This window comes from Macaca nemestrina, chromosome 1 (assembly GCF_043159975.1).
Source record: "Macaca nemestrina isolate mMacNem1 chromosome 1, mMacNem.hap1, whole genome shotgun sequence".
Taxonomy (NCBI): Eukaryota; Metazoa; Chordata; class Mammalia; order Primates; family Cercopithecidae; genus Macaca; species Macaca nemestrina.
Window position 1 is genome coordinate 226,099,772 of NC_092125.1, and position 71,265 is coordinate 226,171,036.

At 44.8% G+C, this 71,265-nt stretch overlaps 2 protein-coding genes across 7 annotated transcripts in view; one reads left to right on the top strand and one right to left on the bottom strand.

The window, feature by feature from the left end:
* LOC105479267 (ERBB receptor feedback inhibitor 1) overlaps positions 1-9,499 on the top strand; it is a 14,555-nt gene extending 5,056 nt beyond the window's left edge. Inside the window, exons 2-4 of the mRNA XM_011737205.3 lie at positions 5,542-5,739; positions 5,850-5,926; positions 6,827-9,499. Coding sequence (XP_011735507.1) covers positions 5,615-5,739; positions 5,850-5,926; positions 6,827-8,013 — 1,389 coding nt within the window. The 5' untranslated portion in view covers positions 5,542-5,614 and the 3' untranslated portion in view covers positions 8,014-9,499. The remainder of the gene's footprint in view (positions 1-5,541; positions 5,740-5,849; positions 5,927-6,826) is intronic.
* A 22,954-nt stretch (positions 9,500-32,453) lies between these two features.
* LOC105479272 (Parkinsonism associated deglycase) lies at positions 32,454-57,311 on the bottom strand. 6 transcript variants are annotated; one of them, XM_011737228.3, is made up of 7 exons: positions 57,210-57,310; positions 55,999-56,111; positions 53,470-53,571; positions 49,286-49,345; positions 47,699-47,768; positions 40,584-40,670; positions 32,454-32,847 (listed from the first exon to the last, which is right to left on the bottom strand). In XM_011737228.3, exons 2-7 carry the CDS (start codon positions 56,086-56,088, stop codon positions 32,687-32,689), a joined length of 570 nt encoding a protein of 189 aa, XP_011735530.1. In that variant the 5' UTR covers positions 56,089-56,111; positions 57,210-57,310; the 3' UTR covers positions 32,454-32,686. The 6 variants fall into 6 exon arrangements, with proteins under 6 accessions (XP_011735530.1, XP_011735540.1, XP_011735547.1 ...); XM_011737238.3 differs by having other exon boundaries at positions 57,152-57,235; XM_011737245.3 differs by lacking the exon at positions 57,210-57,310 and adding an exon at positions 56,882-57,042.
* Between the last annotated feature and the right edge of the window lie 13,954 nt (positions 57,312-71,265).

Consider the following 71,265-nt stretch of genomic DNA (forward strand, 5'->3'; position numbering starts at 1 on the left):
TTCTGAATTATTGAATAAATTATGTCATTTATTTTTTATTTGACAGTTTGAAGATAAATTATTTTCTCTGTTGCCTCTTATTTCACCACCTACAAATGGTCCATTATGTTCTGGACACGTTTAAGAGCCTCTGAGGAATGGAGCTGCAAACACAGACACAAATGTTCATCTTTGCCACACTGAACTACATTTTCATATTTACTGAAGCCATCAAGCTTTTCTTGAATTCATGCAGGAGTATTTTAATTACATTAAAATATGACCTTATTTTGAAAGTCATCTATGTTTTTAATTTAAAGGCTATTACTCTTTACCATTTACCATGGTAGAGAGTACAACTAAGGAAGTTTTCTTAACTTGCCTCCCTCTTTCTTTTCCTACCCCTAAATCATAGGCTATTAAAATGAAATCTGGGGCGGGCGCGGTATCTCACGCCTGTAATCCCAGCACTTTGGGAGGCCAAGGCAAGCAGATCACCTGAGATCAGGAGTTTGAGACCAGCCTGACCAACATGGAGAAACCCTGTCTCTACTAAAAATACAAAAATTAGCCTGGTGTGTTGACGCATGCCTGTAATCCCACCTACTTGAGAGGCTGAAGCAGGAGAATCACTTGAACCTGGGAGGCAGAGATTGTGGTGTGCACCACTGCACTCCAGCCTAGGTGACAAGAGCGAGACTCTGTCTAAAAAAAAAAAAAAAAAAAAAAATTAGTGGGTTTTTTTTTGTTAATTTCCTCACAGGTGATTATTTTAGACATTTTTAAAAATAAACATGCAGAGATTGGTCTATTTGGGGAGGATCTAAAATCATGGAGTTTGTCATATTCCTAAATCAGTTTCTTTTTATAAATTTTGCCTCTAAATGTAGTTACCTTATTATCTTCCCTGGTTATGGAAGTACTTAATGTAGGTGATTCTTAAATGGAACTGAAAAGACCATTTATCACCCTGAATAAACAGAAATCAGGTTCTAGAACCAGATTGAAAGGAGGAAATTACATCACACCCTTAAATAAGGAAGCACTGGGCAGAACTGGATGAGTTGTATGACAAAAATGTGCCCCTCCTCCTCCCATGGATGGCTTCTGAGATTTATTAATGAGATCTGGTGGCCAGGTAAGCAGATCTAGGTTACTGCCTTAAGGTAGCCTGCATTTCTTTCTTTTTCTTTCTTTTTTTTTTTTTTTTTAAGCAATTTCAAAGAGACTATCCTCAAGCTAAAGGCATGTGATTTCACCTTAATGAAGAAAGTGCAGTGTGCTTTTGGTGTAACTTTTTTAGCAAAATGAAAGTGACCTTAAATTTAGCAGTAAAAACACAGTCTAGAAGGAATAGTGTTTTAAGAGAAGGCAAAACACTGTTTTCAGAAAGTACCCCCCTCGTTGCTTCAAGTAAATATACTGTAACAGAAACCAGTTTAGAAAGCTACATTGTTAACCACTGAAGCTTATAATTTTTTACTCAGTCTACAAACTATCTACTTTGAATTCTGGAAATGAATTTCATAAAAATTCCTTCCTGTTACATATCCTAAGCTTGTTACATTATTACTGGGCAGTGGCCTCACTCCAGCACGCATTAAGTTTATCCTTACTGAGCTCTTCACTGACACACAGTGTATGTGAATCTTTCATGTCATTACTTTCTAAAAATGAGATGGATATTTTCTCAGTATCCATTTAATAAATAATAGACATGAATGATGCCAAGATTTACCGGGGGAAATCATAAATCGGACATCAGTTCTGTCCTGGATGATTTGAAGAGTGGAATGGGAATTGGGGCCCAGCACAGAATAACCCAAGAACAGAGCGCCCCTGCTCTGGTGTTTCATGAAGGGAGAGGCTTCATGGAGAAGGGAGGGTAGAGTTGACCTTAAAGGATAAATTGAATTCTGACAGATTTGGGGAAAATAGAAATGAGCTTGAAAATATAAATTAGGTTTATATTGTAGAGGCCTTAAATGCCAGGCTGAGGAGGTTTTATTTAGGAGCCTTTGAAGGTTTTTTGAGCAGCAGCAAATCTTAGTTTGAGCTGTTGTTAAGGAATATTGACCTGGTACTGGTGTATAGAATAGGTTGCATATTTCCAGACCCCAGGAAGAATGATGCCTGTGAATGGAAAGGTAAGATTTGAGAAATCATGTAAAAGTAGTCTGTGGAACTTGGCAATTGAATGTACATGGCCTCAGGTTAAAAATGGTGCCTTGAGAAGTGTGATCCTCTTAGACCCTGAACTGGTTTGAGTGGGGAATGGAATATGAAGTGAAAGGAGGAGTTTGGTTTGTAGAGTCTGAGATGCCAGAGGGCCATTCAAGTGGAAAGATAATCACCAGACAAGAGGAAATGCAAAGCTGAAGCTTGAGCCAGGCTGGAGTCATTGATTCAGGAGCTGTCTATGAGTTGAAGCTATACAAGTGGATTAATAAAAGGATAACCTCAAGAAGCAAATGATTTTAGGGCTTCTTTTTTTGTTGAATTTTAAAAAGAATCAAGTTATGTTAACAGGAAAAGGTGGTTCATGTCTGAAATTTGGTATTTAACTGCATTTTAGACCCACTAAAAAAGCTAAAAATAGTTGATGAAGTTTGGAGAAGTCATGCCTAAGGTTATTCGGGTCCTCGTCTAAACCATGCTGCCTGCATTCACGTTCGCTTTCCTATTTTTGGATTCCATGACATAATTCCATCTTGTACTTTTTAGATATTGATTTTCCCACATAGGTACATTTTTGCAATTGTTTTCCTCTAATGAGTTGTAAGACAGATAAGATGTGAAAAATTGCAGCATTAAACGTCACTTGGGAAGAGTTTGTTTCTTTTTAGCTTGAGGTTGGTAAAATGGATTTATTTACTCCCCCTCCTTCCATTTGCACTGAATACTAGAAGGTTTTTAGAGAGAGAGAGTTTCAGGTGGTTTCATACTCTCGGTTTACAATCTGAGGAACATTTTTTTTAAAAGCTTGCTTCCAAACCTGTAGCACATTGCCCTTTTTGAGTCTACGGTTTGAAGTTATTTTCCAAAAGAAGAGAACATGGCAGTTATATTGCCCCCCTCGTCTCCCATGCTAGCAAGTAGGAAGTTCGGACAGTTTCATAACATGGCCCATTCACAATTCCCCATTGAAATTTAGAGGCAGGTCACCTTCTATGAATACACAAAGACACTATTGTGGTCAGAAGTGAGCTGGCTTAGTGAACACAATTCTTTTTATACTAAAAAAATTTTTTTCTTAAGAAAGCTAACAAGTAGGTGATGGAAACAATGAATAAAAAATAACTTTTTCTAGAACGTATAAATAATTTTAAGCGACCATTGAAATGTAAGTTTAGAATTCCAAGGCAATTTCTGCAGAGGCGATAGTTACACAATCATTCTGTTGAAAGCTAAGATGTAGATGGCATTAGGAGGCTGACACACAGTAATTACTAGTAGTACTTGTTGGCTTGCAGACAGGTGGGGGTTGGGCCTCCAGAATCCCCTGCAGCATTTTCCTGTAATCGGGATGAGCGATCTTCAAACGTGTGCTTTCAAACTACTTAAATACCATATTCTTCTTCCTATCTTGCCTTTCATTTTTATATTACCACAGATACTTTTCTCATAGTCTTGCCAGTGCTTGTAGAATGCTTAGAAAAAGCTTGATAAACCACTGGGCTAAGTACACAGAGGGAGAGGTTGGAATATTTTAAAATTGGTTTTTAAATTTTTTATAGCTTGATGGTAGATACACATTTGCTTCATTTAAGTAATCTGAAAAACCGATCCTCAAAAGACTTCTCAATAATTTAGAATTCTTAAATGACAGAATGTTTTCTTTATCATATATTTGAGAGACTGATTTAAAGAAAAATAATGCTTGACTATCTGAAATAATATTTTAACCCTATCATAAAATCTCTGCCAGATAGAACAGCTGACTGGAAGGGTAAAATACAGAGAGCCAGTCATTGGATCCCCTTCTCTACTTTGTTACTGAGACCTTGAACCTGTAGAGCATTACTCTCACTGTGTTCCTTTCTAATGGGAAAATAATAATGGACACTTGCAGAGTATTTTTTAAAGGTTTTTAGCTTTAAAAAACCCCTGTGCCTCACACAATGTGTATATTGAGTTGATACTGATTATGATAATTAGATGGTATTATACAATCATTCATTCAACAAACATTCACTTACTGAGCACCTACTACTGTTCCAGGTACTGATCGTTAAAAGGTGATTGAGACACAGCCTCTGTCCTGAGCTTACAGTCTAGTAGGAGGTGACAGATTTGTAAATAATAGATTTGAAGTTACTGAGCAAAAAAAAAAACAAAAACCTGTGTACCTCTCCCCCACAGCAAATGTGTCACAGTCATCTTCAGTCCTTCGCACAGTGCCCAGCACACAGCTGTGCAGATACTGTTTGCACTAATCCCTTACTAATATTTAGTAAGAGAATGAGATCGTGTTAAAGAGTGTACATGTACATGCCCCAAAAGGGGTCAGTGTTACACAGATAATTGACAGATAATATCCTGGTGCCTAAGGAAAAAAACCTAAACTTACCATAAGTAAACTTGGCTATCTGAAGACAGCAGAGATTGATGCCGACTAACACTTACATAACGAATAATAAAAAAGGAAAATGAAAAGGGGGCTGTAGGGACTCCAGACCTGTAACATCTGACAAGGGGGATTGGGAGTCCTAAAGCTGAGAAACTAATTTAAGAAAAATGTACTTAGCCTTTGTTATCCATGCCTTGCAGCTAAGCAAGATGTGAGTTACTGAGTATTTCACAAAGGAGAATGTAAAGAATGTACCTTTAAGTTTGTCTTTAAAAGGGAGGGAGGAAGCTGTCCCAGGCTTTTACTGAAGCTCGTAATCTTGCAGAACTTGATTTTTACAGGATAATGGAAATTAGTATCTTCATATATTACTGTTTGTTCCTTGAATAAGTAGTAACTGGAGAATTTGTCTTCCCATGGCCAACCCTGAAATACAAAATCCAAATAAATGCTAGACCCTGGGGTGGTCAGGTGCCAATACTGTAGAAACTCTTACTTAGTTTCAGCATTGGGTTTTAGTGAATATTCGTTCTGTGGCATAAAATACAATTACTTTTTTAGCTTGGGAAAAATAAGCGGGATTCACTGGTGCTTCATGCCCAGTGCAGCCGTAACTTAGAAGGCTGGTTTAATAGGTCAAGGGAGGGTCTGTGTGCATTGCCAAGTGAGTGTGATTTGTTGTGCAACTATCAGGCTCTGCAGTAGGAGGTCTGCTTTTGCTGGCAATAGATTATTTCTCATTTCACTAAAATATTTCATGTCTTTTGGATTAGCACTTACACAAAAAATCATTTTTAGCGTTTACATGTAAGTATCCTCATGAGACATAAGAATTAGTTCAGTAAGAATTAAGTGAAAGTCCACAACTAATTTTTTCTATTCAGCATCCCCCCCCCCCCAAAATTCTGTCATAATATGCTTTGCTGTAATTTATCCTAATGGAGGTATTTCTGAATTGTTTTCTTTATTATCTCATCTCTTCTGCCCCCTAGGGAATGAAAGCTACTGGTTGATTTTAAAATGCCTGGGCCTCACAGGTTTGGAGATGTCCCAGAATAAGGCACAATGTCAATAGCAGGAGTTGCTGCTCAGGAGATCAGAGTCCCATTAAAAACTGGATTTCTACATAATGGCCGAGCCATGGGGAATATGAGGAAGACCTGCTGGAGCAGTCGCAGTGAGTTTAAAAAGTAAGTAGAGGATATAATGCTGCTGTAATCTGGATAAATAAGCGACACTAAAATGAGAGAGGCTTTGATTGCTCTTTGTTTATGACCAAGGTATCTTCCTCTCCTTTCAGCAACTTTTTAAATATTGACCCGATAACCATGGCCTACAGTCTGAACTCTTCTGCTCAGGAGCGCCTAATACCACTTGGTATGTATTCTGAAAATCTGATCACAGTAAGCATTTGAGAAGATCAGTCTGGATTCAGGTTAGCTTGTCCTCCAGCATTATTTTTTAAATGAGGAAACCCGAACTATTTCCAACAATAGCCTGACCCCTAGTGGCAACAGATTCAGAAGATAACTGTGTTTTTCTCAAGCTATTGTACTCCACTGCCTTCATTCTGAGTGACTGAGTCCTAAGTAGGACTGGTCGTGGACATGTGATCTTCCAAAATCAAGAATTAGTTCTCATTCCAGCTCTGATGCATACTTTACTTCATGAAACCTTAGGCAAGATCTCCTACCTTTCTTACTAATATTGAATGCATGTTTGACAGTAATAGATGAAAATAGTATAAATGTTCCTCAAAACTTAGAAAATAGTATTTTTAATGTGAATATTTTGTTCCTTGTATCTTTGTCAAGAGCTGTGTGTGAACTGAACACATTGCAAGCAAGTCCATTCACTCACGATATTATGATGTGCTAGCAATAAGGACTTTGTCTTATCTCATTGGTACCCTGCGTGCCTAGTATGGCCGCATGTCTTAAATGGCAAGGCTGGTGCAGTATGGTATTCATGTAAATTATATGCTGTTCATCTTCCGCGAATTTTGCACACGTCACAGAACTTGCCTGTGATGTGTGGGTGTGCACTGTGCACATGTCCAAGAGAGATAGAGGAGATAGTTTGTTCTTTGAACCACACCATATGCGTTAACAATCTTCTGCTCTCTAATTACACCTGTGGTTGTTGCATGGGTGTTCAGGGTGACAACAGCCACTCAGGAAGAAAGCTGGGGAAGCATAGGTCGCGGGGGTGCTCTCTCCCTCACACAGGTGGAGAGAGGATTGTTGATCTTTTACTAATATCTCTTGTTCATTCCAGGGCACACTTCCAAATCTGCTCCGATGAATGGCCACTGCTTTGCAGAAAATGGTCCATCTCAAAAGTCCAGCTTGCCTCCTCTTCTTATTCCCCCAAGTGAAAACTTGGGACCACCTGAAGAGGATCAAGTTGTATGTGGTTTTAAGAAACTCACAGTGAACGGGGTTTGTGCTTCCACTCCTCCACTGACACCCATAAAAAACTCCCCTTCCCTTTTCCCCTGTGCCCCTCTTTGTGAAAGGGGTTCTAGGCCTCTTCCACCGTTGCCAATCTCTGAAGCCCTCTCTCTGGATGACACAGACTGTGAGGTGGAATTCCTAACTAGCTCAGATACAGACTTCCTTTTAGAAGACTCTACACTTTCTGATTTCAAATATGATGTTCCTGGCAGGCGAAGCTTCCGTGGGTGTGGACAAATCAACTATGCATATTTTGATACCCCAGCTGTTTCTGCAGCAGATCTCAGCTATGTGTCTGACCAAAATGGAGGTGTCCCAGATCCAAATCCTCCTCCACCTCAGACCCACCGAAGATTAAGAAGGTCTCATTCGGGACCAGCTGGCTCCTTTCACAAGCCAGCCATAAGGATATCCAACTGTTGTATACACAGAGCTTCTCCTAACTCCGATGAAGACAAACCTGAGATTCCCCCCAGAGTTCCCATACCTCCTAGGCCGGTAAAGCCAGATTATAGAAGATGGTCAGCAGAAGTTACTTCGAGCACCTATAGTGATGAAGACAGGCCTCCCAAAGTACCGCCAAGAGAACCTTTGTCACCGAGTAACTCGCGCACACCGAGTCCCAAAAGCCTTCCGTCTTACCTCAATGGGGTCATGCCCCCAACACAGAGCTTTGCCCCTGATCCCAAGTATGTCAGCAGCAAAGCACTGCAAAGACAGAACAGCGAAGGATCTGCCAATAAGGTTCCTTGCATTCTGCCCATTATTGAAAATGGGAAGAAGGTTAGTTCAACCCATTATTACCTACTACCTGAACGACCACCATACTTGGACAAATATGAAAAATTTTTTAGGGAAGCGGAAGAAACAACTGCAAGCGCCCAAATCCAGCCATTACCTGCTGACTGCGGCATATCTTCAGCCACAGAAAAGCCAGACTCAAAAACAAAAGTGGATCTGGGTGGCCACGTGAAGCGTAAACATTTATCCTATGTGGTTTCTCCTTAGACCTTGGGGTCGTGGTTCAGCAGAGGTTATGTAGGAGCAAATGGTTCTCAATTTTCCAGTTTGATTGAAGTGCACAGAAAAATCCCTTAGATTGCAAAATAAAATAGTTGAACTCTCTGTCTTCATGCGGAAGGTTTAGAGCAGTTGTGAGATGCTGTTATGCTGAGAACCCCTGATTTTGTTAGTGTTGGAAAAAAGTCTTTCAAGTCTATAATTTAAAGATGTGATGGTGGGGAGGGGAGGATGGGGAAGCTTTTTATATATGCATACATTACATACCTATATATAAACTTGTGGTATAACCATAGACCATAGCTGCAGGTTAACCAATTAGTTACTATCTTAGAGTAATATATATTCAGAATAATAAACTCAAGCTGGAGAAATGAGTCCTGATAGACTGAAAATTGAGCAAATAAATGGAAGAAGATACAGTATTGTTTAGATCAGAATCATTTAAAAATATTTTTGTTTAGTAAGTGAAGATTTCTGGCTTTTAGGCCTTTTCTATTTTGTTTCATTTATTTTTGCAGGCAGTCTTTTCCATGGAGGGCAGAGTATCCATTCTTTACCATGGGTGTACCTACTTAGGTTAAAAATCATCCCAAGGCCTCATACTTCCAGGTTTCATGTTGTGTCTTGTTGAGGGAGGGAGAGCAGTTTACTTGGCAACCATATTGTCACCTGTACATGTAACACATCTTGAAAAATAAAACGATAATAGAACTAGTGACTAATTCTCCCTTACAGCTCCTGCTTGGTCCCACCCACTGAAGTAGCTCGTCGCAGTGCGGGCCGTATTAGAGGCAGTGGGGTACGTTAGACTCAAATGGGATAGTATACTAGGTGCCAGTGTTAGGATGTCAGTTTTACAAAATAATGAAGCGATTAGCTATGTGATTGAGAGTTATTGTTTGGGGATGTGTGTTGTGGTTTTGCTTTTGTTTTTTTAGACTGTATTAATAAACAAATACAACACAAGCTGGTCTTGTGTTGCTGGTTCCTATTCAGTATTTCCTGGGGATTGTTTGCTTTTTAAGTAAAACACTTCTGACCCATAGCGCAGTATGTCTGAATTCCAGAGGTCACATCAGCATCTTTCTGCTTTGAAAACTCTCACAGCTGGCTGCTTCACTTAGATGCAGTGAGACACATAGTTTGTGTTCCGATTTTCACATCCTTCCATGTATTTATCTTGAAGAGATAAGCACAGAGGAGAAGGTGCTCACTAACAGAGGTACATTACTGCAATGTTCTCTTAACAGTTAAACAAGCTGTTTACAGTTTAAACTGCTGAATATTATTTGAGCTATTTAAAGCTTATTATATTTTAGTATGAACTAAATGAAGGTTAAAACGTGCTTAAGAAAAATGCACTGATTTCTGCATTATGTGTACAGTATTGGACAAAGGATTTTATTCATTTTGTTGCATTATTTTGAATATTGTCTTTTCATTTTAATAAAGTTATAATACTTATTTATGATACCATTAGTAATGTTTCTTGCCTAAACTCTATTTATAAAGTGTATGAAGCAATTTGACAGCATTATTATTTTTAAGCACAAGCTAAGATTCTTTGAAGTTTAATGTATTCTTGAAACTCTTATTCTTTAGAATGAAATATAATTTGTGCAATCTTTTTCACATATTATGAAAGTATACAGTGGAATTGAGCTGTTTGTTTTTACCTTTAACAACTGAAGGAGAACTGGATTCTGGGGTTACTATCAAAAACAATTACATTGGGGGGTGGGAGTCCACATCAAGGACAATGTGACAGAAGAAACCAGTTCTGATGTGTAGACTTGGTTTGACTCACTCTGATTTTTAGGACGAGGTCCCAGTCACTGTGGGCCCTTTGGCAGGCTTTGCTTCTTGCTTGCTTCAGGCCACCCAGAGAATCTGCGCCTGCCTTGGCCTGTCACAGAGATGGCAAGTCCACAGTGGACAAAGGGGCTCCTGGCAGCCTTTGGATGGAGGCAGGGGCTTGTGAGGGGGCTTAGTCCATGTCACCTAGCCCTGTGCCTGGTTCTCTTCACTGTCCTCTGCAGGCTCCTTTATCCCCTGGGAGAGGGTGGGAGCCCTCCACGACCTTCATCGGGCACCTGCACAGTCTTGCCACTCTCCAGAGTGAAGAGTGAGGGCTCAGATTATCTGGGTTGAAGTTCCAACTTCATCTCTTTCTAATTCTGTGTGAGGCAGATTATTTTAAATCCTTGTACCTCAGTTTTCTCATTGGTAAAATGGGCAGAGAGGTGGGAATTATTTTGTGACAACTGCATATAAACCATAGTATCTGGTACATAGTGAGGCCCCATATGTGAGAACTGTTTTTGCCATCTAAAAGGCTGGGTGTCATTTACGGCATTTTGCAGATGAAGAAGCAGGCTTGGGACATTCAGTCAACAGACATTTGTTAAATCCCAGCCCCATGCTGGATCCTGCGAAAACAAATCCCCTTACCTTATGGAATTTAAAGCAGATCATGTTAATTATGATTACATCTTACACTAAGTGCTAAATAAAAAGGTAATGAACAATGGGAGCAATGAGGACAGATAACAGGACCTGTGGGGTGTTAAGATCTGAAGGGTTAGAATGGAAGCCGAGGGAGGGGAGTGAACAGGGAGGTGTGTGACCAGCGGAGGAAGCTGACAATGTGAAACACCCTGAAGCAGGAACGGCTGAGCTGCTTCCAGAAAGCGGCTGTCAGGAGGAGGAGGGGCCTGGAAAAGCGTAGTGGGTGCCACTGAAAAATCCTAAGCACCAGAGAAAGGTGATGTGATTTAAGAGGACAGTGGTGATTATGTGGAGGACAGATTGGAGAGAAGCAAAAGGAAACGGGAAGACTTAATGGACAGAGGCTACTGTAGTCCTGAACTGAGGCAAGACTGCCTTGGGCAGTGGAAATGGAGAAAAACGATTAAAGATACCTGGGAGTAGTAGAAACAGTTAAGTTCCAGATCATGCAGGCCCATGTGCACTGCGCCCTTGCCAAAGAGGCACAGTTCCCCAAGCGCAGAGACTCATCTTCCTGTGCCCTGTCCTGACGCGCTGCCTGACCCAGAGGTGCAGTAAGTCCCTGCTGATTGGATGTCTGAATGCAGCACTTGCAGAACTTTATCTGCCTCTCAGACTTTTTGCCTCTCCCCTCCCCTCCACTACCTTTTCTTGGTCATATGGTCAAGAATATGTTTCATTAGTTCTGTTTGCTTTCCGTCTTACCTTTGTATTTTTACTTGTGTTTGCAAGCATGTACCTTTTCCCTGATTCTTCACAGCCCTGGCCAAGCAAATGTGCCTAGCCGCCATGCCAATGGCACCCTACCACCAGAACACAGCCCCTAGCACCTTCTGCCTGCCAACTTACTCCTCAACCAGCACACAAAGCAAGTTAATTCTAAAGAGTTCTCGTGGCATAGGTCAAGCCCGGCACTTCTGACACCCTTCTCTGTTGCTAAGTAAGGTACCAATCGGAAATCAGCTGCATGTTAGCTGCCACTTTATGCACTGTTGAGTTCTCAAAGATGGTTATGTCACAGAACAAAGTACTGGCCTAAAATCCAGGTTTCTGTCTTGACTTCTCACTTTTGTTTTGTTTTTTTTGAGAGAGTCTGGCTCTTGTCACCCCAGGCTCCAGGCTAGAGTGCAGTGGCACCAATCTTGGCTCACCGCAGCCTCTGCCTCCTGGGTTCAAGCGATTCTCCTGTCTCAGCCTCCTGGGTAGCTGGGATTATAGACAGGCGCCACTACACCCAGCTAATTTTGTACTTTTTTTAGTAGAGATGGGGTTTCTCCATGTTGGTCAGGCTCGTCTCAAGCTCCCGACCTCAGGTGATCCTCCTGCCTCGGCCTCCCAAAGTGCTGGGATTACAGGCGTGAGCCACCACGCCTGGTTGACCTCCCACTTTCTATAGCAAGGATTCACTTCGCTTCCCTGAGCTTCAAGTTCCTTGTCAGTATATGTGAGGGCATGCCAGAGTGCACTGCAGTGCTATGCCCACCTAAGAGACTGATTAGTAGGTACCATTTCGTGGCAGCAAACAGAAGTCAAGGATAAGGGGGCTCCTTACAAGTCAAATCAAAATTTGGGTAATAGTAAATGTTGTGAGTATTTTGCTTTTTTGTTTTGAGGCGGAGTCTTCCTTGTCACCCAGGCTGGAGTGCAGTGGCACGCTTTCAGCTCACTGCAACTTCCGCTTCCAGGGTTCAAGCGATTCTCCTGCCTCAACCTCCCGAGCAGCTGGGATTATAGGCACCTGCCACCATGCCCGGCTAATTTTTGTATTTTTAGTAGAGAAGGGGTTTCACCATATTGGCCAGGCTGGTCTCAAACTCCTGACCTCAGGTGATCCACCCACCTCGGCCTCCCAAAGTTCTGGGATTATAGGCATGGGGCACCGCGCCCAGCCAATTTTGTCAGTTCTTATGCTTCAACAGTCAAGTATGTGATGCCTATCCTCTTGTTTTTAATAAAGTCCAAAAACACACTAATGGAAGTTTAATACTGTTTGTTGCTTATCCATCTCTAGGTCTCAAGAGATGTCCTAACTATGCTGTGAAAAGTAAGAACTCTCTTTAAGAGGATGTTTCTTGGCTGGGCGTGGTGGCTCATGCCTGTAATCCCAGCCACTTGGGAGGCTGAGGCAGGAGAATCACTTAAACCTGGGAGGCAGAGGTTTGCAGTGAGCTGAGATTAAGTCATTGCACTCCAGCCTGGACAACAAGAGTGAAACTCCGTCTCAAAAAAAAAAAAAAAAAAAAGAGGATGCTTCACTATTAGGGGTCCTAAAGACAAAAAAAAAAAAAAAAGGCCATAGAGTCTTGTCTTCCAGAACAATTCACAGCTGACTAGAGAAAAGAGAGCAATATTCCTATGTCTACTGGTTCAAGGATCAACATGTATTTTAAGCTAGTCTCTATTTTGGTTCTTAATTTCATCACATAATTAATAGTTTTAGGGTATACTGGAGCTTTTCTCTTAAAAATAAGTAAAGCTCCTACCACAGTTATGTATTTCATATACAGTTTTTTTTTTAACTTTTCACCTTGATGTAATTATACACTCAAAAGAAGTTACAAAATAGATCCCCTATGTCCATTACCCAGATTCCCCCAGTGATGACATAGAATTTATCAAAACCAGGAAACTGACATTGGCACAATATTCAGATAGGATTTTATTTGGAAGTAGTTACTATCAAAATGAACTTAGGTGCTACTTTTTAAAATTAACTTAGAAATTAATTTTGGGCCGGGCGCGGTGGCTCAAGCCTGTAATCCCAGCACTTTGGGAGGCCGAGACGGGCGGATCACGAGGTCAGGAGATCGAGACCATCCTGGGTAACACAGTGAAACCCTGTCTCTACTAAAAATACAAAAACTTAGCCGGGCGAGGTGGCAGGCGCCTGTAGTCCCAGCTACTCGGGAGGCTGAGGCAGGAGAATGGCGTGAACCCGGGAGGCGGAGCTTGCAGTGAGCTGAGATCCGGCCACTGCACTCCAGCCTGGGTGACAGAGCGAGACTCCGTCTCAAAAAAAAAAAAAAAAAAAAAAAGAAATTAATTTTGGACTTCTGGCATTTTGTAAAAAGCTAATAAAACTCTAAAAATATGTCAGGCCAGGCATGGTGGCTCACGCCTGTAATCCCAGCACTTTGGGAGGCCGAGGTGGATAGATCACCTGAGGTTGGGAGTTCGAGACCAGCCTGACCAACATGGAGAAATCCCGTCTCTACTAAAAATACAAAATTAGCTGGGTGTGGTGGTATGAGCCTGTTAATCCCAGCTACTCGGGAGGCTGAGGTAGGAGAATCGCCTGAACCTGGGAGGCGGAGGTTGCAGTGAGCTGAGATCGCGCTATTGCACTCCAGCTTGGGCAACAAGAGCAAAACTCTGTCTCAAAAAATAAAAATACATATATATATATATATGTGTGTGTGTATATATATATTAGGTAAACAATCCATTATGGCCATTGTCATTGAAAAGATAAAATTAAGACATGTTAACTTTGATCTGCTACTGTTTCCTGCAAGGTTAATTTGCATTTGCTTTAATAAAAACATTCCTTTGGCCGGGCGCAGTGGCTCACGCCTGTAATCCCAGCACTTTGGGAGGCTGAGACAGGCGGATCACGAGGTCAGGAGATCGAGACCATCCTGGCTAACACGGTGAAACCCCGTCTCTACTAAAAAATACAAAAAATTAGCCGGGCAAGGTGGCGGGTACCTGTAGTCCCAGCTACTCGGGAGGCTGAGGCAGGAGAATGGCGTAAACCCGGGAGGCGGGACTTGCAGTGAGCTGAGATCCGGCCACTGCACTCCAGCCTGGGCAACAGAGTGAGACTCCGTCTCAAAAAAAAAAAAAAAAAAAAAAAAAGAACACTCCTTTACACTTTTAAGAATTCATGGCCAGGCGCGGTGGCTCATGCCTGTAATCCCAGCACTTTGGGAGGCTGAGGTGGGTGGATCATGAGATCAGGAGTTTGAGACCAGCCTGCCCAAGATGGTGAAACCTCGTCTCTACTAAAAATACAAAAATTAGCCGGGCACAGTGGTGGGCACCTGTAATCCCACCTACTCGGAGGCCGAGGCAGAAGAATCATTTGAATCCGTAAGGCGGAGCTTGCAGTGAGCCAGGATCGTGCCACTGCACTCTAGCCTGGGTGACAGAGCAAGACTCCGTCTCAAAAAAGAAAGAAAGAGAGAAAGAGAGAAAAGCTGTAATCTCAGGCTATCAGTTTAGTGTGCCTCTCTTCGGCCCATCACCTCTCACCCTGGGAATCCTGAAACCCACCAGGAACCACAAGCAAGTAAACCTGTAGCAAGCTCCCTAAAACAGCATCCAGGAAAACACATATATTTGTTCTTTTTTTCCCTGCTAAAAATGTTGTCTCACTCAGGGACCAGTCCTGAGGAATGTACGTGTTATCAGTTAACTTGACATTTTGCTCTGTTGTAGAAAGGCAGCGCCTTCATTCCTTGGACATAACTCTGGGTCCTCGTCAAATAAACACCCTAGTCATGCTTCATGCCTATTTCTTCATTTTACATTCATGTAAAATGAAGTGCCTTCCCCTGAGACTGCATGACTTTTGTACACTCCCCTCTTGTGTAAGTCAGAGTGAATCGCGTCTTTCTGGCCCGAGCCCCAAACCTTCCTTGGGCTGAGCCTCAGGGCTGCCTGGGGTGCAACATGCAGGAAGCTGTGTTTTGTATGTTTTGAATTCCTGGCTGTCCTGATGTTCTTGGATGAACCAGTGTCCTTGTACACAGTGTCTCTACTTAGTGATTGATAAAAGTTCTTGGCTGGGCAGAAGCCAGTTGACAGTTCCTGCAGTTGGGTGAGTCACGGGAGCCTCCGCTCACCCACTCCGGGCTGCAGAGGCAACTCCAGGCACCCACAGCAGCTCAGACGCGTGATAAGACTTGTCTGCACACCACATCATCCCAGCCCAGGAGCCTCTAATTACACGTCTGGTGTTTGCAGGAGCCCAGGTGGCCTGTGCTTCCATGGGCCGAGAACTGTGAAGATCGCAGGGGCTGGGTTCTCACTGCCAGCGCAGAGGCCAGGGTCGGGGAGGCATCTCAAAGCCCCAGTGCGTCACTTCAATACCAATTATCATACCCGCGTTCTAAAGAAAACAAGTCCATTTAATCATGCGCTTCTTGTTTTCTAAAGCACTGCCACAATTTTATCTCCCCATAGACATTTCGAGCCCTTTTTTGTTTGTTTGTTTGTTTCTACATCTCACCTTTCCATTCACCCTTCACAGTACAGGCAGAAACCTACCGGGCACTGCGGGAGATTGAGTGTAGGAGAAAGCAGGATGACGACGGGCCTGAATGGTGGTGTGTTTTCCTCCACACAATGTGGCTTTGTCCTCCGACGTGTCTCACGTGATGGAATCTGGCTGATCTGATTTGCTTGCAGATGTCTGTAACAGCATTAGCAGCTTCCAATTGTCAGGAGTTCGCTGCTTGCCAGGCACGCTGTCGGGCACACTGAAATGTTGTGGGATGGCCCTGGGATCGGCCCTAGAACCATGAGACCTACTTTCACAGAATGGACACTCGTTCAGAGCAGAGCAAGGAAGTCACTGTCACCGAAACCAAAACTGCGCCTGGCCCAGGCCAGTCAGTGGCTGACGGCCGGAGCTGCTCTGTGGGACACTGAAATGCAACATTTGTTGATCCTGTCAGGAACATCATCCGTGTGGGAGGTTTTTGAGGACAGCAGCCAAAAATCTGTTTTTGTTTTTGTTTTCACAGCTATATATATATATATATATATATATATTTTTTTTTCATCCACGCTTAGTTGATGCTGAATCAATTCGACGGTTCCTTTTGCAAGAATCCACAAACTTTAACAATAATAGTCATTTGTCATCTGGCAAGATGAGATTGAGAAGATTCTCACTGAGAAACTGATTTACCCAACTGAAATGTTCATTTAAATTTTTTTTCCTCTAAAACCTGGAGTACTCATCTGTGGATGACTTCTACTCGTGTAATTTTTTTTCTCAAATTGGATAGTTAAATGATTCTATGCATTTAGTAATCACAAAAAGTCAGTTTTATGGATACGGTTTTCTCTGAACAGTTTTGGTATAGACAAAAAGAGGTGTTACCATCCACCCGGCATGCATTATAATTCCGTCCTTGCCTAATCCCCACCCAAATGCCCATTTACGTCTACACAAACTCATTCTTTCTGAATCATAAATGCCACACCCTCAGTTGCACATAAAACTTTGCCATATTATGTATACATCAGTGTGTACGAAGACAAGTTGTGGCTTAGAAGAGGTCCATGTACAGTTTCTGGAACTGTTTATCATCTCACTTCTCCATAACTGATTCTAGGTCTGAAAGGTTTTCGTCTAAAATTTGATAGCTTGATTTTGAGGATATGTTTTCAACGCCTTTTCTGGTTACAAATCCTGATGTTGGCAGGTCTTTTTCCTGTAAGCATGAAGACCAACCAAGACAAGGTACACTGTGCTATTAATCAAAGTGGCACAGAACAACTATGTGACAGGTCATAGCCAGGAGTGTAATGTAACATGGATATGGAGGGCCATGAAGATTCCCATAGCCCTCCTTCTACACATCTGAAAATCTCCTGAAATTCAGAATAAACTCATTACTGAAAAACAAAAGTATTTATTGGCATACCAGACTGTTTCAGGAATTCATGAAAGATAGAAGGCAGATGGGTCTTGTTTGATGGAGAAATAAGACCAAAGGAAAGACCAAAGGCTAAAAGATCTACAGGAGGGGCCGGGTGCAGTGGCTCACGCCTGTAATCCCAGCACTTTGGGAGGCCAAGGCAAGTGGATCACTTGGGGCCAGGAGTTTGAGACCAACATAGTCAACGTGGTAAAACCCCATCTCTATTAAAAATACAAAAATTAGCCAGGAATGGTGGCTCGCACCTGTAGTCCCAGCTACTCGGGAGGCTGAGGCAGGAAAATTGCTGAACCTAGGAAGTGGAGGTTTCAGTGAGCCAAAATCATGCCACTGCACTCCAGCCTGGAGGCAGAGTGAGACTCCATCTCAAAAAACAAACAAAAAAGTCTACAGGAGGTGACTTCTGAGAAGGTGGCTGTGAGTTTTGAGAAAGCTCTGCCCTTTATGGAAATAGGGAACAGGAAGGAGCCCTGAGGCAGGGGTCAGGGTGATTATCTGGGGGATTTTGAAGGATCAGCCAGCTACCTTCGCCCCCTTCCCCACCTCTCTCATGCTAAACTGTGTCACAGGGAGTGTGTGCCCACAGGCCACAGCATTGGTGACAAGAGGCACAGCAAGACCCTGGGTAGCAAGAAATCTGCACTATTTCTAGGTGGGCTGGAAAGGCCCTCCTGACCGAGAGGACTCAGCCTTCCTCACACTGCCCTGTGTTTCCTCTGCTGTGGTTATCAGAGGCAAACTCATGTCATCAGAACCTGGTTCAACAGACAGAAGAATAGGAATTTTGAAATATGAGCCCAAAATTTAAATTGCCAAGCATTTGAGGAAAATTAATATCAAGAAAAGTACAAAACTCAATAAACAAAGACTAATCCCCATGCAAACATTTCACAAAGCAAACAGATGTTAAAACAATCCTCGGAGATTAGACAGAATATTATATTCGTGAAATAAGAACAGGCTGTTAGGCCGGGCTCAGTGGCCCCAACCTGTAATTGCAACATTTTGGGAAGCCAAGGCAGGCGAATCATGAGGTCAGGAGTTCGAGACCAGCCGGGCCAACATAGTGAAACCCCATCTCTATTAAAAATACAGAAATCAGCCGGGCATGGTGGTGTGTGCCCATAGTCCCAGCTACTCGGGAGGCTGAGGCAGAATTGCTTGAACCCAGGAGGCAGAGGTTGCAGTAAGCCGAGATGGTGCCACTACACTCCAATCTGGCAACAGAGCGAGACTCTGTCTCAAACAAAATAAAATAAAAAAGAACAGGCTGTTTTGTTTTTTGTTTTTTTTTTGAGACGGAGTCTCACTCTGTTGCCCAGGCTGGAGTATAGTGGCCCGATCTCTGTTCACTGCAACCTCCACCTCCTGGGTTCAAGCAATTCTCCTCCTGCCTCAGCCTCCCAAATAGCCGGGACTACAGGCGCGTGCCACCAAGCCTGACAATTTTTTGTATTTTTAGTAGAGATGAGGTTTCACCATGTTAGCCAAGATGGTCTCGATCTCCTGACCTCGTGATCCGTCCACCTCGGCCTCCCAGAGTGCTGGGATTACAGGCATGAGCCACCACACCCGGCCAAGAACAGGTTGTTTTGTAAAAATGCCAAGGGATAGAAAGTGTGAAGAAAGGTTAAGAGACATTTAGAATCTGAGAAGAGTAGAGGGTGGCATAGATGAAATAATTAAAACATAACATGAAAAATTTTTAGATCTGAAGAAAAATACAAGTCTTCATGTGGAAAGGGCCCTCTGAATGCCAAATGATTTGCTTGAAGACTACACCTAGACACGTTTCCCAAAATTTCAGAAAACCAAGGATAACAAGAATAAACCTTCCAAAGAGAAAAACAAAAAGCAAAAAGTCACCTACAGAGGAGTAAGAATTATGCAAGTCCCAGCAACACAGAATGCTAGAATAAAATGCAATAATATTAATATCATCAAAGTTCTAAGAAAAAAGTTAGGTCAGACGCAGTGGCTCACGCCTATAATCCCAGCACTTTGGGAGGCCGAGGTGGGTGGATCACCTGAGGTCAGGAGTTAGAGACCAGCCTGGCCAACATGGTAAAATCCCATCTCTACTAATAACACACACACAAATTAGCTGGGCATGGTTGCACACACCTGTAATCCCACCTATTCGGGAGGCTGAGGCAGGAGAATTGCTTGAATCCGGGAGGCAAAGGTTGCAGTGAGCCAAGATCGCACCATTGTACTCCAGCCTGGGCAACAAGAGTGAAACTCTGTCTCAAAAAAAAAAAAAAAAAAAAGTTATTTTGAACCCAAAGTCCTGTACTCTGTACTCAGCTAAATTACTATTCAAATGAAGGGTCAAAATAAAATACACGGGGGTATACAAAACCTCAGGAAGTTTGTCACATTCAGATTTGCTCTCTGAAAGAAATTCTCAAAGATTGCAAGCTAGTAAGACTAAAAGAATCTGGCTCTGTTGCCCAGGTTGGAGTGCTGTAATGTGATCTTGGCTCACTGCAACTTCAACCTTCCAGGCTCAAGCAATCCTCCCTCCTCAGCCTCCCAAGTAGCTGGAACTAGAGGTATGAGCCACCATGTCTAGCTAATTTTTGTATTTTTTTCAGAGACAAAGTTTTACCATGTTGCCCAGGCTGGTCTCAAACTCCTGGGCTCAAGCCATCCTTCTTGCCTTGACCTTGGGATTATAGGCGCGACTCACCACACCCAGCCTCTAAAGTTTTCAATACCCAGAATTAAGCAATTCTATCCTTTCCTCCAAAAGGATAAAAACCTTAGTCTGTTCTCACTTCAGTCCTCATTCTTCTTCTCCTTGAATTAAGGATCCTTAAACTTCCCCTTGAACTAAGATCTGGGATCTTAGTTCTCTATTATTATTTTTAGTTATACATAAAAATTACTTAAACTTCTCTGACTCAAAAAAAAAACTTCTCCATGATGTGATTATTATGCACTGCATGCCTATATCAAAATATTCCATGTATCCTATAAATACATACACCTACTATGTACCCACAAAAATTAAAAATTAAAACAATTTTAAAAATTACTTAAACTTAACTATAACTTATAATGGCTGCTTTGCTTATAATTGCCCACTGGATACCACATCTTCCTATTTTTGGGATTTTTTTTTTTTTTTTTGAGACAGAGTCTTACTCTGTCGCCCAGGCTGGAGTGCAGTGGCACTATCTCAGCTCACTGAAATCTCCGCCTCCCCAGTTCAAGTGATTCTCCTTCCTCAGCCTCCCAAGTAACTGGGATTACAGGTATGTGCCACCACACCGCTAATTTTTGTATTTTTAGTAGAGACAGAGTTTCATCACATTGACCAGGCTGGTCTTGAACACCTGACCTCAGGTGATCCCCCTGCCTTGGCTTCCCAAGGTGCTGGGATTCCAGACGTGAGCCACCGCACGCAGCCACATTCCCTGCATGGCTTGGTGCAGTTTTCTTGGTAGTGAGTTCTCCCGAGATGTGGTTGTTGTCAAGTGTGTGTGGCATCTACTCCCCCACCCCCATCTCTTGCTCCTGCTCCCACCATGTGAGATTCCTGCTCCCACTTCACCTTCCACCACGAGCGAAAGCTCCCTGAGGTCTCCCCAGAAGCCAAGCACAAGCCAGCGCCATGCTTCCTATACAGCCTGCAGAACCATGAGCCAAATCAACCTCTTTCTTTATCAATCACCCAATCTCAGGTATTTCTTTATAGCAATGCAAGAATGGCCTAGCATGTTCCCCAACTCAAGATATGACTTTAGTGTAACCCTGATTCCAAAAGTGTACAAAGACTACAAGAAAGGAAAATTTCAGTTCAACTGTACCCATGAGATGTAAAAACCCTAAATTACATACTCATCAAATAGAACCCGGTAATGTATAAACACATAATGACCACATTGGGTTTATTTCAGGCATGCAAGACTAGTTCATTAGAAAATCTACTGATATAATTCGCCATGGTAATAGATTAAAGGAGAAAAGCCAGATGATGTCACTGATGATGCAAAATCATTCAATAAATTTCAACATCTACTCATGACAAAAACTCTTACCAAACCAAGAATGGAAAGTGTACTGTATTTATTTATTTATTTATTGTTGTTATTATTATTATTATTTGAGACAGAGTCTAGCTCTGTCACCCAGGCTGGAGGTTAGAAGAAAGGTCAGAGAGACTTGAAGGGGATCTGGACAGGCCACCATAGAATATGCCACTTTGACATAAAGATTATTTTGAGCTGAAGGCAATTGAGAATCAACAGATCCAGAACGAGTTCTCTGCCCTCCCCCTTTTTGCCTAAAAGCAGGTCATAAATTTGATTACACCAGTGTACTCCAGCCTGGGTGACAGAGCGGGAACCTGCCTCTTAAAAAGTAAATAAGTAAATAAAAGGATCTGCATTTCTACATACCAGCAACAATCAGAAAACAATTTTAGAAAGGAATTAACAATGAGAAGGAAGGAAGGAAAGAAGGAAGGAAGGAAAGAAGGAAGGAAGGAAGGAAGGAAGGGAGGGAGGGAGGGAGGGAGGGAGGGACAGAGAGAGAGAGGAAGGAAGAAAGAAAGAAGAAAGAAGGAGGGAGGGAGGGAAGGAAGGAAAGAAGGAAGGAAGGAAGGAAGGGAGGGAGGGAGGGAGGGAGGAAGAAAGAAAGAAGGAGGGAGGGAGGGAAGGAAGGAAAGAAGGAAGGAAGGAAGGAAGGGACAGACAGAGAGAGAGAGGAAGGAAGAAAGAAAAAGAAAGAAAGAAGAAAGAAGGAGGGAGGGAAGGAAGGAAGGAGAGAAAGAAAAAGAGAAAGAAAGCAAGAAAGCAAGCAAGAAAGAAAGAAAGAGAGAAAGAAAGAGAAAAAGAAACGAGAAAAAAAGAGAGAAATAAAGGAAAAAAGAAAGAGAAAGAGAGAAAAAAAGACAGACCTAATAATACCTAACAATAAATTCAATAAAGATGTGTAAACCCTTAATGGGGAAATTACAAAACTTTATTGAAAAACATTAAAGTTGGCTTATGTGTGGGTCAACCATAGTGGCTCACATCTGTAATCCCAGCACTTTGGGTAGCTGAGGCAAGCAATCATTTGAGGCCAGGAATTTGAGACCAGCCTGGCCAACATGATGAAACCCCATCTCTACTAAAAATACAAAAGAATTAGCCAGGTATGGTGGCACATGCCTGTAATCCCAGTTACATGGGAGACTGAGGCGGGATAATCGCTTGAACTCGGGAGGTGGAAGTTACAGTGAGCTGAGATTGTACCACTGCACTCCAGTGTGGGAGACAGAGTAAGATGTTTCCAAAAAAAAAAAAAATCATGTCAGCAACAACAAAAACCTGATTCAAAACTGGGCAAAGCGCATGCTTCAGCAGCACATATACTACAAATGGAACAATACAGATTATTAGCATAGCCCCTGAAAAAAAAATTTTAATGGGCAAAGCACTTGAATAGACATTTCTAAGATGTACAAATGGCCAATAAGTAGATGAAAAGATGCTCCACATCATTAGTCATTAGGAAAATGTAAATCAAAACCACAATGAGAATGACCATATGATTCGGCAATTTCACTTCTGCATGTATACCCCAAAGAATAGAAAGCAGGGTCTGGAAGAGTTGTGGACACCACGTTAACAGCAGCATTATTCACAATAGCTAAGAGGTGGAAGTAACCCAAGAATCTATAAAGGGATGAAAGATAAGCAAAATATGGAACATACATACACTTAAATTTGATTCAGCCTTAAAAAGGAAGGAAATTATGGGCCGGGGCAGTGGCTCACGCCTGTAATCCCAACACTTTCAGAAGCCAAGGTGGGCAGATCATTTGAGGTCAGGAGTTTGAGGCCAGCCTGACCAACATGGCAAAACCCTGTCTGTACAAAAAAATACAAAAATCAGCCAGGTGTGGTGGCGTGTGCCTGTAATCTCAGCTACCCGGGAGGCTGAGGCAGGAGAATCACTTGAACCTGGGAGGTGGAGGTTGCAGTGAGCCAAGATCACACCACTGTACTCTAGCCTGGGCAACAGAGCAAGACTTGGTCTCAAAAAAAAAAAAAGGAAATTCTAACACATGCCACAACGTGGACATTGAGGATAATTTGCTAAGTAAAATAAGCCAGTCACAGAAAGACAAATACTGGTGATTCAACGGATAGGGGGTACTGAGGGTAGTCTCATTCATAGAGAGAAAGTGGAATGGTGGTTGCCAGGGGCTGGGGGTAGGGGGAAAGGAAAGTTAGTGTTTACTGGATACAGAGTCTCAGTTTTACAAGATGAAAAAGAGTTTGGGAGACGGATGGTGCTGATGGTTGCACAACAGGATGAATGTATCTAATACCACCAAACCGTACAATGGTTAGGATGGTCCATTTCGTGTTACATGTATTTTACTGCAATAAAAAAAATTTAATGGGGGAAATCCATTAATAGAGGAATGCCCAGGAGTTCTAGTTCAGCCTGGACAACATAGTGAGACCCCATCTCTACAAAAAAATACAAAAAATTAGTCGGGTATACTGGCATGCGCCTGCAGTGCCAAGTACCTGTAGTTCCGGCTACTGTGAGTGGAGAGGCAGGCGGCTGAGGTAAAAGGATGGCTTGAGCCCAGGAAATGGAGGCTGCAGTGAGCCTTGATCACACCACTATACTCCAGCCTGGGTGACAGAGCAAGACTCCGTCTCAAAAAAAAAAAAGGTTAAATAAGTTACAGTATGGTTATACTACAACATTCTGTTCAACGCTTATATAAACAAAGTGGACTTAAACATGAGCAGATTTTTAAGGCATACTTTTTCAAAAAATTCAATTTGCAAAACAATGTACCCAATAGGATCCTATGTATTTTATTTATTTATTTATTTAGAGATGGAGTTTTGCTCTTTTGCCCAGGCTGGAGTACAATGGTGTGATCTCGGCTCACTGCAAACTCAGGTGCCGGACACCAGGCCCAGCTAATTTTTGGAATTTTTTTTTTTTTGGTAGAGATGGGGTTTCACCATGTTGGCCAGGTTGGTCTTGAATTCCCGACCTCAGGTGATCCGCCCACGGCTTCCCAAAGTGCTGGGATTACAGGCATGAGCCACTGCGCCCGGCCTTATTTTATTTTTTAAAAACTGACAATAGTGTACAGCTCTGTGTATGTACAAAACATAATGCGTGTGGATGTGGGTGTGTACAGTTACACATTTGTAAATTCCTAGAAAACAGACTGGAAGCGAGACCCCAAAGTGGGACTTTGGGGAAAGGAAGAGGAGGGAGAGGAGGGAGAGAAGGGAGGGGAGGGAGGGGAGGGAGGCAAGGGAGGGTGGAACAGAAAACTTTCAAGTCTTGCTTTATGTATTCATGTATCATCTGAGTCTTTCCCAATGAACAGGTATTGATGTATTTGTTGTATAATTACATTTTTTAAGTGCTTTAAGACCCAGGTGGCGCTGAGCTAGATGCCTCATGGACTAATGACATGGTATTATGGTATTATCCACCATCCAGAGATAATTTACTCTTTCATAAGCATGCTGAGTGGCTGGTATTCCTGAATAAGGGATGTAGAAGCATAAGCAAGTATTAGAAAAGGGGATGATCTCACTCTTGCCTGTGACCTTTGTAAGTTTTATTCTTGCACTGATTTACTGAAGCCCAAATGTGAGGCCTGACCATCCTTTTATTACCATCATCCTTTAACTCGCCCCTGGCTGTCAAGTTATCTGTAACAAAGCTTCCTCCCAGTCACCCTACCTGCCTCAGCTAGTCACTCAGCAATGCAAATAAAGAGAATTCTGCATTTTGTAAGACTGTGACCACATACCACAGTAGGGCCCCAGGCGCCAGGCAGGCAGGGCCTGAGACCGCCACACAACGGATACAGAGGGCTGGAGGGAGGAATCTTCAGGATGGGTGAATACAGGACTGTCGCCAGGCCACATTCCATCTGGGTCTAAAAAACAAGGAAACAGCCTGGAGCAGCGGCTCACGCCTGTAATCCCAGCACTTTGGGAGGCCGAGGTGGGTGGATTACCTGAGGTCAGAAGTTCGAGACCAGCCTGGCCAACATAGTGAAACCCCGTCTCTACTAAAACTACAAAAATTAGTGGTGCGTGCCTGTAATCCCAGCTACTTGAGAGACTGAGGCAGGAGAATCCTTTGAACCCAGGAGGCAGAGGTTGCAGTGAGCCGAGACTGCACCATTGCACTCCAGCCTGGGCAACAAGAGTGAAACTCCATCTCAAAAAAAGAAAAAGGAAACATAACTTTCTCTTCAGTATACTTCGTGAAATCTTTTTCTCTTCTGGAAAGAAGAGATCTGAACCAAGCACAGTTGTTACGGGTTAATTACCTTTGCTTGGCTTTCAAGAAAAACACTGAAGCAAAGACGCGGACTCTAAAGAGGCCAACATCTCATTCCCGTCTGCTGTCTTCCAACACTGGCTCCCAGATTTTACCAGCATCAACCCAAGGTTTGTGTCTGGAGATTGCGCCTCCATTAACCACAGTGTTGTCTTTTCTTCTTTATTTTTTAAGACAATGAACTTTCAAGTCTAATGTTATTTTTAAGCCAAGTAAAAACCTCCAGGAGCAGGCTGAATTTAAAAACAAAATACTTGCCGGGTGCGGTGGCTCACGCCCGTAATCCCGGAACTTTGGGAGGCTGAGGTGGGTGGATCACGAGATCAGGAATTTGAGGCCAGCCTGGCCAACATGGTGAAACCCCATCTCCAGTAAAAATATAAAAATTAGCCGAATGTGGTGGTGCATGCCTGTAATCCCAGATACTCGGGAGGCTGAGGCAGGAGAATTGCTTGAACCCAGGAGGCAGAGGTTGCAGTGAGCCGAGATCATGCCACTGCACTCCAGCCTGGGCGACAAGAGCAAGACTCCATCTCAAACAAAAGAGAAAAGAAAAGAAAAAAGAAAATCCGAGAATGTGGTCACATGCTGAATTGAAACAGCAAAGCAAAATAAAGCAGTTCTGTGAAGTAGCTGAGTTTCTGAGGCCCAGCAGGTATGCAGCCCTGTGGGGAGATCCCATCTGATCAGCTCGTCCAGGACTTGCTTGGGAACCTGCAAGCTGCAGGAAGTGAAAAAGATAATGATGATGGTGATAATGATGGTGATGGTGGTGGTGAGGGTAATGATGGTGGTGATGGTGGTGGTGGTGAGGGTGATGATGGTGATGGTGATGGTGGTAGTGGTGATGGTGGTGATGGTGGTGGTGGTGGTGGTGGTGAGGGTGATGGTGGTCCTGGCGATGGTGGTGGTGAGGGTGATGGTGGTGGTAAGGGTGATGGTGGTGAGGGTGATGATGGTGGTGGTGGTGATGGTAGTGGCAAGGGTGATGGTGATGTGATGGTGATGGTGGTGAGGGTGGTGATGGTGATAGTGATTGTGGTGATGGTGATGGTAATGATGGTGATAGTGATGGTGGTGGTGGTGACAACGGTGGGGATGTTGATGATGATGGAGACAGTGATGTTGCTGGTGATGGTGACAATGGCGATGGTGATGGTGATGAATCCATCATTCACATTCTTCCCAGTGCTAAAGACCTTCCTTAGCGCTCAGCCCCAAAAGAGCCCATGGCCCCAGCCTGGATGCCTTGGGACTCAAGCTAGGGTCTGGGGAAAGAGCCAGCTCCGGAAGGGCCTCATGCTGGAACCGTGAAGAGTGTGTCCAGCCCAGATGTGAAAAGGAACAACCCCTTCCTCTGCAGCGTGCTGACAGACCCCTTGTGTGCACAGGGAAGATGCTGTAGCGAATAAACAGGGAAGAGTCTGAGAGCAACCCAGACCCACCCAGCGCTCCTTGAATGCCCAGGTCCCTGCTGCTGCTTCCCCTTACTAAGGGCAAAGGGAGAGTGTTTTCTTTTTTTTTTTTTTTTTTTTTTTTGAGACGGAGTCTGGCTCTGTCGCCCAGGCTGGAGTGCAGTGGCCGGATCTCAGCTCACTGCAAGCTCCTCCTCTCGGGTTCACGCCATTCTCCTGCCTCAGCCTCCCGAGTAGCTGGGACTACAGGCACCCGCCACTTCGCCCAGCTAGTTTTTTGTATTTTTTAGTAGAGACGGGGTTTCACCGTATTAGCCAGGATGGTCTCGATCTCCTGACCTCATGATCCGCCCGTCTCGGCCTCCCAAAGTGCTGGGATTACAGGCTTGAGCCACCGCGCCCGGCCGGGAGAGTGTTTTCTAAAAAAAAAAACAGCCAGATGATTCTGCAGAATTGGCTGCAGGAGAATATAATGTCCTCCTCATTTCTTAGGAAACCAACACCCTAGAATATAGAGTAAGTAACCAGACTCAGACGATACAATTGGCTACACTAAAATCATACTTTACATTTAATGTTGCAGTTATACAAATGAATCCTATGGCACAGGCTCTTGACCTCTAAAAAGACTTTCTTCTCTGTAATGGATGATACCAATGACTACTTTCTAGGGTTACTGGTTGGACAGAGTTGGAGATGTAGCACATAAAGGTCCACATACTGGTACAGAGAAGCTCTCGAAGATATGGTAACTGAAAAAGCAGGGGCAGAAGAATGCGACCCCTCTTGGGATTTTGGATAGAATTCGAGCCTTTTGTATAAAGTGTGAAAGAAAATCGGCCAGGCGCAGTGGCTCACGCCTGCAATCTCAGCACTTTGGGAGGCCGAGGCGGGCAGATCACGAGGTCAGGAGATCGAGACCATCCTGGCTAACACGGTGAAACCCTGTCTCTACTAAAAATACAAAAAAAATTAGCTGGGCATGGTGGCAGGCGCCTGTAGTCCCAGCTACTAGGGAAGCTGAGGCAGAAGAATGACATGAACCCGGGAGGCGGAGCTTACAGTGAGCCGAGATCGCACCACTGCACTCCAGCCTGGGTGACAGAGCGAGACTGGCTCAAAAAACAAAAACAAAAACAAAAACAAAAAAACACTTCAAATGATGAGCCCCAACCCCCGAAGTTAACCTCCTAGCTCAGTGCAGGCCACACAGCAGGTGGTCAGTAAGCCCGGCCCCTTCCTTGCTAAACCAGTTGGCACCTGGGATGCAAACCTCCCTTCAGAAGTGCAGGGCAGGGCCATCACAGCCCTAGAACAACATTCGGTCTTTGGCTTCAGGAATTCAGTTAATGGGCACCTGGCTGCCCCTTGCTCCGTGGGGCAAGCCGTGGCCTCGAGCTAGTTGGAGGCTCCAGTGCTCCTCCTGCAACAGGAAGTTTTAGGTCTTCTTCCTAACTCTCCAGGGGTCTTGGGCAGGCCACTTGGGCTCTCAAAGCAGCTGTTACTGTCTCTAAGATGGCAGAGACCCCCTACCCTCACCCCCAACTCAGGAGAAGCACAGTCAAGCCAACTGCCACACATCTGAATTCTGACTCCAGGTCACTTTTCAACTGTAGATAGCGCCCCTCCCACTTAAGTTTCCAATTTTTGTTTGTCCCCTCCCCATTAACTTACTAGAAGTTAGGAAGCAATTTTGTTCAGCCTGGGAAAGAAGTGGGCAGATACGAGAGGGTGGAGGTTTTAAAAATGTAGTCATTCAATAAGGACCAGAAAAAGCCCAAGGTTTAGACAAAACTGGTTCCGGGAGCCCCCCATCCCAAACACTGTCAGGGAAAGGGAAGTAAATCTTCACTGCAATGCCTGGGCTCTGATAACGGTGATTTCTCTTAGAGATGCTCTTTGAGAAATGCTCATCTAGAAACACCTTTTCCTGCTGCCCTGAGGGCACAAAAACTCAAAGAGCCAATTCCTTTCAATATCTCCCTTCCTGTAGATATCTCTAAAATTCCAAGGATCTTATTCAGAGGTAAGGGATGCTGGCAAAACACCTAGCAAACTTGAGAGAGTTTACGGATGTTAACTATTAGTAATAAATGGTTTTCAGATCATCAATTTGACTTTTCCTTTTTTTTTTATTGAGACAGTGTCTCACTCTGTTGCCCAGGCTGGAGTGCAGTGGTGTGATCTTGGCTCACTGCAACCTCTGCTGCCCGGGTTCAAGCGATTCTCCCGCCTCAGCCTCCCAAGTAGGTGGAATTACAGGCGCCTGCCATCATACCCAGCTAATTTTTGTAGTTTTTAGTAGAGACAGGGTTTCACCATCTTAGTCAGGCTGGTCTTGAACTCCTGACCTCATGATCCACCCGCCTTGGCCTCCCAAAGTGTTGGGATTATAGGCGTTAGCCACAGCACCCAGCCTGTGACTTTCAAATAGCAGGTATCTGCCAAGCGCAGTGGCTCATGCCTGTAATCCCAGCACTTTGGAAGGCTGAGGCGGACAGATTACCCGAGGTCAGGAGTTCAAGACCAGCCTGGCCAATGTAGTGAAACCCAGTCTCTACTAAATATGCAAAAATTAGCTTGGCATGGTGGCGGGCACCTGTAATCCCAGCTACTTGGGAGGCTGAGGCAGGAGAATTGCTTGAACCTGAAAGGTGGAGGTTGCGGTGAGCTGAGATAGGGCCATTCATTGGACTTCAACCTGGGAGACAAAGACAGACTCCGTCTCAAACAAACAAACAAAACAAATAGCAGGTATCCAGTAAACAAACAGCAGGTGTCCAGTTTTCTTTCCTTATTAAAAGTGGGCTGGGCACAGTAGCTCGTGCTGTAATGCTAGCACTTGGGAGGCTGATAGAAGGATCACTTGAGCCCAGGAGTTTGAGACCAGCCTGGGCAACATAGTGAGACCCTATCTCTACAAAAAAATAACTAGCTGGACATGGTGGCATGTGCCTGTAGTCACAGCTACTTGGGTGGCTAAGGCATGAGGATCACTTGAGCTGGGGGAGGTCCAAGCTGCAGTGAGCCATAGTTGCACCACCACACTCCAGACTGGGCAACAGAGCAAGACCCTGTCTCAAAAACGAAACAAGGCCAGGCATGGTGGCTCATGCCTGTAATCCCAGCACTCTGGGAGACCAAGGCAGGCAGATCACTTGAGGCTATGAGTTTGAGACCAGCCTGGGCAACATAGTGAAACCCCATCTCTACAAAAAATACTAAAAGTTAGCTGGGCACAGTGGCACGTGCCTGTAGTCCCAACTACTCAGGAGGCTGAGGCAGGAGAATTGCTTGAATCCAGGAGGCAGAGGTTGCAGTGAGCCGAGACCGAGACACTGCACTCCAGCCTGAGCGACAGAGTGAGACCCTGTCTCTGAAGAAAAAAACAACAAAAGTGTACCTTACCTCATATTCACCAATCTGAACTCAAAATTCATCCCAGCCCCTACCCCAGGGACTCCTTCACAAACTCAGGACATTGAAATCTCCACATGATCTGTGTTCAAGTCAGGAAATGTGGGGGTTGTGGCCGGGCACAGTGGCTCACGCCTGTAATCCCAGCACTTTGGGAGGCTGAGGCAGGTGGATCACTTGAGGCCAGGAGTTTGAGACCAGCCTGGCCAACACGGCAAAACCCCATTGCTACCAAAAACACAAAAATTAGCTAGGCATGGTGGTGCACATCTGTAATCCCAGCTACTCGGGAGGCTGAGGCAAGAAAATCCCTTGAACTTGGGAGGTGGAGGTTGCAGTGAGCCAAGAACATCGCATCACTGCACTCCAGTCTGGGCAACAGAGCAAGCCTCTGTCTCAAAAAAAAAAAAAAAAAAAAAAAAGTGGGGGTTGTCCCGGACACCCTCTCACACCAAGTGGGTGCCCAACGCTGCCACCTGACTGGCCTCAGCATCCCGCCTGTCTGCACGCCTCCTCCAGAAGGGTCTCTTCTCAGCAGGGCCGGTCTTTGAACTAGGTGGGTCAGGTCTCTCTCTGGGGGTTGTCTCTGTCTTGACACCTCGCCGTGGCCCTGGCTACCTCTCCAACTTCACTTCCTACTGTGTACCTCCAATAACCCGCCCCTCCCTGCTCCTCCTGCCTGGTATGCTCTGAACAGATACCTACTTGTCTCTTTCACACCCAAAAGTCCTCAGATTCTCACTGAGATGTCTTTTTGGAGAGGCCTTTGCTTCCCATCATGCAATTCCCCTGTCACTGCCTCCTTACCCTCTTTCATTTTCTTCACAGAATGTGGGTATTTGAGTATTTGCTTTCATCTCTCCCCGGTGCCCACAATATAAGCTCCCCAAGGACAAAGGCTGAGTTTCTCCCTGACATATTCCCAATACCAGGAACAGCAGTTGGCACACAGTAGGTACTGAGCACACAGCTGGGGAAGGAATGAAAACCTAAGCTCTGCTCCTGCTCCACACCTGAAATGTCACTTCCTCAGAAGCCTCCCTCCCCACCATGTAACTCTTCTCTCCCTTAGCATTATCATCTGTTAAAGCGCTTACTAAAATAGACAATTACATGTGTGTTTGCATTGTAAAAGTTAACATCTGCCCAGCATTCTGGACCAGGGTCAGCCACCCACAGCCTGAGGGCCCTCCCAAGCAGCCAGTGACGAGACGGCTACCAGTGCTCTGGGTTACCAGCATATCCCCTTGGCCACTCCAGCAGAGAGAGTACAGCGGCTGTGAGACCCTCAGATGGATTCTTGTGGACTGACTGAGCTCCCCTGGGTCACATGGCCGGTGGAAAACAGGGCTCTGACTGGCTGGGTCTAGGTCATGTGCCCACCCAGGAGGAACTGAGTGGTTCACAAGGAATGCTGGGTGCTATTACCTGGGGAAGGGAAAAGAGATGTTGGGCTAACCTTGAAAAGTTTTTATCCAAGGACTCTTTCCATAATGGAAAAAGGAACTAGTGTATAAAAATTCACCAGTACAACCAATTTTTTTTTTTCTTTTCTCTTTTTGTTTTTTTGGAGACAGGGTCTTGCTGTGTCACCCAGGCTGGAGTTCAGTGGTGTGATCATAGCTCATTGCAGCCTTGATCTCCTGGGTTCAAGTGATCCTCTCACCTCAGGTTCTTAAGTAGCTGGGACTACAGGTGTATTCAACCATGCCTGGCTAATTTTTGTATTTTTTTTGTAGAGATGGAGACTTGCTATGTTGCCCAGGCTGGTCTTGAACTCCTGGCCTCAAGCAATCCTCCTGGCTCGGCTTCCCAAAGTGCTGGGATTACAGACATGAGCCACCACACCCAGCCCTCATAGGTATTTTTTAATAGCACATTAAAAACACACAGCTAATAAGCAGAGAAAATAATAAGCCTCTTAAAATTCTCCTTGTATGCCTTTCCTCCTTGCTGTGTAAAATGTGTTCACTGTTCTTCTATTTCAGTGCTATAGGGACAGTTAAGAGCTACAAATGAAGGTGATACGGAATTTAATTTCACAAAAGAAATGAGGGACAAAACAAGGAATGATCAGTAGTTTGCTAAATGCCCTGTTTATTCTGCAAACAAGGCTTAGAAATGTATAGACACAATTTGTAGGCTGAGAAATCTCTGTGTAGTTGTGAGTTCACAACTATACTTCCGCAAAAGCAGTAGTGACAGCCGCTTCTGAACACATTAACCTACCATTGTTTTGTTTAGAGCGAACATAGTGAGAATGGATTCCTAATGGCCTGTTTCTCTAAGTGATCATCACAGTTCGCTGCTCTAGTCTTTAAGAACAAGTGGAGCCTTCACTTGAGCCGCCACCTCCTTGCCGTTCAGGGCTTCAACAATTGCAAGTGCAAACTCGAAGCTGGTCCCAGGCCCCCGGCTTGTAAGAATCAGGCCGTCCTTTTCCACACGATTCTCAGAGTAGGTGTAATGACCTGCAAAGTAGAAACAGAAAAGGTGACATTCTAATGGGCTATGTGATGAGAAAGACGATTACTTACCAATTCGATTCACTATGACAGCATGTAAACCCAACCTGCAGGCTAGCCATTCAAAAACATTTACTTGGCGCTCCAAGCTCTTAGAAGCCCCCTACAAGAGTATTTTTAAAACTGCAGAGCAAAGGGTGAGAGAAACCACTGTTAGAATGAAACAAATATGTGTAAGTTAAATGCAGCTGCTAAGACTTTAAGTGTCGGGGGAGATGTCAGTGAATGACAGTTACTCACATCACTATTTTACAACAAAGCTCCAGTGTCAATTCTGAAGTGCCAGGGAAAGGATGAGGGGATGCGGCAATGCTGAAGGCAGAAGCCACCCTGATCAACATGTGGCGGCACGCACACCCTCTGATGCCTCAAAAACAACCACAGCACAACATACTGGAGGCGGGTATGCATGTGTGTGTGCGCGTGCAAGTAGAAAGCACATTCACTCTCAAGGACTACTTTCCTTCTGCATCCCAGCAACCCCTGTGCCAACCAGTTGGCTATTTCTTGGCAAATATAACATCAAAACTGGGATTCTTGAGCATGGATGCCCTGAGCTCTGCCCCTCCACAGCAGGTAGTCACCAGCCTCTCCACTGCACACAGAGCCTAACCTCTCCCGCTATACCCATCCCTATCACTCTCCCACCTGGAGCTTCCCTTACTGAATACAACAGGTTCTCTCCTGCTCCAGGATGAGCTCAAGGGCTGCTCCCTTCACCCATAGACCAGCTCTGGGTTCCCAGTTTCTTGCCCCTTTGGTTTCAGCATCAACAAAAATCCCTCAGAGAGGGTATCTGTGACCACCCCCTCCTCCCCAAATTACGTTCCTCTGTTGACTCTATCACCGCATCCTATTTACTGCCCTCCCAGCATTGACACAATCTATCACAATCTATAAACATTTCATTTCCTTGTTTATTGTTTACTCTTTAAAAGGGCTGGGCCTTCATCAGTCCCTGTCTGGCCAATGATATCCATGGCACACAAGAGGCGCCCCTGAAGTGTGAGGTCAAAGGCACCAAACACCATTCTCGACTGATCTCTTTTCTCCACCTGTCCCCTGCTTTAAAGAGGAAGGATCTCTGCATGATTATAGCTCTCCCTTCTGGCTGTGTACCCCTTCAACCCATGCCCAGCACCCAAAAGCTCTCTCTCCAGAGTGTGAAGCAGGGCACAGCCAGTTCCCCATGGAAAGCCCTTGACAACTCTCTCCAGCACCTGAAGGTCACGCTGAACTCCATGTCACGGGGCATGGAGCCCTCTGCGGTCCGGCCTTCGCACAGAGACTGGGCTGGGACCAGAAGGGAGATGGAAAGGAACCTGCTGTCTGGGTAGAAGCTGGTGGTGCCTGCACTAAGCTGGTGACAGTGATCCAGAGGAAATGGAGGTTTGAAATGAAGGCCTAGGTGAGGAGGCTTCAAGAATGACTCCCAGCTGCCTATCCCAGGTGACTGGATGATGGTGACACCACTTAGTGATGTGGGGACACAGAACAGATTTAGCGGAGGGGAAGCGACAAAGCTCCTCTGTGAACTCCTGTTCTATCCTGATGCACCTGCCACACAGGCAGGCGGGTGGCTCTGGCCACTAGAACTCAGTGCAGACCTGGGAACACCCCGAAGGCACAGCTTTCTCTTCTTCTTCTGTTCCCAGTGCCAGGTACTAAGGAGGAGCTTAGGAAACGTCTGTTCAATGAACACACATAAAAATTCATCCGAAAACCTCCCTTCAACAGAAGCAGAGTGCTTCTGCTGTATTAATGAGCTTTTGAAACCACACAATGTTCATTTCTTTTCCAAGGAGATTAACAATGGCTACAGGAACTTGTCTTACTGTCATTAGAAACCAAGCCACCGCTGATCGAAGGCAGGGAGTTATCTCAATTGATCGTTCACAGGCAGTTACTCCTTGTTCTACTCTTTCTCCTCTTCTCACTACTGTGCTTGACTAATCTAAAAAATTTAAAAAATCAGGTCACCCACCAAAATAAATGAATAGAGTACATTAAAAATTTCCAATTTAACTACTGTAGAGAAAAAGAGGATCCCTAGTTTGAGGGGAAAAGGTTTATCATAATCTGGCCTCATTTACTGATGGTTAAACCAGGCCAAGACCATTTCAAATGATAACCTAGAAACTGGGTGGGCTAGGTCTTCCAGAGCGACGGTGAGATGCACAGCTGAGAGTGGGACAACACAAGGCACAACTGTAAATGGTTCACTGTACAATATCTTTGTGGCTAAAACAGTGCAAATAGGGTTTAAACTGGTTAAATATGCTTAAAGGTTCTACGGTTCTTGTCGGACTTTTAATCGGGAAAAGCAAAAGGTTTAAGGTTGCCACCTGCATCCACCTAGTGGCGAAGACAGCACACACATCCTGTCAGCGCTAGGAAGGCACTGTGCAAACTTGAGGGTGGAACTGTGACCCTATAGTGAATTCAGATTTTACACTTCCCGTTCCAACCAGCAGAAGGCATTGATTTTTATTTCTTTATTTTTTTAAACTAGACTCCAAGTCTTAAAGTCTCTTCAGAGAAAAAGCAATGGGAAGCCGGGCACGGTGGCTCATGCCTGTAATTCCAACACTCTGAGAGGCCAAGGCAGGTGAATCACCTGAGGTCAGGATTTGGAGACCAGCCTGACCAACATGGTGAAACCCCGTCTCTACTAAAAAATACAAAAAAAAAAAAAAAATTAGCTGGGTCTGGTGGCCGGTGCCTGTAATTACAGCTACTCAGGAGGCTGAGACAGGAGAATCATTTGAACCTGGGAGGCAGAGGTTGCAGTGTGCTGAGATGCGCCACTACACTTCAGCCTGAGTGAGAGAGCAAGACTCCGTCTCAAAAAAAAAAAAAAAAAAAAAGTTGGGGGGCTGGGCGCAGTGGCTCACGCCTGTAATCCCAGCACTCTGGGAGGCCGAGGCAGGCGGATCACAAAGTCAGGATATGGAGACCATCCTGGCTAACACGCTGAAACCCCGTCTCCACTTAAAATACAAAAAATACGCCAGGCATGGTGGCGGGCGCCTGTAGTCACAGCTACTTGGGAGGCTGAGGCAGGAGAATGGCATGAACCTGGGAGGCGGAGCTTGCAGTGAGCACAGTGAGCGCCTGGATGACACAGCGAGACTCCATCTCAAAAAAAAAGACAATGGGAGAGCACAGGACACAGGTCAGCAACTACGAGTCAGGGCTGAGGCCAGATTACTGCCTGTTCTTGCAAATGCAGCTTCACTGGCACAAAGCCACCCTGCGTTTTTAGGACTGTCTGTAGCTATTGTGGAGCTGCAACAGTTGACTAGCTGCCAAAGAGCTGAAGTCCCAGAAAGCCTGCAATATTTACCACCTGGCCTTTGGAGAACAGTCAGTTGACCCCTGAGCAGAGTTCTGGGTTCAAATCCCAGGTCTGCCATTTGGTGGCTGTCTGACCTCTCAGAGCTTCACTTTTTGGTAAAATGAGAATGACATCAACCTAGCAAACAAACAGTACTCAGCAGTGGTGGCATGCAGTGGCGTACAGAGGCTAGGTGAGGGCAGTTTTTTCACCAACAATCCTGAAGCAGGTTTATCCTCAGGCAACGGACAAGGAAACAGGCTCGGAGAAACTAAGGAAACCTCCCACAGTGAGTAGGGAAGCTGAGGGCCACCCCAAGATGCCAGGCTCCAGAAACCCTGCTCTTCAGTGCTCAGGTATGGGACCAGGCATGCGGATGCCATCAAACAGTGGACAAATGAGAAATGGAATCACACATTACACTTATAACCGACTTATTCTAAAATCGGAGGAATTAAAAGATTATGGGGACTGGGGCTGGTAGCACACACCTGTAATTACAGCACTTTGGGAGAGCAAAGTAGGAGGGTCATTTGAGCCCAGGAGTTTAAGTACCGCCTGGGCAACACAGTGAAACCCTGAATCTACCAAAAACAAGAAAAAAGAAAAAAGACTATGGCCTTCAGATGGGATTGCTTATCTGAGGAGAAACTGTCACACTGATCTTTCAGGTTCACAATGAGGACAAGGGCCTCACCCAGAGCAGACTCCCTGGTGATGACTGCAGCCCTACCTCTCAAAGTGTCCTGAAGGGGTAGACATTTCAAGTATCCACTTCTTATAATAGAGGTTACTGACTAAATCCAACACCTGGTAACTTAAATGTGTGTGGGAGCCTTTTGCTACCACAGAGCAGGGGAGGGGCAGGAAGGCAAAACTGGATGCAAGGCAGAGGGCTGGGCTTGAGATCTGGCCTCAGTCTCTCCTTATTTGTGAAGCTAGGATGATGCCACCTGCCTTGCTGGGCACTGGGGACCAGGAAGCTCCACCAAGATAACATAGGGGAACCTGCTTTGTAAACTCCGAGTGTGAGCATCAACAATCTGATTTTTTTTTTTTTTTTTTTTTTTTTTTTTTTGAGACGGAGTCTCGCGCTGTGTCACCCAGGCTGGAGTGCAGTGGCGCGATCTCGGCTCACTGCAAGCTCCGCCTCCCAGGTTCACGCCATTCTCCTGCCTCAGCCTCCGAGTAGCTGGGACTACAGGCGCCCGCCACCACGCCCGGCTAGTTTTTTTTGTATTTTTAGTAGAGACAGGGTTTCACCATGTTAGCCAGGATGGTCTCGATCTCCTGACCTCGTGATCCACCCGCCTCGGCCTCCCAAAGTGCTGGGATTACAGGCTTGAGCCACCGCGCCCGGCCAACAATCTGATATTTTTCTATGCCTGACCAACCTCAATGTTTTTGAGGCACTAAAGGAAAACAGATGCAACAGGTACACCTTCAGGTAGTGCAGGAGGGCGCTCTGCTTGAGTCTTCCCTCTGAAGACATCACAAAGGGAGCCCAGTTCTGTTCTTTCTACTTCTTTCAACCCTCTAAAATCCTTCCATGAGCCGGGCGCGGTGGCTCAAGCCTGTAATCCCAGCACTTTGGGAGGCCGAGACGGGCGGATCACGAGGTCAGGAGATCGAGACCATCCTGGCTAACACGGTGAAACCCCGTCTCTACTAAAAAATACAAAAAACTAGCCGGGCGTGGTGGCGGGCGTCTGTAGTCCCAGCTACTCGGGAGGCTAAGGCAGGAGAATGGCGTGAACCCGGGAGGCGGAGCTTGCTGTGAGCCGAGATCCGGCCACTGCACTCCAGCCTGGGTGACAGAGCGAGACTCCGTCTCAAAAAAAAAAAAAAAAAAAAAAAATCCTTCCATGAGCTTAAAGTAAATTAAATTCCTACATTTAAAATGCCCAGAAACCAGAGCCTTTTTAAAAAAGTACTAATTATTATTATTATTTTTTTGAGATGGAGTCTCGCTCTGTTGGCCTGGCTGGAGTGCAGTGGAGCAATCTCGGTTCACTGCAAGCTCCACCTCCCCAGTTCACGACATTCTCCTGCCTCAGCCTCCCAAGTAGCTGGGACTACAGGTGCCCGCCACCACGCCTGGCTAATTTTTTTAGTATATTTAATAGAGATGAGGTTTCACCGTGTTAGCCAGGATGGTCTCGATCTCCTGACCTCGTGATCCACCCGCCTTGGCCTCCCCAAGTGCTGGGATTACAGGCGTGAGCCACCGTGCCCGGCAAAAAGTACCAATTTTCAGATAGTTATAATGATAACACAGTATCTTTCCAGCAACTAAAATGAAACCATGAGCAGGGCACAGTGGCTCACATCTATAATCCTAGTACTTCGAGAGGCCAAGCCAGAAGGATTGCTTGAGGCCAGGAGTTCAAGACCAGACTGTGCAATATAGTTAGACCCTGTCTCTACAAAAAATTTAAAAATTAGCCAAGTGTGGTGGTTCATGCCCATAGTTCCAGCTACTTGGGAGGCTGAGGTGAGAGGATTGCCTGATCCCAAGACGTGGAGGTTACAATGAACTGAGATCATACCACTGCACTCCAGCCTGGGTGACAGAGCAAGCCTCTGTCTCAAATAAATTAAATAAATTAACAAACCATGGATTTTCAGGAAAACACTGCTCTAGATCAAATGTAAGTGTATGTAGAATGTACAACAGCAAGACAGAACCCTCATGTAAACTATGGACTCTGGATGATGATGTGTCAACGTGGGTGTAGATTCTGGTGCGGGATGTTGATAGTAGGGGACGCTATGCATGGCCAGGGGCGGGTGGCTGGGGAGTGGGTAGCAGGTGAAGGTAGACAGAAATTTGGCTGTGAACCTAAAACTGCTCTAAAAAAATAAAGTTTAGTAATTAAAAAACATGCAGTATAATGAAAAGTGCATTACTTTTAAAAGGGAGCTCAGATATGCTCACAATGGCATTCAAGGATGTTCATTACGGCATGGTTTACAAGGGCAAAAGCAAAAAACCACCTCCATGCCCACCCCCAGGAGAAGGTTACATACAGCACGGCACATTCTAACACTGGACTAGCAGCTGCACTTAACGAGGATGAAGCAAATCTAAATCTACACATGCTGTTAAAAGATAACATAAGATATAACGTTAAGTTAAAAAAAAGCAAGCTGTAGAACAACACATTTAGTAGATCTCATTTTAGTTAAAATAAAAAGGATAGTATGTATATAGATAAAATTCTATAGTTATACAAGAAACTTTTTTTATTTTTTTGAGATAGGGTCTTGCTTTGTCCCCCAGGCTGGAGTGCAGTGGTGAGATCACAGCTCACCACAGCTTTGACTTCCCAGGCTTAAGCTATCATTCCACCTCAGCCTCCTGAGCAGCTCCAACTACCAGTGTGCATCACTACGCCTGGCTAATGTTTTTTGTATTTTTAGTAGAGATGGAGTTTCACCATGTTGCCGAGGCTAGTCTCGAACTCCTGGGCTTGAGCGATCCACCCACCTCAGTCTCCCAAAGTACTGGAATTACAGGCGGGAGCCACTGCGCCCAGTCTACAAAAAACTTGTGGTGGCACATGCCTGTAATCCCAGTTACTTGGGAGGCTGAGGCAGGAGAATCCCTTGAACCTGGGAGGCGGAGGTTGCAGGAAGCCGAGATCACGCCCCTGCACTCCAGCCTGGGCAACAGAGTGAGAGACTCCATCTCAAAAAAAACAAACGAACAAACAAAAAAAAAAACAAGCATATGGGCTGGGTGTGGTGGCTCATGCCTATAATCCCAGCACTTTGGGAGGCTGAGGCAGGCAGATCACGAGGTGAAGAGTTCAAGGACGGGTGTGGTGGCTCACACCTGTAATCCCAGCACTTTGGGAGGCTGAGGCGGGTGGATCACGAGGTCAGGAGTTCAAGACCAGCATGATCAACATGGAGAAATCCCATCTCTACTAAAAAACACAAAAATTAGCCAGGCATGGTGGGGCGCACCTGTAATCCCAGCTACTCAGGAAGCTGAGGCAGAAGAATCGCTTGAACCCAGGAGGCGGAGGTTGCAGTGAGTGGAGAATGCGCCATTGCATTCCGGCCTGGGCAACAGAGTGAGACTCTGTCTCAAAAAAAAGTTCGAGACCAGCCTGACCAACATGGTGAAACCCCATCTCTACTAAAAACACAAAATTAGCTGGGCGTGATGGCATGCACCTGTAATCCCAGCTATTCAGGAGGCTGAGACAGGAGAATCGCTTGAACCGGGGAGGCAGAGGTTGCAGTGAGCCAAGATCACGCCACTGCACTCCAGCCTGGGCGACAGAGCGAGACTCTGTCTCAAAACACAAACAAACAAAAACAAGCATATACTTACCTCCATTCATCATTTTGTCTTTAGCAAGAGGGTGTGTGGTAACTTTACTTCCAAAACCTATTTCATGAGCCAAAAGAGCAGTAGGACCTAAAAATAAAAATAAAAAGATCTAAGTGTGGATATAGAAAAACCCCACGTTTAAAAAATCACAATAGTGCCTGGCACAGTAGCTCCTGCCTGTAATCCCACCAAATGGGGAGGCCTAGGTAGAAAAACTGCTTGAGCCCAGGAATTCAGCATCAGCCTGGGCAACACAGACCCCTTCTCTAACAACAAAAACTGCAACAGCAAAGTATTCTTCAAAATCAAGAGGCTCTTACCAAACATACAGCTACGATTCTAAAATGAAACACTTCCTAGTACGAGAGATAAAGTATGTTTATAACAAACAATTTGCTGAGCACATCTGGCAAAAGCACAGAAACTCAAAATACTTCAATAACCATTTACTCAAGAAGATTTACCTTGATACCAGCAGAGCATACACAGATAAACAATGTGCTCACCTCTCTCACCTCCCCCACCCCCAGAACAGGGACCACATATACCACGAGTCCAAAGGAAAGGGAGGATTACTGTGGGGCAGGCTGAACTTCTTACCTCACTCTTAGTAAAAGGAAAGACTTAGTTGCATCCTAAAGGCAACTGGTACTCTCTGAACTTCTGGATTGTATTGCTCTTTTATAGTTTTATTTTCTACATGAAAATGGGAAATTAGGCCAGGCGCGGTGGCTCATGCCTGTAATCCCAGCACTTTGGGAGGCTGAGGCAGGCGGATCACGAGGTCAGGAGATCAAGACCGCTGGCTAATATGGTGAAACCCCATCTCTACTAAAAATACAAAAAATTAGCCGGGCGTGGTGTTGGGCGCCTGTAGTCCCAGCTGCTCGGGAGGCTGAGGCAGGAGGATGGCATGAACCCGGGAGAAGGAGCTTGCAGTGAGCCGAGATTGCGCCCCTGCACTCCAGCCTGGGCAACAGAGTGAGACTCCATCTCAAAAAAAAAGAAAAGAAAATGGGAAATTAACACTCATTCATCCACCTGTCCATCCAGGTATACCAGCTGGTAGGATTAAAATCGACAGCACACTGTCCCTGAAGGAGATAGCCTGTGAAGTGCCTGGAAGTGTGAGATATAAAGGCACTAGCATCACTTTACGAAAGCTACTTAAGCAAAGAACCACATGGAAGTGTCAGTTAATGAAGTCTTTCCAAATTGACAGGTCCTAACTTGAGATTTTTATTTAAATGTATTCACTGAAAATGGCCAACTTCAGGGAGGGTCACAAGCATATTGCGTATGTAATAGTCCTCAAATAAGGATTAAAAACAAAGATTTCATATACCTTTAATTGTTATTTCATCTTAAAGCTTTTTACAAAGTATTCATTCTACCTTTTTTCTCTAAGCCGCACATATAAACATTCTAAAGCCTCACATGACACTCAGAAGGATGTTTCAGAACAGCACCTTGACTTTGGAAACACTTAGGGTGCCCTGGATGGCTAAGATCCTACGGCACAGTCTGTACACTTTTAGTGTCAGCAAACTTGAGAGGTCTTGGTCTTACTGACCTTTCATTTTTCAACAAGACTCCAAGGAAGGAGTTATATAATATACCCACAGGCTACTCAGACTGTAACTGTTACAAACAGGAAGATCACACAAATACTACCTAATTACATAAGCTTTCTGCCTAATATCAGGTGTCAGTTTCAGACCAAGTCCTGATTTATAGCTCTTAAATCAAAAGCCTCAAATGTCTCTTTTCCACGTTACTTTTTACACACAAGACAGCTATGTATGGTAGCAAAGTTTTAAAGTCTATAAGAATTGAATAATAATTTTTATTTGAATGGATTTATAAATTGCTTTTAATTTTTATTTGGTACGAGTTTAAGAAGAAATTCCTACATCATCTTGTATTTTAAAGTAAACTTTAATAGATGATTGTACAGTGAGGAAAGTGATCAGTGAGAATTTTTAGGCTGCTCCCTTCAATGTGGTAATAAAATCACTGCTACAATGATGTGCATAAATTTACGTTACAGTTGGATGCAGGAATTTACTGACGTCTTTCTTACTCATCATGGTAAGCTCATAATTACTGTTTTCTGGGGCTTCAGACCCCTATTTGGAATATTGGAGAAGAGACGTTTCACTCTCCTAGGACCTGGGATTCTGATGGATGAAAACTCTCTGCACTCTGCACTACAGTGCCGAGGGTGCAGCTGACCACGTCCCCTTCTGCAGCCAAGAGCGCCACCCTGTGGTGACTTGCAAAATGACCACGTCTGCCAACTCCCCAGCTCCTCCAGGTGGCCAAGACCTTGTTTCCAGAGGCCTTATTCCTAGACCTGGGCATGTCAGCTGACAATTGTCCACTCCTCCAACTCCACACTTCCTCCGCCTCCCCCACTCAAAGTAAATCTCATTTAATTTTCTTCTCAACATAGACTCCCTTCCAATTTGCCTTCCTCATTCACTCAAAATTAAGGACTAGGCTAATATTCTTTGTGTTCAAAATGTTTCCAATTCCTAACTGCAACACTTCAGAATAATCCTGGCTGAGCATGGTGGCTCACGCCTGTAATCCCAGCACTTTGGGAGGCCAAGGTGGGCAGATCACGAAATTACGAGTTCGAGACCAGCCTGGCCAACATGGTGAAACCCCGTCTCTACTAAAAACACAAAAATTAGCCAGGCATGGTGGTAGGCGCCTGTAATTCTAGCTACTCGGGAGCCTGAGGCAGGAGAATCACTTAAACCTGGGAGGTGGAGGTTGCAGTGAGCCGAAATTGTACCACTGCACTCCAGCTTGGGCAACAAGAGCAAAACTCCGTCTCAAAAAAAAAAAAAAAATCTTATTTTTCTGTTTGCCAATTTAAAAGATCCAAATCTCTTTCATCACTCCTCTTTTCCATTCCCAAAACCCTCATCTCAATTCGCTCAGCTCATCATCACATTTTTTCCTATTTTTTGTGTAGTGCCCACAACAGTGGTGCAGGATATTCAATGGTATAAACACATTGCTAGTGTGTTTTCCATTTTTACTTTATATACATATATATATATGTGTTGTGGGTTTTTTTTTGAGACGGGAGTCTCGTTCTGTCGCCCAGGCTGGAGTGCAGTGGCATGATCTTGGCTCACTGCAAGCTCTGCCTCCCGGGTTCACGTGAGTCTCCTGCCTCAGCCTCCTGAGTAGCTGGGACTACAGGTGACCGCCACGACGCCCGGCTAATTTTTTGTATTTTTAGTAGAGACGAGGTTTCACCATGTTAGCCAGGAAGGTCTCGATCTCCTGACCTCGTGATCTGCACGCCTCGGCCTCCCAAAGTGCTGGGATTACAGGCGTGAGCCACCACCCCCCTGGCCTATTTTTACTTTTTTTCTTAAGAGACAGAATCTTACTCTGTCATTTAGGCTCAAGTGCAGTGGTGTGATCATCACAGCTCACTGTAACCTCAAATTCCTGGGCTCAAAGTGATCCTCCCACCTCAGTCTCCTGAGTAGCTGGGAATACAGGTGTGCACCACCACACCAGGCTGATTTTTTAAAATATTTTTTTGTAGAGATGGGGGTCTATGTTGCCCAGACTGGTCTTGAACGCCTGGGCTCAAGTGATCCTCCTGCCTCAGTCTCCCAAAGTGCTAGGATTACAGCTATGAGCCACCACAGCCAGCCTGTTTATTTTTTAATGTTGATTTTAATTATTATAAGGCCCATGCTTCTTGGCATGGCATTTGATCTAGCCTCAGCACAAAACAGTGAGCCAGATGAGGTTCATCTTTTTTTCTGTTGTTGAAACGAAGTCTCGCTCTGTCGCTCAGGCTGGAGTGCAGTGGCACGATCTTGGCTCACTGCAACCTCCGCCTCCCGGGTTCAAGTGATTCTCCTGCCTCAGTCTCCCAAGTAGCTAGGATGACAGATATGTACCACTATGCCCCACTAATTTTGTAATTATTATTATTATTTTATTTATTCATTTATTGAGATGGAGTTTCGCTCTTGTTGCTCAGGCTGGAGTGCAATGGCGCAATCTTGGCTCACTGCAACCTCCACTTCCCAGGTTCAAGCAATTCTCCTGCCTCAACCTCCCAAGTAGCTGGGATTACAGGCATGAGCCATCATGCCCAGCTAATTTTGTATTTTCAGTAGAGACAGGGTTTCGACATGTTGGTCAGGCTTGTCTCGAACTCCTGACCTCAGGTGATCCACCCGCCTCAGTCTCCCAAAGTGCTGGGATTACAGGTGTGAGTCACCGCGCCCGGCCGTGGCTGATCACTTTGCTACTTTTGTGGCACAGGACAAACTGACTTGCGGTTTTTACTTTCAGCAGAATCATAAGGAAACAAACTCAGCCCAAACTCTTTAACTTTCTTCCTTTGGTCAAAGCATCTAGGACTGAGGCTTGCTTCACAGCAGCAGAGCCAAAGAAAACCAAACTCAAGGATCTGTGACTTTCTCTCCAAAGAGGGGTACACCTGCTTGGGCTGCAGTGACTGCAGTGCCCTTTGGCAGAGATAACTACCTGAGCCTCAGGGCAGGTCAAAAGGCTAGTGATGAGTCTTGTAGCAAGCCCATGTACAAGACCTGCCAGGGTGGTCGACCGCTGTGGTTCTTCCCAGCCCCTAATGCCAGGGTTCTCAAACATTTAGGTCTCAGAATCCCTTTAGCTTTTTTTTTTTTTTTTTTTTGAGACGGAGTCTCGCTCTGTAGCCCAGGCTGGAGTGCAGTGGCCGGATCTCAGCTCACTGCAAGCTCCGCCTCCCGGGTTCACGCCATTCTCCTGCCTCAGCCTCCCGAGTAGCTGGGACTACAGGCGCTGCCACCTCGCCCGGCTATTTTTTGTATTTCTTAGTAGAGACGGGGTTTCACCGTGTTAGCCAGGATGGTCTCGATCTCCTGACCTCGTGATCCGCCCATCTCGGCCTCCCAAAGTGCTGGGATTACAGGCTTGAGCCACCGCGCCCGGCCCCCTTTAGCTTTTATGTGGGTTATATCTATGAACATCTGCCATATTAAAAATTATTACTTTTTTTTTTTTAGATAATCTTGCTGTCACCCAGGCTGGAGTGCAGTGGCGCCATCTCGGCTCACTGCAACCTCCGCCGCCTGGGTTCAATAGATTCTCCTGCCTCAGCCTCCTGAGTAGCTGGGATTACAGTCATGCACCACCATGCCCAGCTAACCGCCCAGCTAACTTTTGTATTTTTAGTAGAGATGGAGTTTCACCATGTTGGCCAGGCTGGTTTTGAACTCCTGACCTCAAGTGATCCTCCTACCTCAGCCTCCACAGTAGCTGGGATTACAGGCGTGCACCACCACACCCAACTAACTTTTGTATTTTTAATAGAAACGGGATTTCACCATGTTTGCCAGACTGGTTTTGAACTCCTGACCTCAAATGATCCGCTCACCTCAGCTTCTCAAAGTGCTGAGATTACAGGCATGCGCCACCATGCCCGGCCAATTATTACTATTAATGGCAAAAACCACAATTACTTTTACACCAACCTAATAAAACTGGGAAATTTTTAAAACACAGTAATAGATGCTCAAATGATGGTATCATCCCACTCTGATGTCACTCCTGAAAGACTGAGAAGAAAAAAGGCAAACAACATTTTGTTTGAAAGACATGGTCTCAATCTGTTGCCCAGGCTGGAGTGCAATCATAGCTCACTGCAGCCTCTAACTCTTGCCCTCAAGCAACCCTCCCATCTCAGCCTCCTGAGTAGCTGGGACTACAGGTATGCAGCACTGTGCTCGGCTAATTGTTTGTTTGTTTGCTGAGATGGGGTCTATGTTGCCAAGGTTAGTCTCAAACTCCTGGCTTTCAAGAGATCCTTCTGCCTTGGCCTCCCAAAGTGCTGGGATTACAGGCATGAGCCACCACACCTGGCCCCTCAGTAGTATCTGCTTTGACCTTGCAAGTGCACCAAAAGAACACTGAGAACCACTGACTGAATGTATCAAGTCCCTAGGACCTCCGGCCCGAAACTTCTTTTAAAAGGCCTACTGTGTTGAACAACATAGCAACATGTTTTGATGTTGATGTTTACCAAACCATCCATTCATTCATTTATTCATTCACTCTTCTGACAAATATTTATTTATTTTATTTTATTTACTTATTTATTTTGAGGCGAAGTCTCGCTCGTGTACCCCAGGCTGGAGTACAATGGCACAATCTCGGCTCACTGCAATCTCCGCCTCCTGGGTTCAAGCGATTCTCCTGCCTCAGCCTCCCATGTAGCTGGGATTACAAGTGCGCACCACTACGCCCAGCTAATTTTTGTATTTTTGGTAGAGATGGGGTTTCACCATGTTGGCCAGGCTGGTCTTGAACTCCTGACCTCAGCTGATCCGCCCACCTCGGACTCCTAAAGTGCTGGGATTACAGGTGTGAGCCACCGCACCCGGCCCTGACAAATATTTAATGAAGACCTACACAACAAAGAAGGTGCTGGCAAAAATTACAGCATGGGAAAAAACCAAGATGGCAGAACATCATCTGATATGAAAGCAACGAGAATGGATTTTAAAATGGCTATGAGAAAATAAAATATTACTAGGATACAAAGATGAGGGACATCTGTGAAGCACCAAATGTCCTTATTCTAAATTGTGTGGCAGATAATGCGGTGCCCAAGATAACTCGGCAGTGAGAGAATCAGAAACGCCCGGAAGCCAGCAGAAAGCACCACGGCGCTTCTGAATCTGCAGGGCAAGCACAGGGCAGAGCTGCTGTGCTGATGTTTGACGGATTCTTGCTGACTGTGTGCTGGCACAAAGACTTTCTGGCACAGAGACCTGCTGTAACAAGCTGTTTACTGAATTCCAGAGGGCCTTATTTTCCTCCGAGGTCAACCAAACACAGAAAACACTAAGTTTCACAGCACGTAGACCAAAGGCATGGAGAGGCAGAAAACGGAACAATTGTCCTCATTTCTGAAATGACACCACCTTCATGCCACCCAAACTAAATACACCAACATAGACGCCCTGCATGCTTTATGAAGGGGAAGAGCTATTTGAAATCAAACCACCGAATGAAAGGCTACCCCACCCACCAATGACGCTGCAACACAGGCTGCCCCTGCACGTCACCTGCACAGATGGCGGCTATCAGGCCCTTCCGGTTTTCCTGCTCCTTCAGTATCTCCTTCACGGCAGCAGACTAGTGAAAAGAAAACCAAAAATGTATCAAGTTATCATTAAGCCACTAACCAATCACTCACTAGGAAACTTTGGAAGAATTTGATTTTAGCTTAAACCACAAGCTCTCTGACCTATTTTCCAACAATATTTCTAAATCATTGGTATAAAAATGATCAAAATGTGTCTATATTATATTATTAAACCCAAGCAAGGCATTTCTCATAAGAGAAACGCATTCCTCCACATTTAAAGATCAGAAGAAAGAAGCAATTTGACCCTTGCCATTTTGTACTCCACGGAGAAACCAACAGGAGGAGGGAATGTGGTGTTTTGGGTGTTTTCAGATGGCAGATAGAGGAAGAGAATCTAGCAGGAAGTGATCCCTCATGTCTGACTCAACCCACTTCTTGAGTGCTTCTGGCAGCCCCAGCTCTGCCTGCTGGTGTGCCCCTCACCCTGGCCTCTGACTCCTCGCATACAACTTAAAATAAGGAACAGTGGTCTCTGCTGATGGCATTTGTCATTCCTGCTGGCGGCCCTAGCCCCACAGCCTCCCCCAGTTCAGACTTTGAGTAGACAATTTGCCCTTCCCAAAACACAAAATCTGATCATTCTTCTGCTGGTGGAAAAAAACTAAATCATCTTACTTTGGACTGTATTCACCGAAATCTGTTCATAACGGTTCCACCAATTCAGCTTACTTCCATGGCAATTTTTTTTTTTTTTTTGGATAAGACAGGTTCTTGCTTTGCTGCCCAGGCTAGAATGCAGTGGTGCATTCACAGCTCACCGCAGCCTCAAACTTCTGGGTTCAAGCCGTCCTCCCACCATAGCCTCCCGAGTAGCTGGGACTACAAGTGTGCACCACTGTGCCCAGCTAATTAAAACAAAAATTTTTGTAGAGATGGGGTCTCGATGTGTTACTTAGGCTAGTCTCAAACTCTTGGCCTCCAGTAATCCTCCTGCCTCAGCCTCCCAAAGCACTGGGATTATAGGTGTAAGCCACTGCGCCTGACCTCCAGAGAAAATATTAAAAACGTTTTTTTGAGGCTGGGTGTGGTGGCTCATGCCTATAATTCCAGCACTTTGGGAGGCCAAGGTGAGTGGATCACGAGGTCAGGAGTTTGAGACCAGACTGGCCAACATGGTAAAACCCCGTCTCTAATAAAAATACAAAAATTAGCTGGGCAAGGTGGTGCGTGCCTGTAATCCCAGCTACTCGGAGGTTGAGGCAGAATAATTGCTTGAACCCAGGAGGCGGAGGTTGCAGTAAGCCAAGATTGTGCCACTGCACTCCAGTCTGGATGATAGAGCAAGACTCTTGTCTCAAAAAGAAAAAAAAAAAGAAAGAAAGAAATTTTTGAGTTAATGCTACAACACCATTTTGTTAATTTTAGTTGTTTCTATTTTTTTTTCACAGCCTCCTCCCTGAAACATCTGAATAATAACAAAATCAACAGAACACAAGCAGATGCTGAAATTCTTTAGTTTTTTTCCCCCCAGCTTTATTGAGGTATAATTGAGTAGAATTTTTACCTCAGATAAATTCTGTGCACCCAGATTACCTCCTGGTAGAACCACCACATCATACGGTCCCTGTAACAGTTTAAAACATAAAGAAAACAAAAACATTTCATTTCAACTGTGCATTAAAGTGACAGTCCAGTAACACTTCCCTATTTTAAATGTGGGAAGCACAGGAGATAGCCTAAATATCTGCCAATAGAACAGTTAAATAAATTAAGGTGTATCCATATGACGGAATGTTATTTTAACTAGCAAAAAATGCAAAAAACCTGTATATAGTGACATGCAAGGATGTCCACACTGCAGAGTAGCAGGGGTAGTATAATCTCCTTCCTGTAAAAGACAATGATATATGTATTTATGTGTATTTATGTATTTATGTGTATGATTATGTATTTATTATGTATTTATATGTATGCGTGTATGAGTACAATCATCACAAGCACCCCCACCTGATATATTGTATACACAGGTAGTCACAGACCAAGGAAGACACTCTAGTTGCTAACAGGAGTAGTGTGGGATGGGGCAGAGGTAGAATGAGAATAGGACACTTAACATTTTGACTTTATATGTGTCTATATTGTTTCAATTATTGTTCAATAAGAATGTACATGAGCAACTTAAAAAATTAATAGAAAAACAGGCCAGGCACGATGACTCACGTCTGTAATCCCAGCACTTTGGGAGGCCGAGGCGGGTAGATTACCTGAGTTCAGGAGTTCAAGACCAGCCTAGCCAAAATGGCTAAACCCCCATCTCTACTAAAAATACAAAAATTAGCCGGGCGTGGTGGTGCACACTTGTAGTCCCATCTACTTGGGGGGCTGAGGCAGGAGAATCGCTTGAACCTAGGAGGCAGAGGCTGCAGTGAGCTGAGGCTGCGCCACTGCACTCTAGCCTGGGCAACAGAGTAAGACACTAAAAAAAAAAAAAATTAATAGAGAAACAAATTTTAAGTAAAAGGCACAAATTTTTTTTTTTAACATTATGAAAAATGTAACGGGGGAGAATTTGAGTATCCCCCCCCCAAAAAAATCCTAGAAATCTAATTAATTTCAAACTTCCTGAAATTACAAAATGGAAATTGTTTTAACAATACTTTAGGACTTTTTATTTATTTATTTTTATTTTATTTTATTATGTATTTATTTATTTATTTTTGAAACAGAGTCTTGCTCTGTCACCCAGGCTAGAATGCAGTGATCTCAGTTCACTGCAACCTCCATCTCCTGGATTCAAGCAATTTTCCTGCCTCAGCCTCCCAAGCAACTGGGATTACAGGCACCCACCACCACACCTAGCTAATTTTTGTATCTTTAGTAAAGATGGGGTTTCACCATCTTGGCCAGGCTGGTCTCGAACTCCTGACCTCGTGATCCACCCGCCTTGGCCTCCCAAAGTGCTGGGATTACAGGCGTGAACCACTGTGCCCGGCCAACAATACTTTAGGACTTTAAAAAGAGGTTAAAAAAAAATCTAGTCATTAAACAAATTACAAAATAAAAATGTATTATGTATTTAGTGCAACCTATAAAATTTTTTGAGAGACAGGGTCTCATTCTGTCACCTAGGCTACAGTGCAGTGGTGCAATCATAGCTCACTATAGCCTTGAACTCCTGGACTCAAGCAATTCTCCCACTTCAACCTCCCCTGTAGCTAGGACTACAGGCATGCACCACCACAGCCAGCTAATTTTTTTTATTTTTGTAGAGACAGAGTCTCACTACATTGCCCAGGATGGTCTCGAAACTCCTGGGCTCAAGTAATCCTCCTGCCTCAGCCTCACAAAGTGCTAGGATTTCAGGTGTGAACCACTGTGGCTGGCTTAGAATCCCTTTTAAGACCATAAACATCCTACTGTTGATTCAAAACCAAGCAAAGCTCAAAACTCAAAAGAAAATGTGTAAAGTATAGAATTAATTTTACCCCTTTTAGAATCTGCACTGAAAAACAAAAACACACAAAAGGTAACACCACTTTCTCAAAAAACTACAGTAAACAGAACTACCATATGGTCCAGAATCCCACTACTGGGAAAGCAGCCAACGGAAAGGAAATCAGTATACTGAAGAGGCACCTGCACCCCCTTGTTTACTGCACCAATACTCACACTAGCCAAGACATGAAATCAACCTAGGTCCAACAACAGATGAATGCATAAAGAAAATGTGAATATGGCATTTATACACAATGGAATACTATCCAGCCATAAAAAAGAATGAAATCTTGTCATTTGTGACTACAAGAATGAAACTAGAGGACATTATATTAAATGAAAGAAGCCAGGAACAGCAAATTAAACACTCCATGTTCTCACTCATAAGTGAAAGCTAAAAAAAAATTGATCACATAGAAGTACAATGTAGGACAGAGGACATTAGAGGCTGGGGAGGATAGAAGAAAGTGGGGATAGGGAGAGATTTGTTAAAAGATACAAAATTATAGCTAGATAGGAGGAACAGGTTCTGGTGTTCTATACCCCTGTAGGATGACTGTAGTTAATAATCACAGCTTCAAATAGTTAGGAGGATATTGAACGTTCCCAACACAAAGAAATGTTTGAGATGATGGATATGCTAATTACTCTGATCCAATCACTATATATTATGCACGGAAACATCACGCATCCCATAAATATGTACACTTATTATCTGTCGATTGAAAATAAAGGTAATCACTGTTTTAAAATGGCCAGACACCATATGACACAAACACAAACAGAAATGAAAAAAAAATTATTATTATTATTTTTGAGACAGGGTCTCGCTCTGTCACCCAGGCTGAGGGCAATGGCACAACCACAGTTCGCTGCAGTCTCAAATTCCTGGGCTCGAGCAATCGTCTGAGCCCAAGTGATCCTCTTGCCTCAGCCTCTTGAGTAGCTAGAACTACAGGCGTGCACCACCATGCCTGGCTTTTAACATTTTTAATTTGCAGAGAAAGGGTCTCACTATCTTGCCCGGGGTGGTCTCAAACTCCTGGCCCCAAGTGATCCTCCCACTTTGGCCTCCTAAAGTGCTGGGATTACAGGTGAGCCACTGCACTTGGCCTGGAATATTTACTTCTGCTTGTCATTTTTAATTTGTTTCAACAAATCATATGTAAATACCAACAGTCTAATTTTCTACAATCCAGTAATGAAAAATCTGAACTTATTAGAAAGGATTAAACTTCTTCCTATGTATCTGAGGACAGCACAGGGAATCGCACTCCAGGTTCCTCAGCAGTGCACAACCAGCCATTCGTGAGCCAACTCTGCCTCCTTTCCCGCCATGACTCTGCTGTCAGAGGGTACAGTCCACACTCCTGTCACCCTGCCTGACGATGGAGTCTGCAAAAGCGCCTGTGGGGGAGCATGTTTCTGAGGAAAGGGATGCTAGCTTCCAGAAGTGTCCATCGTCCTTAAACGTAAGAGTCATAATTCTAAAGATACTGAAAAAGGAACACAACTAAAGTGGAACTCTGTCTTTTTTTTTTTTTTTTTCCTTTTTGTGGAGAACGGGGTCTCGCTATATTACCCAGGCAAGTCTCGAACTCCTGGGCTCAAGCTATCCTCCCGCCTCTGCCTCCCTGAGAGCTGGGATTACAGGCGTGAGCCACCACGCCCGGCTAAAGTGGAACTCTGAAAGTATCTTTAGAAAAAAGAATAATGGCCAGGCATGGCACATGCCTGTATTCCCAGCTACTTGGGGGGTTGAGGTGGGAGGATTGCTTGAACCTGGGAGGTTGAGGCTGCAGTGAGCTGTGACTGTACCACTGGACTCCAGCCTAGGGGACAGAGCGGGATCATGCCTCTAAAAAAGAAAAAAAAGAATGGAAAATGTGGCAGTTGATTTATAGCAGGTAAAAATGTGTAATAGGAGGCAAAGATGCCTGTGTAAGCCGGAAGAATACTGATGGGAGAACAATGCAGCCATCCATCTAAGCACCAACTCAACCATCTCGCCACACGTCCAACCGGCCACCTATCTACCCAGCCACCCACCTACTGAGCACATTCAGTATCAAGCAATTGCCACATTCTATGGATACAGAATAGAAAGACAAAATCCTCACCCTCTTAATCTGTCAGGGGAAGACATTCAAGCAAAATCATTTTCTAAAATGAGTCTGTGCTAACAACAGTCTTAGACATTTCAAGAAACAAAGAAGCCGTATGAAGGAATACCTCCATGTATGGATTACAAACCTCTTTTTTTGCATCTTCAAGACTGGCATCAGGACAAATGACCACATCACGGCTACACTGTACTGGGTCTTTTCCAGCCAGACCTGCAACGGTGACCTTAATCTACAAGAAAGATGTTATCATAGTTAAGAACACTGAAACATAAATTCAGACTAACACTGTCTTTAAAAAAAAATAGAGATGGGGTCTCACCCTGTCACCTGGGCTAGAGGGCAGTAACACAATCATAGCTCACTGCAGCCTCCAGCTCCTGCGCTTAAACGATCCTCCTGCTTCAGCCTCCCAAGTAGCTGTGATTACAGACATGAGCCACCACACCCAGCTAAAGTAACATTTACACAGCTGCCCTGTTTGAAAGTAACATGGTAGGAAATACTGCACCACAACTATATCAAATGTGAACTAATACATTGGCTAAATATACTTAATAACTAGGTCTGCCCTGGTTTGCCTGGACAGACTCTACTTATAGCTGCTGCCCTGTCCTGTGTGACTGGACATCCTTTCTCCCACAAACGTTCTGATTTGGGTGACCAGTTATATGATCATCCTGTTAATAACTCACCTTGCAAGTTTACTGTTGCCATTTAAACCTCATGGTATTTTTGTAAAATAGAAATGCAAGTCAAAACAATGAAATACTGCTTTATCTTTCAAAAATTTTTAAAGTCAACAATACCAAGAGCTGGCACTGGGAAAGTGGGAATTTTCCTACATTGCTGGTGGGACTACAAACTGGGACACTGGAGAGCAACTTGGCAAAACCTAGTCATGCTGACTATGGGCAGTCCTTCGGCCTAGTAATTCTACTTTTAGATATATAACCTCAAAAAACTTCCACACATTTGCACAAGGAAACCGACACAAGAATACTTATTACAGAATTGTAATGCTTAATTAGAGGAATGGGTAGATTGTGGCATTCAGTGCAACATCAGGCAGCAATTTTAAATGAATAAACTAAATCGACATAATGTCTTCATTTCTGAGAACCAGAGGAGTATAGGGTTAACAGACTCTGGGGCCAGGCTGCCTGGGTCTGAGTTTCGGCTTTTGGACTTACTGTGTGACATGGGTACATTATTTAATGTCTCTGTACCTCAGTTTCTTCAACCATAAAATGAGGATGACGATATCTAACTCACAGGGTTGTTGTAAGGTTTATCAGCACTTAGAATGATGCCTGGCACAGAGTTAGTTCTACTTCAGTGTTCACTATTGTTAGAGAGAGAGAGAGAATATATAAACATGCAAAATGAGAACCACGGTCAAACACTACCTTAAAGGCAGGTGCGGTAGCTCACACCTGTAATCACAGCATTTTGGGAGGCCGAGGCGGGTGGATCATGAGGTCAAGAGTTCAAGACCAGCCTGGCCAAGATGGTGAAACCCCGTCTACTAAAAATACAAAAAATTAGCCAGGCATGGTGGCGCACGCCTGTAATCCCAGCTACTTGGGAGGCTGAGGCAGAGAACTGCTTGAACCCAGGAGGCAGAGGTTGCAGTGAGCCAAGGTCGCACCACTGCACTCCAGCCTGGGTGACAGAGCGAGATTCTGTCTCAAGAAAAAAAAAAAAAAGACATGCATGCATGGATACACAAGATTGCGAGGACAGCAGTTTTCTTTAAGGAAGGAAGAAGGGGCATGGGACTGGAGAAATTTACAAAGGAGGCTTCAACTGTATTTCTTCGAAGCATTTGTTCCTTAAGAAACGAGTCTGAGGGGCCAGGCATGGTGGCTCATGCCTGTAATCATGGCACTGTAAAATGCTGAGGCAGGCGGGTCACTTGAAGCTAGGAGTTCGAGACCAACATGGTCAACATGGTGAAACCCCATCTGTACTAAAAATACAAAAATTAGCTGGGTGTGGTGGCAGACACCTGTAATCCCAGCTACTCAAGAGGCTGAGGCAGGAGAATCTGTTGAACCTGGGAGGTAGAGGTTGCAGTGAGCAGAGATCACACCACTGCAGTCCAGGCTGGGCGACACAGTGAGACACTATCTCAAAAAAAAAAAAAAAAAAGGAAAGACATGGGTCTAAGGACAGTGCAGTGGCTCACGCCTGTAGTCCTGTAGTCCTAACACTTTGGGAGGCCTGAGGTAGGCTCAGGAGTTGGAGAGCAGCCTGGGCAACATGGCAAAACCCTGTCTCTACAAAACATACAAAAATTAGCCAGGTGTGGTGGCATGCATCTGTAGTTCCAGCTACTTGGAAGGCTGAGGTGGGAAGATGGTTTGAGCCCAGGAGGCAGAGGCTGAAATGAGCCGAGATCCTGCCATTGCACTCCAGCCTGGACCACAGAGCGCAAAACAAAAAAGAAATGGGTCTGAAGGAGACATGGCAAGACATCAACAAGCGCTAAATGGGGGCAGTGGATCAACAAGTATTTATTCTTATGTAATCTCTGAAATTTTGTGTATATTTGAAATCTTTCATGAAGCACTTTTAACACTATTTTATTCAAAATGATTTAAAAATCCAAAAACCATTTAAAACAGGAATGGCTACAAATCGATGTGGGACTTACCCCAGCTCGCCTCATGACATCTACAGGGATGACCGTCTCCATTTCCTCTGCTCCTTTAGCCAGGATGACCAGAGCTCTTTTGGAAGCCATTTTTATGTTATATGTTTAAAAGGCTTAAAAAAAAAAAAAAAAAAAAAAGATTTCAAAAAACTTCCACTGCAACCCTGAGATACCCCAAAATTTAAAGTTTACGAGCATTTTCAAGCAGAGTAAGTACTTCCTAGGGAAATGGTTCTCCCAGACAACTGAATACAAAAAAAGCAGCAGGCTAGTTATCTTAACGTTCATTTGTATAGTTTCAATTGCTCTGAGATGCAAACACAATGAGGCTGCTCAAAGGTGTAGTATTGCTTAGATTTTCTTCTACCATGTTCTCGTAAATCCAGCTTTATTAATATGCTGCAAATGAGATTTTCTAAAATACGTGGGTCTCTTGCATTTCACACAATGTACGTGGGATTTTCTAAAGTACGTGGGTCTCTTGCATTTCACACAATTTCGTGGGATTTTCTAAAGTACGTGGGTCTCTTGCATTTCACACAACGCGGGGAGACGGTCTTTTTTGAAGTACTGTTTCAGAGAAACGACTAAACTGAATTTCATGGGCAAAAATTTACATAGGGTCCTTCGCAATTAACCTGTAATTTTTTGGAGGGGATTTTTGTTTTCTCAGTTCCAATAACTGTACTAAAAAATTGTGTGTGGGGGTCAACAGTGTTAAATGTCGGAGCACTTTATGACTGAGAAAGATGGAAATCCCCTCACTGAAGTCGACCCAACTACATTCTGTCTCTCCGTGCAGAGTTCTCACTGCAAACGACAGCTACTCAACGAGGTTCCCAATCTTTTTTTTGCCTATTTAGAGATTATCTGGAGGATTTACCGTCCAAGCAAAACACAGTTTAATAAAACGGTTAGCCAGTTCCATGCCGGCGAGAGATGAGGCAGAAGATTCTGGACGCTTCAGCGTTGCCACCACGCTGGCGGTCAGTCAAGTCCAACGCCAGCGACTGGGCCCGACTGGGAGGCTGGAGGCGAGGGCGGCCCAGACCCAGGCCCCGCGCCGGTTCTGAGCCAGCAGGACACCGTCCAGCGCCCCCACGCCGCCCAGCGCCACGGCCCACACACGCGCCGCGCCCCCGCTGGCCCTGACCTGCACCCCGCCCTTCTTCCTGCAGACGCAGCGCCCCGGCCCTTAGGCGACCACTCACCCCACACCAGGCTGAAGGTGAACGCACGCCAGCACGCACGCGCGCCGCCCGGCCTCCCTCAGCCCCACACTGCGCAGACTCACGCAGCCTTGGCATCTCCTGCGTCACGTCCGGCCGAGCCTACCTCCGACTGAGGCGGGGGTGGCGCCGGGGCATTTCTAGTTGGACAGCCCTGGGTGAGGCGCATGGAATCCCCCACGAATGGCACAGTCCGGCCTGCCCCGTCGCCCGCGGGGCTTAACTGTCTCGGCAGCCACTCTTCGTGAAGAGCCGGTCCGTGGAGCTGCTGAGGGCTGGCGTTGTTGTCAGAGGGGTTCCTTAGATCGCGCTCCGTGCACGCCTGCTCCCTTTGCGTTGTTCCTTTTCTGGAGCGCCTTCCTGTTTCGCCCCTGGTCTGTGAGGGCTCTGGTCCAGGCCTCCCTGGGCCTCTCCCCCACGCCTGGTCTCCCGATCTCGGGCGACTCTTGCGCATTTATTCACACCCGGATGTCTCAGGGGTGTGAATTTTTTTTCCTCAAACGATCCTGATGCTGCCGCATCCACAGGATTAGAGCAGTGCTGAGCACATAAGTCTAATAAGTACCAAGTTGGTCAGATGTATTTACATCATAATCTCAAGTTGTATTTATTGATATGTAAGAGACGTATGTGTTTTCTAAGTATATGTGCTATTTTGATACTTTAATACAATGTGTAATGATTAAATCAGGGTAAATGAGCTATCCCCTTAAACATTTGTCTTTATACCGGGAACATTCCAGTTACTCTCTTCTATAATAACATTTTAAAATAATACAACAGATTACTGTTAACTATAGTCACCCTACAGAACTATCCAACACTAGGTCTTATTCCCTCTTGAGGAGACCACAGATCACCTGGTGACCATCAAGCAGGCCCCTTATCTGAGGAATTTAGAATTAGATATCCCTGTTATCTAAAGTTGGCACCTGGTACCAGGTTAAATCAAAGGAAATAGAGCCCAAAATTCTTTTTTTTTTTTTTGAGACGGAGTCTCGCTCTGTCACCCAGGCTGGAGTGCAGTGGCCGGATCTCAGCTCACTGCAAGCTCTGCCTCCCGGGTTCACGCCATTCTCCTGCCTCAGCCTCCCGAGTAGCTGGGACTACAGGCGCCCGCCACCTCGCCCGGCTAAGTTTTTGTATTTTTAGTAGAGACGGGGTTTCACTGTGTTACCCAGGATGGTCTCGATCTCCTGACCTCGTGATCCGCCCGTCTCGGCCTCCCAAAGTGCTGGGATTACAGGCTTGAGCCACCGCGCCCGGCCCCAAAATTCTTAAATGAACTTAGAAGGATCCTGGCTAAATGAACCCAACTTGGATTGAATTTGCAAAAGATGAGACATTGGAAAAGAGACATGAAAAATCCACCACGGCATGCTCAGTCCTGTCTTGCTGAGGCTGCACTCTTCTCCAGCGTTCTTTCTAATAAAACTCCTTTTTCAAACCTATATTGTTGTCGATAAATTCTTCTTACCAATCAGCAAGTCGACCACTTTCTGATGCTGGGGCTCTTGACACCTTGCCCAGCACTTCTACCTATTTTTGTACCTATTAATGAGCCTGTTCATCCCCTTCTCCTGGCTACCTTTCCTGGCCTCTGGTAACCACCAACCTATCTTCATGAGATCCGCTTTTCAAGTTCCCGTGATACTTTTCTTTGCCTGACTTGTTTCACTTAACATAATGACCTCCAGTTCCATCAGTGTTGTTGCAAATAGGATTTTATTATTTTTTTATGGCTGAATAGTATTCCATTGTGTACATTCACATTTTCTTTATCCAGTCATCCATTGATGAACACTTCGGTTGATTCCATATTTTCGCTATTGTGAACAGTGCTAATAAGCATGGGAATGCAAATATCTCTTTGATATATTAATTTCTTTTTTTTTTTTTTGAGACTCCATCTTGCTCTGTCACCCAGCCTGAAGTGCAGTGGCACCATCTTGGCTCACTGCAACCTCCGCCTCTGTGTTGAAATAATTCTCGTGCCTCAGTCTCCCGAGTAGCTGAGACTATAGGTGTGTGCCACCACGCCTGGCTAATTTTTGTATTTTTAGCAGAGACAGGGTTTTACCATGTTGGCCAGGCTGATCTTGAACTCCTGACCTCAAGTCAAGATCCACCTGCCTCAGCCTCCCAAAGTGCTGGGATTATAGGCGTGAGCTACCGCACCTGGCCCTTCCTTTTTGATATATACCCAGTACTGGGATTGCTGGATCATATGGTAGTTCTGTTTTTAATCTTTTGAGGATTCCATACTGTTTTCCGTAGTGGCTGCACTAATTGAGATGCTTGCCAGCAGTGTATGAGGTTCCTTCTTCACATCCATCTTGGCATGTTATTCCCTTTTTGATAAAAGCCATTTTAACTGGGATGAGTGATATCTTACTTTCTTTGCATTTCTCTGATTAGTGATATTGAGCCCTTTTTCATCTCTTGCCATTTGTATCTCTTCAGAAATGTCTATTCAGATCTTTTGCCCACTTTTAAATCGGATTGTTTTCTTGCTATTGAGCTCCTAATATATTAGTCATTAGTCCCTCATCAAATGGATAGTTTGCAAATATTTTCTCCCATTCTGTATGTTGTCTCTTTGCTTTGTTGTTTCCTTTGCTGTGCATACGCTTTTTAATTTGATGTAATCCCATTTGTCTGTTTTTGCTTTTGTTGCCTGTGCTTTGAGGTCTTTGCCCAGATCAATACCCTGGAACGTTTCCCCAGTGTTTTCTCTCTTTTCTTTTTTTTTTTTTTTTTTTTTTCTGAGATGGAGTCTCGCTCAGCTGCCTAGGCTTGAGTGCAGTGGTGCAATCTTGGCTCACTGCAACCACGGTCTCCTGGGTTCAAGCAATTCTCTGTCTCAGACTCCTGAGTATCTGGGATTACAGGCACCCTCCATCATGCCTGTCTAATTTTTGTATTTTAGTAGAGACAGCGATTCACCATGTTGGCCACGCTGGTCTCAAACTCCTGACCTCAGGTGATCCACCTGCCTCAGCCTCCCAAAGTGCTGGGATTACAGGCATGAGCCACTGTGCCACACCGTTGAAAAGGGAGGCAAGTACAAGACTGGGCCAATTCCAATTCAGTAAATGCTATCACTGTTTACCCCTTCTCAAGATATGATTAGACTTTGTTAGTAATGTTCAACTTTTCACAAAGATGGTAAGTGCCATCTCAAAACTTAACTGGAGATTGGTTTTATATCTAGATTTATATAGCTGGTTATGTGAATATATTTAAATACTGGGGAAATTCCTTCACTGTCTCAGAACCCAGCAAGATTCACCTGTGTTTTGTGTTCATTTGCCTCGTAAAGGCAAGGGCTGAAGATAAACAAGGTAGCAATGTCTAGAGTTTTGGCCTTAACGATGCCAATCTAATTATAATTCCCTGTATTTAAAATGGTTCCTTTTACTTACTGAAAGGCATTTTAGTATGATTTATGTGTAATATTAAAGATTATTCAACACTTCTCACATCTTATAAATCTATAAGGTCACATGCTTTTAAAATAGTAGCAAGTTAAACTTCACTCTTGAATTCTTTACAATCTAAGTCAAACTAAGTTATAATTTAGGATTGTCTTTAAACAGCCATTCAGAAACATAAAACTGTAGAACTGTGTATTTGTGATTGGGAATGGTGCTTTTGCCAACTTAAAAGGATTAAAGTAGCGGAGATATACACAAATTTTAAAACTATGTGTGATCACAAGACTAAAGATAATTAAAAAGAAAACCACAGATCATTAAAAAATATATATATATAAAAATTAGCTGGGCATGGTGGCGCACGCCTGTAGTCGCAGCTACTCGGGAGGCTGAAGCAGAGGAATTGCTTCAACCTGGGAGGCAGAAGTTGAAGTGAACTGAGATAGCACCACTACACTCCAGCCTGGGCGACAGAGCAAGACTCTGTCTCAAAAAAAAAAAGAAAAAAAAATTGCATTTCTGCCTAACTAATTTTTGTATTTTTATTAGAGACAAGGTTTCACTATGTTGGTCAGGTCTCGAACTCCTGACCTCAAGTGATCTGCCCACCTCAGCCTCCCAAAGTGCTGGGATTACAGTTGTGAGCCTACTGTACCTGGCCATATTTCTTTCTTTCTTTCTTTTTTTTTTTTGAGATGGAGTCTCGCTCTGTTGCCCAGGCTGGAGTGCAGTGCAGTGGCACAATCTTGGCTCACTGCAAGCTCTGCCTCCCAGGTTCATGCCATTCTCCTGCCTCAGTCTCTTGAGTAGCTGGGACTACAGGCGCCCGCCACCATGCCTGACTAATTTTTGTATTTTTAGTAGAGATGGGGTTTCACCTTGTTAACCAGGATGGTCTCGATCTCCTCACCTTGTGATTTGCCTGCCTTGGCCTCCCAAAGTGCTGGGATTACAGGTGTGAGCCACCACGCCTGGCCACATTTATTTCAAGAAATAAATTTTTTGTTAGTTTACAAAGCACTTTGGTATATTTCATGTGATTCTTACAATGGTGGTGAGTGTGTTGTTTCTTTTGTTTAATTTTAAAAATTGGAGCTGAGCGGGGCAGCTCATCCCAACACTCTGAAAGGCCGAGGCAGGAGGATTGTTTGAGCCCAGGAGTTGGGGACCAGCCTGGGTAACATGGCAAGGCCCTGTCTCTACAAAAAACTTAAAAAATTACATGCCTATGGTTCCAGTTACTTGAGAGGCTGACGGGGAACTGGGGGGGAATCGCTTGAGCTGAGGAGGTCAAGGCTGCAGTGGGTCATGATCTCATGCCACTGCACTCCAGGCTGGACGACAGAGTGAGACTGTGTCTCAAAAAAAAAAAAAAAAGTGAATAACTGATGAACACTGAACTTGTGCAAAAGTTTGAAATGTCTTTAATCATATGACATTTAAGAAGAAACTTTTAGGAGTTCTGATGACTTCACTTTTGGCTGTTTGCAAAGGAAGCAGCTGTGAAGGGGTGTGGAAAATAGGAATGACAGAGAGAGGAGAGACAAGTGGTCAGATGTGTGCTTCTTGAACCAAGGAGGGATACAGTTGGATGGAAGGAAAACCAAAAGAAGACAGGCTTTTCTGATCCAGTCCGCGTGGTAAACTCTTTTCTTTTTTTTTGAAACGGAGTCAGTCTGTCACCCAGGCTGGAGTGCAGGGGCATGATCTCAGCTCACTGCAACCTCTGCCTCCGGGGTTCAGGTGATTCTCCTGCCTCAGACTCCTGAGTAGCTGAGGTTACAGGCAAGCACCACCACGCCCAGCTAAATTTTTTGTGTTTTTAGTAGAGACAGGGTTTCACCATGTTGGCCAGGCTGGTCTCAAACTCCTGACCTCAAGTGATCCACCAGCCTCAGACTCCCAAAGTGCTGGGATTACAGGCATGAGTCACTGCACCTGGGCCTGTGGTAAACTCCTAAAAGGAGTCAACAATGCTCCTACTCCTGGTCTGCTACAGCATGAAACAGCCACTATAGTGTAAAGATGACAGATGTTTCAGCAGTGAGAGCCAGAGAGAATGAACTGGAGTTAACATTCCTGAGACATACACATCACCATCAAGACCTGAAATGGACCACAGTCAGCATTAATTCTTACCAAGTGAATACACTGCACGGTTTGAAAAAGTCAAGTATTACTTGTGGCAGATTGGATTATTTTTCAGAATTAGTCACTCCCCTTCCCCCTGCATGGGTGGAGTCTACGTCCTGTCCCTTGATTTTGGGTTTGGCCTTGTTTTGGTCCATGGAATGTGAACAGACACCTGAACAAAGCCTTGAAAAGTCTGCCCTGATGATTAGGTTGTGCTCTTATACTGTTGAATTGCTGTAGGAAGAGCTTTTCCCCCAGGCAAGTTGCTGCTGTTCCCTCAACCTGGGTTTCAGAATGAACATGTGGAACAGAGTGGCCCCAGCCAACCTGCACAGCTAACAACCTGAAGCAGAGTTACTACAACCCAGTGGTGAACTGTAGCAGCCAGGTTTTGCTATGGAGCAGTAGTTAACCCATGCAGCAGCAGCCCTCTAACTCAGTCCTTCCCCTTAGCCCTGCTCCCCAGAAGCAAGTATTTTCAACTGTTTCAATTATTTCTTCTGGTAGTATATCAGTCTTTTGAAACAGTATGCTAATATTTTATTTCTCATTTATCATCTTTAGACCTTATATATTGACTTCCTGGCAGGTCTTATAATTTTCCTTCCACAGATGTGAAGGTTGAGGTCCAGAAGGGTGAAATGACTGTGTAAGGTCCTGCAGTCTTGGTCAAATTCAGATTACTGATGCTAAATTTCACACTCTACCCACCATATACTGTCTACTGATTAAAAGTCAGTTACACTCAAGACACTCTACAGTTCATGCATATTTCCCATCACACATTTAGAAGATAAAACCAAAAAAAATTTTACCAAAAAATACTGCTGTACTACTGACAACGAAGACACTTCTGAGTTCAGTCTCCAATTTCCAGGCAGAACCGCCCCCATCCTATCCACTACCTTTTTTTTTTTTTTTTTTTTTTTTTTTTTTGAGACGGAGTCTCGCTCTGTCGCCTAGGCTGGAGTGCAGTGGCACGATCTCGGCTCACTGCAAGCTCCGCCTCCTGGGTTTACGCCATTCTCCTGCCTCAGCCTCCTGAGTAGCTGGGACTACAGGCGCCCGCCACCGCGCCCGGCTAATTTTTTGTATTTTTAGTAGAGACGGGGTTTCACTGTGGTCTCGATCTCCTGACCTTGTGATCCGCCCGCCTCGGCCTCCCAAAGTGCTGGGATTACAGGCGTGAGCCACCGCGCCCGGCTCCACTACCTTTTTAAATCAACATTTGACAACTCTTTATGCATCGCGGGAGGTACAAAGGAAGAAACTGCCGGTTTTATTTCTTTTTTAGAGACCGGGCCTGGCTATGTTGCCCAGGTTGGCCTCCACCTCCTGGGCTTAAGGGATCCTCCTGCCTCAGCCTCCCAAGTAGCTGGAACTACAGGTATAAGCAACTATGCCTGGCCAAAAACGCCGTTTTTTCAAGGAACGTAGCTTCTCGTAGCAGTTGCAACTTTTAATGATGAAATATTGCTCTGCCTGTGAAGGTCACAAGGCAATAACAGAGAAATGGCGTTGACAGTGTTAGTAATAGCCACCCACAGCCATCTGGTCATCATTCCAAAAAAACAACTCCCCTCAGAATTATCCTGATCTTAGCGGCAAAAAAAAAAAAAAAAAAAAAAAAAAAAAAAAGAAAAAAAAACTGCTCCCAAGTTATTGTTTTTCCATGGGTCGCTCTTAAATTTGGCATCTCATTAAGTAAACACTCTAAATCATTCTTGGCCGGGGCGGTGGCTCACACCTGTCATCCCAGCACTTTGGGAGGCTGAGGCGGGTGGATCACCTGAGGTCAGGAGTTCCAGACCAGCCTCACCAACATGGCGAAACCCTGTCTCTACTAAAAATACAAAAAAATTAGCCAGACGTGGCGGTGCACGCCTATCGTACTGGCTACTTGCGAGGCTGAGGCAGGAGAATTGCTTGAACCCGGAAAGTGGACGTAGCAGTGAGCCGAGATGGCGCCATTGCACCCCAGCGTGGGCAACAAGAGCAAAACTCCATCTTAAAATAACATAAAATAAAAATAAAAAATAAATCATTTTCTATATTTCATCTAGAGAGAGCGCATCATTCTAGCATTTTGCCTTTAGTTATTTATTGCGTCTTCCCCAGTCCTGTGAACGCCGGGAGAACCTTCTTGTCTTGGTGGTTGCTGCATCCCCAGCATCTGTCACAGCCCCTGGCACACAGCAGATGCTGACCAAGTATTATCCTGCTTTTACCCTCTATTATTTGACAGCCTTCTTTATTGCTATAAATTAATATTTTACATTTGCAGAACTCTACAGTTTACAACGTGATTTCAACTAATTTCTTATTCCTATTTTAATCTTATTTCTCACGTCAAATTCATCTCACCGAACTACAAAATGAAGCAGAGGAGGAATCTGAACTGTAGTTACTGGGCATAAAGAAGCCCTCTGGGGCACTGAATAAACGTAGCTGACATCATCCCATAAAGGCCGGGTTCAGGCACGCCCTACAGAGGTCCGGCAGAAACGGCGAATTTCCCCTCTGGAGCCCCCGAAAGGTTAGGTCGGTGAGACTGGAGAAGAGTGGGCGAGCCCTGACATTTGAGGCGGCGCTGGCGCAAGGGGGAAATTCTGACACCGAAGTCTGTGAGGGGCCCCGGGAACGGCTTTGCCTCTGCGCCCACCAGTGTGAAAAGCACCCCCACCGTGGCCTACGAGACACAACTCCCACAGGACGCGGGAAACCAACCGGCTGACCCGCATGTCGTAGGTCTACTTCTGGCGGCCGCAGCACGCGGCACCCGGGATTGGCCGAGCCGGTGGCAGTGGGCGGGACCGTCGCGTGTTCCCAGCCGCTATCGCGGTCGCGTCGGAGCTTGCAGGTCAGATCCGTCGTAAATGCGCCGGGTGCTGCTGGGCTTGGCCTGAGAGTAACAGCCCCTAAAGGTCACTTCCTTTAGAGCGTCGCGTGTGGGTCTCTGCGCCCTGGAGTCGCTTTGCCTCAGCTACCTCGCCGACTTCCGAGGGGTGGGTACAGCCTGCCGGATGCAAGGCGGGAGGTCGAGCCCTTTGGCACCTGCTGGGGCCAGATTCGTCCTGGTGACCGCAGCCCACAGGCTCAGCAAAGAACGACGACGATTTGCCTGTTCCCATCCCGCGAGCCTTGGTGTATTGGGGAATCAGATGCAGTCTCTGATGGTTTAACCACCTCGTTGGTGGCTCATTGGAAAATCTGCAAAGCCCAGTGTGGAAGCAAGGCTGTGGCTTGGACAGCGTTTTCTGTTTGTTTCTCTCCGGTTGTTTATGGAAAACACTTATTGCCATCCCTTCCATGGCATCTTATTTCTTTTATTTTCTTTCTGAGAAGTAGAGACGGGGTCTTGCTATGTTGCCGAGGCTGATATTGAACCCCTGGACTCAAGCGATCCTCCCGCCTTGGCTTCCCAAAGTTTGGGGATCACAGGCATGAGCCACCGCCCCCAGCGAGCATCTTATTTCTTGAAGTGAGAGTAAGATCCCATTACTTAGGGTTTCAGTCAGGGGTTATCAAAAAGCCTTTTAAGATAACTTACTTGCAAATGTGAATAGCAATGCCTGCCCAGAGGTGAGTGAGGACCTAGTGAGATCTTACATAAAACACCAAGCTCAAAAGAGTTGAAATGTTGAGTCCCGTAATATTTCCGGTTATAATTCTCTAATTCCGTTTCCATAATGCTTTCAAATTCCAATACTTTGGAAACATACAGTGATCAAGGAGTTATGCCAGTATTTCTCTCAACGGGCAAGGCAAAATCCATATTCCACCCAGCGGTAGACACTTGAATGTAGCAAAACTTTTCTGGCCAACTCCCTATCCTTTACTGTATCCTAGAGATCCCTTCCTTATCTTGAGGCCCACTTCTCTGGAGGTTGGTAAGCAGTGGCTACACCCAGGATGAGAACTATATTCTGGTGACCTTTCGTATGTCTGTAGTTCTGTGAATCTGCTGAATTTGGCAGTGACTCCTATGTAGGGGATTAAAAGTTTGAATCCTGCTACAATGTGCTTCAACAAATCCCTTCTTTCTTATCTACCACATTCGTACCTCTTAACACTCCCTCACTCAGTTTCTCTGTTTCGGGAACTTCCTGGAACTTCACTTCCTTCGTGCTTTGGCAAAAGCATTTCCTTCTGCTGGGAATACCTCCTCTACTTCCATATTAGCTTTTTGTTTTTTTGAGACGAAGACTCGCTCTGTTGCCCAGGCTAGAATTCAGTGGCTCGATCTCAGCTCACTACAACCACTGCCTCTTGGGTTCAAGCAATTCTTTGCCTCAGACTCCTGAGTAGCTGGGATTACAGACCCCCACACCATGCCCGGCTAATTTTTGTAATTTTAGTAGAGACAGGGTTTCGCCATGTTGGCCAGGCTGGTCTTGAACTCCTGACCTCATGATCCACCTGCCTCAGCCTCCCAAAGTGCTGGGATTACAGGCGTGAGCCACCGCGCCTGGCCTTTATCAGCCTTTTATCAGGATGGGTAATATATTACCCATCCTGGAAAACCCAGGTAGAGTGCCAATCCCTCCAGGAAACTTTCTCTATTCCCGTAGCACTTTGCGCTCCTATTATAGAATCTGTAGGGCTGTGTGGCCTTATCTTAGTTCCTTCCACTCAAGGCTGGGAAGATTGTTGGGATGGCACTTTATCTATATATGCCTCACAAGACAGTAAAACTCATTCCAGAAGTATCTATGGAGCGCTTGTCATGTGTTCTCAGGAGTGCTCTGGGTGCCAGGGATGCAGCAGTGAACAGTGTCCCCTCTCATGGAGCTTATGTTCCATGAGGAAAGACAGGCAAGAAACAAAAGCACAAATAAATAGCATGCCAGGCAGTGGTATGTACTAGGAAGGAAAACAAAGGAGGGAGAGAAAATGGAGAATAATGATGGGGGGAGGGTGCTCGTGTAGACACTGGTCAAAGAATGCTGTTTTCTGAGGAGAAAACCCAAATAAGATGAGGGAGTAGCCGGGTGCAGTGGCTCCCACCTGTGGAAGCACAGAAGAACAGGAGACGGATCTTGTGGAGAATGACTTTTGCGTGGAATTACTTGGTAGCAAATGCTGATCACCATTAAAAAGCTCAGAAGGAAACAAAATCCATCTCCTGGTGTTGCCTTGCTTTTGATTTGTTGAATAAGAACACTTGAACGCTAACTGACAGTAGTTGAGATGAATTTGTATATTCCTTAATTTTAATAGTACTTTCCTTCCCAAGGGCTAAGGTGAATGCGGGGGATGGGGAGCTAGTACCCCACAGTCAGAAGCTGGCCTTCAGTACAAAGTCATGTTACTTCAGGATAATGTTGCCTTTTGGGGTGATACTGCTTTGATCACAGTTGTCACTTGTACCCCAAAGAATAGTTTTCCCCTTAATGGCATGTAGCAACTCTCTCTCTCCATCCGAATTTAAAAATAAAGAGCACGTGTTTACTTAATGGTTTTTGATTATGTGCTCTTTTTTTTTTTTTTCCCGAGACGGAGTCTCGCTCTGTCGCCTGGGCTGGAGTACAGTGGCCGGATCTCAGCTCACTGCAAGCTCCGCCTCCCGGGTTTACGTCATTCTCCTGCCTCAGCCTCCCGAGTAGCTGGGACTACAGGCGCCCGCCACCTCGCCCGGCTAGTTTTTTGTATTTTTTTAGTAGAGACGGGGTTTCACTGTGTTAGCCAGGATGGTCTGGATCTCCTGACCTCGTGATCCGCCCGCCTCGGCCTCCCAAAGTGCTGGGATTACAGGCTTGTGCCACCGCGCCCGGCGTATGTGCTCTTATTTTAAGCGAGTCTAACTTCCTCCAAAAAGTGACTACTATGAGGCTATCCATTCTGCTCTTTATCACATTTCTCAAAGTTTAAATTGATCGTCAGTTTCTTGGTAGTCATTCATGTAGATGAGCTCTGATGTGGTTTCCAACTCAGCTCTTAAACCGCTGAATTGACAGTCTTACAGCCTTGGTTGCTGAGTCAACAAATCTTGTTACTAATTCACAGGAATGCACCATTACAGTTAGCTCCTACGTTAGTCATACCTCTTGGCCAGATGTTAAGGTAGCTTTGGAATGAGACAACACCCATTTCCATACCTGTTGTCTCCATTCCTTAAATGTGGCAGTATGGTGTGGTGGCAGAGCCTGTTCTCGCTCTCTGAGTCCAGCCTGTCTGGATTTAAGCCCAGCTCTGTCCCATGCTAGCTAAGTAATCTTGAGCAAATGAGTTATCCCTCATGCCTCAGGTTCCCCATCTATAAAACGGGGATCACAGAACCTGTGTACTTCACAGGGTCACTATGAGGATTAAATGAATGAATATAGGTAAAGCTGGAACACTGGCCTGGAGTAAACCCTCAAATGCCTTACCTCAGGAATACAACTCCCTTGGCTTCTGTTTCTTCACATTAGAATAGTAACAATAATTCTTACCTCATGGAGTTCCTGCATTGCAGATGTTATGCTCAACATTTTTTTGTGTTCATCTGTGAGACGGAGTCTCACTCTGTTGCTCAGGCCAGAGTGCAGTGGTGTGATCTCAGCTCACTGTAACCTCTGCTTCCCAGGTTCAAGTGATTCTCCCACCTCAGCCTCCCAAGTAGCTGGGACTACAGGCGCATACCACCATGCCCAGCTAATTTTTGTATTTTTAGTAGAGACGATATTTCACCATGTTGGTCAGGCTGGTCTCAAACTCCTGACCTCAGGTGATCTGCCCACCTCAGCCTCCTAAAGTGCTGGGATTACAGGGATGAGCCACCGCACCCGGCCTGTGTTAAACACTTCAAATATTTTATTTAGCCTCTTCAGAAGGAAACAAAATCTGTCTTCTGAGGCTAAATAAAACATTGAAAGTGTTTCGCATAACATCTGCAATGCAGGAAGCCACCCATAATTATTAGCTAATATTATTAGAAAACACTTATTTATCAGTAGTCACAATCTGTTTACATTCAGTGATGAAAGGACCAGAGGAATGGACTACAGAAAGTGATACACCATAAACACGTGCCATCTTGGTGAGGATGGCGAGGGACAGAAATGACATAGAGTTTTTGCCTTAAGATACAATGACAGCATCTGGAGAAATAATCAAAGTGAAGCTTGCTCTTAGAGTAAGAGCAAGTTCCCAGAGCTCAAACTGTTTAAGCGCATGAGCGACAGCAAAGAGACTTCATACAGGGGTTGTGACCCTAAGGTCCACAGATGCCCAAGAGTGCACAGATAAAAATCAGGGAGTCTGTGAACTTAGATGTAAAATTCCATCTTTGTTTTCACTAACCTGTCATGGAAATCTAACTTTTCCTCCCATTTTGAATATAGTAATTCACAAAGCATAGCTGAAGGAGCAGTACTCATGGCTTGGGACCAATAGTACTGAAAGTCATATTCATATCACATTACAGTTCTTGCAGATATCCCAGAATACCATGTCAACTCATGATTAATTTGAAATTATGCCAGATATATGTTAAGTCCATACATGAGCGCATCACGAATTGGCTTTAAAGATATTTGGCAGGTACATTTCAATTCAGTTGGTTTCTTTTGTAATCTTTTGTAGTATCTTTTATGAATTACAAATCCTATTCTGAGGGCTCCACAAGCATAGGACCCACAAGTGAACGGGGCCTTGGGCACAGGCAGGTTAAGAGCATGGGTTCTGCAGCCAGACAGCTAAGTTTCTAACCCTTTCTCATCTCCTTCCCAGTCAGGTGACACCGGGCAGGCTACCTGGCTTCTCTGTGCCCTTGTTTCCTCACCTGTGAAACAGGGACAAAGGCTGTCCTAGGGTGTAATTGTGGGAACTCATGTAGACACATAGAATAGTGCCTTGCACGTAGTAAGCCCTCAGCCAGTGTTAGCCGTGATCGGAAAAGCATTTTACATGAGGCCTGAGAAAGGACAATGGCAGCTCGGGTTGGGGTCTGCATGCCAGAATGATTTTCCCAGGAAGAGAGTGAAAATGAAACATTAGGTCATGAAGAGATAGGCAGACAGCAGGACTGGAGTGAACACATTCGTCTATTTATTTGTTCATTTGATAAAGGTTTATTGACTACCAACTGCGTGTCTCTCAGCACTGGCTCTAACACTTGGGTCCTGCAGCAAATACAGAAATGGAACCCACACACCATGTTCGAATATTTACTAGTGGCAAATCAAACACAAGGAGAATATTCTACTTCACAGAGAAGTCTTCAAAGTAACTAAATAACCAATTATATTTATGTGACAAAGTTGGCAAAGATGACTGAGTTTAATATTACAGATGTGTAGATGTTTTCTGATGACCTGAGAATGTTTAACTTAGTGGTAAATAAAGGCATACGGGGCCAGGCATGGTGACTCACGCCTGTAATCCCAGCACTTTGGGAGGCCGAGGCGGGCAGATCACCTGAGCTCAGGAGTTTGAGACCATCCTGGCCAATGCGGTGAAACCCCGTCTCTACTAAAAATACAAAA

Coding starts and splice junctions, on each gene's coding strand:
- LOC105479272 (XM_011737228.3), bottom strand. CDS start 56,088: ATGGCTTCCAAAAGAGCTCTGGTCATCCTGGCTAAAGGAGCAGAGGAA. Junction 40,671..47,698: donor GATAGCCGCCATCTGTGCAG/GTGACGTGCAGG, acceptor TTTTATTTTTAG/GTCCTACTGCTCTTTTGGCT. Junction 32,848..40,583: donor AGACAAAATGATGAATGGAG/GTAAGTATATGC, acceptor TCTACTTTGCAG/GTCATTACACCTACTCTGAG.